A 72089-nucleotide genomic window follows, 5' to 3' on the forward strand; every position below is an offset into this window, starting at 1 on the left:
CTTCACACACTGCATGAACAAGATATTCCTCTGGTCACTTGAAAAGCTAGTCTGTGCCATGGCCATTGCTCATGGCTAGGCATCAATCTGACTGTGGAAGGTGATGATTGCTTTTGCAGACCTCTTCTGTTTGTTTGTTCATGTCCCCCTTTCTTTATTCAGCTACTGCATAGTCTTTACCTCGATCCACAATTTTTCTTGGTTTTGGTTTTCCTATTCTCTCCCCTGTCCTGCTGGAGAAGGGAGGAGTGGGAGGGTGCTTGGCTGATAGCTGGGGCCAACCCACCACAGTAATAAGAGGAGGCTGATAATGTGATCAGCTGAGCATGAAATAATGAATCTTTATATTTGAAAAGTATTGTCGTTTCAGATTACCCTAGCCGACCTACACTGTGGCTTACCTGTATTTCACAAACCTCCTAATAAATGCATGCGTAGCCTGTCTCTGGCATTAGCATCTTTTGCAAAACATATATCCTAGCATGAATATTTCTATCAAAAATTATCTGGCAGCTGGATAATTCTTGCAGTCCAGGAGGCTAAGCCATAAAGAGCATAAATTATAATTGGTTTTCATAGTAAAACTTGGTACGGATTCTTACTCACTGGATCTGTTTTTCATATATATTTAATTATATATGCTTATTTTAGGGCTGCAGATAAAGTTCTACTGGATTAATCCCCAGGGCTATGCAAAAAACAAACGTGTGGGTATTATATATGCATATAGCTCAGGATCTCAGCTGGAAGAAGCTAGAATTAGACTTATTCCAGTGTTTCAATGGCATTTATTCCTAATGACAGTGAAATGGAGAAAGAGAAACTGGTGGATACCAACCACAAGGATCAAAAATATTATTAATGCTGCTTTTTCTTTTCAGCCTTCAGTGTTTATCACTAAGCCTCCCTCTATTCTTACTTCCTCAACTCTCTTAAGCTACTTGATAAACAAAGATGAGGAATTTTAATGGCATCTGCCTTGTTTCATTATTCCAGTCAAACCATGCTTTCTGTTAAGTTATTAATACTATAGATACGTGATTGGTTTCATACCTCCACATAAGGGAAAAATCATAATAACTTAAGAATGATTTTGTAACAAACTCTATAGAATGAGTTATTAGTACGTTAATAATTCAATCTTGACATTTAACATTTTTACTTGTTAAAGAATGAATGCTTCTGGATAGGTGTTCTAATTTCTCAAGAATAGATGGCTGGACTATGTTATAATCTCACACTGAATCTTACAAAATTGTTCAGCAATTGTGTTCATAGCATTTCAGGTCTGAACTCACTTTTTGAATGGTAGTGAATGCTCCATAAAATTTGCAAAATTGCCAACCTTGTAATTATGTACCTTTCAGCACAGAAACAAAACACAAAAGGTAGCATTTACAGATAACCTTACTGTATTACTGAACTGTGCAGGAGGAGGTTCCACTCCTAAAAGCTTTTATTTTATCTTTTTAGTCAACTAATCCTTTAAATTATACCTCCAGGAAAGGAAGTTTGCAAACTGTCAAAGACAGAATATCATCACAGACACAATAAGACATAATCAGGTAGTGAGAGGACAGTGTTATTTCTGAAAATACTAATATTTGCTAACAAAGAGCCTGTTGCAGGATTCCAAGCTTGGTAGAGGTAGTATAAATTTAGCTTGCCTTCATATGGAAAAGACTGCAATCATTAAATCATTACAGGTATATATTTGGCTCATCATTTTTCAAGGTAAAACAACATAACCTTCCCTGAGCTTTGGGTGGAAGATATTCCTGTGCTATGACATTGCTATCAATATCACAATTAACCAGCTGCAGTTTTAAGCATGAAGCTCTGTGTCTAAACATACAGTCAACCTTGAGACATGCTTTCATGGCTCTGTCTTTCCACCTGAACAGTTAGACTACTTAGATAAGCTTTTGTACAAACTAGAAATTGATGTCCTCATTACTATAAAAGACTTCCTTAATACATAACAAAGCATCAACATGCTTCAATTTGAAATACTGGCTAGGGAAAGGCCAGTTCCACTCAAAACACAGATTACCATCAGATTAAATGAAATAAAGTGTGACAACCACATATACCTTGGTTTGTTCCTGGGTCACTGCCCTAGATGCCTACCACACCTGAGGTCAGTAAGATGAAAGCTAGGAACAACATAGTTCAAAATGAAGCTGAAGCAGTTGCTCTGTCTTTGTGGGTAGTACTTACGAGGATCCTTATCTTCTCAACAGCTCTGTACAGCACATGAGCAGGGGCAGTTAACATGTATACAGAATGTAGCAACCCCGTTTTGGTCAAGAGTACAAAAATAGTTTCAGGAACGCTGAAGCTAGCACCAAATGTCTGTCTTCCAATCTTCATAGATCACACCATCATCTCTGCTTAGAAAAGCTGTAATGTTGTGAAAATACAAGCATGTGGTAATTTTTTCCACGCATCAAGACTTCAAGAGTCTGTAGAGAGGCCAACTCTGAGGCAATTCTTTGAACTATTTAGGGAGAGCATGCTAGGGTGAAGAGAAAACATCATCATAGACCTAACAAAATAAACCTTGAAAGATTAGGTCACTGTGGTTTATGAATTGCCCTAAATTGCATCAAATCATGACAGAGGCCCTGCAGTCACATACTATGCAAATGGAAAATGAAAGACAATTGAAGATAACACTGATACAAAAGACCACGTAAGTAAAACAAAAATCCTAAAACCAGTTGTGCTTTATTCTATCAAACAGTAAACTGCAAAACTGCTTGCTTGCCATATTTCTCTTAATAAGCGTATCCTTCCATTTTCATTTTTCTTCTACTGTTAGTTAGCTCATGTATTAAATGAGGATTAGGAAGAAAATGACAATGTTTTATAGCACTATTGTGTGTGTGCTCTCAACTTGTTCACCTATTCATTCCCATATATATGAGAGAGCAAAACAACGGATAAGTAGGTATTAACAAGCCAGAAAAAGTACTCAATTGATATTTCTTCAAATGTTTGTAAAGAGAATTTACACTCATGGTAACTTGATAACTATCTCTTCTAAAAAGCAAGTGAATCCTGTGTTTACAGATATGAAAGACATTGTTTTGAAAGGTTGACTTTGAACTCAGAATCAGAGAAAGTAAGTCACCTGTGAGATTCTGTAGGTCTATTGGTCGTAAGACACCTGTTCTATAACCTCTTATTTCTGACTTTACCCTGTGTAGAAATCATGACCCATGCCAGGCTGGCTTATTTTGAAAGTTGCATGCACAGTAACTAGAACACTACCAGCATTTTGCAAGTTTCAAGTTTGAAATAGAGTTTACAGAAGAGAGTGGAAAAGTGTGCCCAAAGTTGTGACCTGCAGATCATCATGCACTTTCAAAGTGATTGACTGTGAAGTTTTCTGATATTTATGCCTAAATTAGTTATTTTTTCAGGGGTATTTTGCTACATGTGCATACATTTCTTGGAGCAGAAATCAGTTCCAGTTGCTCTCAGAAATCTATGTCACATGCTTTCAGCCAATTTACTTATATTCTCCCCTTTTTCTGAGCCAGGTCTATGGGTTTCATGAATCACATGGTCAAGTAACCTCTGCTATTGCCTTTACAAAAAGCTAGCAAAATAATTTTTTAGGAAAGGTTTGTTTGGGCATATGGAAAGAGCTCTTCGTTATGTATTCATCATTAATCATCTTCTCTGTGTGAAATTTCTTGCTAAGCTCGAAGCAAGTGTATATTCAGAACAAATATGTTGCCCTGTTGCCCTGACTTAGTCTTTCTGTCTTCTGTAGTAAAGTGCCTAAGATAGGTAGCTTGCTTTTCAATTTTAATAAATTATTTTTATATTTGCTGCTCCCCGCCCCTCCAGCTTTACAGACTTTTGTCACTTTCCTGATACAATTAGTAAATAGAAAAAATCACGAAGTTCCTTTTTTTTTCTTTTTTTTTTAAGAAATAAGTCAAACCACTCATGAAAGCTGTGAGGCAAAAATACACTTTAATTTGAACCCTGACTTCACAAGCGCAACTTGTGAAGCTGATACAAAACTCCTAAACCACATGTATTCACGGACTTCATGGAAATCACATGTCTTATTAGTGTCTTCAAATTTTTTTTCCCTGGATCATAGCATTGTAGATTAAATAATTCACAGTGATAGTGTTCCTGACAGAGCTGTAACTAGCTTGCAAATGTGTATAGTTATGCTGGGCTCATTGTGACGAAACATGAAACAAATCTCAATCATAGTTCTCATATTGGAGAAACATTTCTCACACAAGCTTTTAGGCAAATATTCTTTCAGTCTTTCCTGGATCTTCATTGCTTAAAAGCCTGTGTCATTTTGAAGCTTGCTCTGCAGTGTGTCAGTTTGTTTTAAAGAGTTTATTCTTTGAGCTCTGCATTGGGTGAAAATTTTCTTGCATCTGTGGAAATGTAAAACCAAAGTAATCAACCTTTTTTTCACAGCTTTCACTGAATTTAATTGGAAAATGCTGCCATTTGCTTAATTGGAAACAGTAATATAAAATTTACAAAGGCAATCTAAAGGAATTAAGCACAAAATCACCACATTAAAATGGTAGCTTGTAGGTGTATTGTTAGCTGTCCTACTACCATGGAAATTAATGTAGAATTCCTAAGAACAAGGATAGCTAACTTTATACCTTATATAATTTAGTATTTAAATAAACTCTGTTGGGCAAAAGTAATTATTGCATAAGACATTTTAGATGAAAATAGAGGGAAAATTTGAATTCAACAGCACACATTTAGCTCTGTGTTGGTCCCCAAATATCATACCTCAAAAAGCTTGTTTGAAATTTAGAATATCTTTCATTGTGTTCTTTTCTCCTTTCATTTCCTATCATCACTCAGCACAGTGATACATGTTTAACTTTAATTTGCCTCTCTCTTTAAATAAATTATTTTTTATCATATGCTTCTCACATTACTCTTTTTACACACTTAAATTTATAAATTCCTTCGCCTGCCCTCAATTTGTTTGAATCAAACAGTGACTGAGCCAGCAATGAGCTCTTGCAACCCAAAAAGCCAACTGTAGCCTGGGCTGCATCAAAAGAGGCATAGCCAGCAGGTTGAGGGAGGTGATTCTCTCCCTCTATTCTGCTCTTGTGAGACCCCACCCTGGAATACTGCATCCAGCTCTGGGGCCCTCAACATAAAAGGACATGGACCTGTTGGAGAGCACCTCTCCTATGAAGACAGGCTGAAAGAGTTGGGGTTGTTCAGCCTGGAGAAGAGAAGGCTCCTGGGAGACCGTATAAAGGGGACCCACAAGAAAGCTGAAGAGGGACTTTTAGCAAGGGCATGTAGTGATAGGAAAAGGGGTAATGGCTTTAAACTGAAAGAGGGTAGATTTAGCTTAGATGCAAGGAAAAAATTCTTTACTATGAGGGCAATGAGGCAGTGGAACATGTTGCCCAGAGAAGCTGTGGATGCTCCATCCCTGGAAGTCGTCAAGGCCAGGTTGGACATGTCTTTGAGCAACCTGGTCTAGTGGAAGGTGTCCCTGCCCATGACAGGGCATTTGGTGCCTTCCAACCCAAACCATTCTATGATTCTATAAGCATTATGAGAAAAATGAAATACAAAAGGGAAAAGGACTTCCAAAATTTTCAATGACATATGCCAGCTTGTGCTGCTTCAGAAGTGTTTATTCTGCAAAACAGGGATTCTGATGGAACTGTGGATTAACTTTTCATGTGTGATATCATTTTTATATTTTATATTTCTTTTGTGTTTCAGCTTCTTGTCTCATATAATTACTATAAAATGGTTGATAGAACTCCTTGAAAGTTAGTTCTTTTGCCACTTCTCTGAGGTCCTACCATATGTCTCAGTAACTAGTAGCATTTCAGTCACAACATCAGACTAATATTAAACCCCATCCTGCATAATTCCTGTTGGCCTAGTTACATGATGCAAATGGTTTTAGGGGCAATAATAGAGGTTTTGATAGAAAGTTTTTGTTTTCTACACTTTTATGTATATAGAAAACCAAATTCCACTGGGGTTCATTAGTGAACCATTAACGCTTACACAGAGTAACAGAAGAAAAATCTGTTCCTCGTTGAACAGAAAGACTAAAAGCAACCTAGATAGGAGAGCCAAAAATGCAATTATTTACTGTCCCAATTTGTACATTTGTGAAGAAAATAACAATATTAAATTCAATTTTTTGTACTACACTGAAGGTCTGGGCTACTCACAAATCTTTCCTTAGCAGAAGATCCTTCTCTAGAGGCCCATATCTGTTGGCTGCAGACAGCAAGCTTGCTGCCTCCAGTGTTCTGCTAGTCTGAAAAAAAAAGCGTTTAAAGAAACTGTACACTTCAGTGGTAAGTAAGCAGAGCCAGGCAGATATGTCAGGATGAAGATATTAGATAAGCAGAAGAAAATGGGAACATCTACATGACACTGTATACCAAACAACAGATGTTTTTGGCAATTGTCTAACTGCAATGCTAGCCAGGCACACTAGCAAGAGGATAGTTGTTGTAGACATTAATGCAGAAGCTCAGTAATTTTCCAGAAATCTTCCACAAATCAGAAGCTGGATTTCATATTTGTTTTCATCATTATGGGAAAGTTGCATTTATTTCAAAGATACCTTTTTTGGTGTAAGAAAGAATGAAATCTGACCAGAGCTGATGACTACTTTCCTTTAATGATGCAAAGCCCTGATAAATCAAATATTTCTAATGATAATCTGAAAATGAAAGTTCCCCATAAATCCGAAATAATTAATGAGAGGGCACTGTAGTTAGACAATGAGCAGAGTCAGGGAACCAGATTGCTGTAATCTACATGGCTGATTCTACTGTAGGTCTAAAAAAATAGTGATGTTTAAGATATATAAGAAGAAATATAATTAATTATTCTACCTAAAGGTCTAGCTATACATAGCTTTCTGTAGCTATTCATCCTCATGAAGAGGGATTGTCAAATGGGATTTGTGCTGACAGAGGACAGCAGATGTTAAGTTAATGGCATTTTATATTTAATGCACATAAGAAACACACATTCACTGGCAATTCAGTGCAGTTCTTAAGATTTCTGTCCAAAAATCAAGACATCATGATGGCAAGTGTTGTTGTTTTTTGAAGAATTTTATTTCTGACTTTCCCTAGTAAAGGCTGCGGACTGGGTTTTCTTTCTGTTTTAGGAGTGGATAAGAAAGTAGGATGCAAGTTTTCTCTTAAAATGATTCCCTGCTTTCCTGAGAAGAAGCCAAAATGATTGGGCTCTTTTGAACTGCTTATCATATTGATTCAATTATCACTTCCTGGGCCATGCTGTGGGCCGAACAATGGGGCTACACAGCTTTGATTTTCACCAGCTCAGCTGGTTGAATGTTTTCAGTGATTTTAGCACTGTGATGAACAAGCTCCCAAGTGTTGTTCTAGCTCTCCTAGGAATGTTCTTCTGCCCAAAACTATTGCAGTATGTTGTGCAAATGCTTTGTCCTTTCTTATGCCATCTGGGTATTCCCAAATGCTGACGAAACTGGCAGCTGCCTACATATGGCAGATGTAAAATCTTTCTACACCAATCTATCAGAAAAAGAGAATATAACCAGAACAAAGATTTTTATTATTTTTATTTGTTTATTCTTGCAAATATTGATTGGATGTTTTAGCTCAGGTCATGTTTTGGAAAAACAACCCAAACTTCCTGGGTTATATTCAGGCCACATTTGTACTTCAGATACTTTGAACCTGTGCTTTTCTGCCCCTTGGGCCAAATTATCTGACCACTTTCCAACAAAACAGCCAAAGTGGGCTGGCCCTGTTGGTATGAAGTTGTTTGTTTCCTTTCCTTTGGCTGGCTACAATTGACCAAATGATGTTTGTACCTGATAAAGACAGGAAGCAGAAGGGAGCTCTAATATGCTATGTTAGGCTGTATGTAGCCCTAAAGTGGCCCTAGGTTACGTTCAGGAGAGCTTTAAGCAGCAAACTAAACTATATGTAATATATCATATATACAGTTCACTTTCAGTGATCACTAATTTATTTTGCAACAAATGGATTTAGGCTGAGGAGAGAATCTGACTTGCTGGGCTTTACATTATAGGAGTGTATCATGGGTTGAATTCTGTTGGGTAGCCACAGTACTTCAAGCCCTTTATCTTTTTTTTTCTTTAATATCTGACTTTTATACTGAATAGCTGCAAGGTTGGTGGGTTGGATTTCCTCACTCCTGTACATCTGATTTTGCAGTAAAATATTCTGCCCTCATTTCATTATTTTTAAAAATGAGAAATCTGTTGCTCTTAATTTATGGACAGTAATCAGCTTCTACAGAGTCCCATCACACTATGAAAATCTGCTGAGGAATTGGCATCTGGGTCAAGTCTTAATGAAGATATAGAATTAGCTGGTGAGGACTCTGGCAGTAACCATTCTGACCTGTCCCCTGAACAACTTATTTCTCTGATCATTCCCTATATTTTTAAATACTTAGTAAACTCATTATGCCACTTTTACCATATTTCAGCTCTCTCTTTCTCTCCTCTCCACTTTTCTTTTTCTGTTTTATAGTGGAACATCTGTGTTCTGTGTCTTCTGTGTCTCAAGTGTAATGGCAAACAAGTTACTAGCAAGAGCAAAGCCCTCAAACCCTGGAACTTACACAGATGTGCACTGCATTTAGGAAATAATGTTTTTGACATTGCTAGTTTAGGATTACTGAAGCTTCATAAATTGTATGTGAATCTTTTACAACTGTAGCCTTAAATTTCTACTTAGAAATATTCAATGCAATGGATTATTCTCCTTCATATGAAATTCTCTGCAGTAGCCCTTCACATTTTCAAGTTGTATTTAAATTATACTACTTTGAAATTAGTAAAATTTTAATTTCCCTGCAGTAACAGTTTTCAGATATTCTATAACCTTAAGAGGAAATTATTATGGGAAAATTACATCAGCATATACCCTTGAGAGCTTAAAATGATTGGGATGATTGGAATGGAAAGAAAGGCTGTATAAGAAACCTGGAAAGAATAGCCAATACTGATAAGGGTTTTCAACATAATACATTTTAATTTTATCTTTTCAATAAATTCTTTAACAGTTAACATAATTAAAAGATTGAACCATTCATCATGAGATTTGCATTTATTTTTCTTCTGGTGACATGTGTGTATATATATACATATATATATATAAGTGATAATAAGGCAAATTAAACCAGCCTACTGCTGTATTTGTCTTCATAGTTCCCTCGTCTGACTTGCTGAGCTAGAAGAGTAATGAGCTTTGACTCTCCTGTCATATGTACAAGTTACCAGTCATTGAACAACAGCTAAAACTTCGGAAACCAGAAATGTTAAATATTAATATTCTGAGAGACTTTAAGAAACCTTCCAACTCCACTGTTTACATTTGCATCACCTTTTTTGCAAATGTTCTGATAAATTAATCCAGTTTCAGGAAAATTTAGCAGAATAGTGACTTCAAAGGGAGAATTACAAAACATTTTTTGAAGGGAAGTTTATCCTTCATAACTGTAAATATTCATGCCTGAATAAGATTAATACACTGATCCAGGAATGAGACAGAATCATACCACGTGACCTATATACTGAATCATCTGAGATTTCACTATTCTGTGGTGAATATTTGTATAATTCTATAAAATACTGACTCAGGTCTGTTTAAAATGCTAAGTGAATCATATCTAATGCAGTGTGAGGAACTCACATTTTACTTGCATTTGTCAGTTTTGTTACTAAGGTTTGCTTCTTGCATGGCAGAACTTTCCTTAGGAAAAAACACATGGAGATAGATAGACCAGGGAGCTTTGTGATGATAGGCAAGAATCTGAAATGAGAAATATTTGCCTACCCGTATTCCCATGAATACACATTGAATGCTGTTCTAGAATCACAGAGCAATACAAGTGGGAAGAGACTTCAGGAGGTCTCTTGCCCAACCTCCTGCTCAAAGCTGGTCCAGCTCAGAGATGTTGTTCCAGGGCTTTGTCTAGCTTGGTATTGAAAACTTTCAGGATATAGACAGCACAATTTCTCTAGGCATTCTGTTCCACTGCTCAGCTGTCTTCATGATCAGTCTATTTTTGTGTGTGTTATATCCGGTCTGAATAGCTCTCTGAAGTCTCTCATCTTATGTCCATTGCCTCTCAGCCTCCTGTTACACACAACTGTACACACAACTGTGAAAAGCTCAACTTTGTCTTCTCAGTAACTTCACCATAGGCCCCGTCAAGCTGCTGCCAAGTCCCCTGGAGCCATATCTTCTCCAGGTTGTACAAGGCCAGTTCTGTTAGCCTTTCCTCACAGGACAAGTGCTGCATCCCGCAGGCTTCTTAGTAGCCCTTCACTGTGCTCACTCCAGTGTATCAATATTTTTCTTTAGTGAAGACCTAGATGTGGCCTAATGAGTGCCAAGTGAAGGGGAATAATCACTTCCCTCCATCCACTGCTCCTGTTAATATGCCCCAGATGCTGCTGTCCATTGCTGTTGAAGAAACACTCCTGGCTCATGTTCACTACCTACCAATACTCACAGAGTCACTTTGCAGCCTGGTAGTCCCCAGCCACAATTGGTACAAGGGGTTAGTCCAAGCCAGTGCAGGACTTTGGCATTTGTTCTTATTGAACTTCATGATATTTATGTCAGTCCATTCCTCCAGCCTGTCTCTGGATAGTAGTAGCCCTCTGGATAGTAGTCCTGCCTTCCAGCATGAGAACTGCACCCCCAGCTTGGTCTCATCTCCAGATTTGATGAGCAAGCAGCACTCTGTTACATTCTCCAGGTCACTAATAAAGATGTTAAGCAGGACTAGGCCAAGTACAGGTGGCTTCAATGCTCCACTTGTTAGAGACTCCAGGTAGTGTATGGCTCATTAACCACTGCTCTTTGCACCCAGCTGTCCAACCAGTTTTTCAAGCATTTAGTTTTCACTCATCTGTATTGCAACATGCCAATATAGATACAAGCATATTGTATCCAGGAGACAATATTCTACTGAGAGACAGTGTCAAAAGCCTTTCTAAAGTTGAGGTAAGAGATATCCACTGCTCTTTCTTCATCTACTAACCCAGTTATATCTACTCAAAGATGTACATTTTACTTCAGTTCCATAATATGCTTTAATAAAGACCAGAGCAAAATTGACCTTATACACTTAAACTAGAAATAAATCTGTTGCAATGTTGTTGGGCAACAGTGATAAATAAATATGCAGATCCTTATTTGGTGTAAAATGATATTTGTGCCAGGTTAACCATGAGTTAAAAATATTTATCATTCCATTGCTAGCTATTAGCATTAATAGGATATTAATTGCATCTTCGTCTCTTTATCAGTCTGTTTCAATTAGATACATACACATATAACTTACCTGCACATTTAGTTCTTACGTTATACTCATCTCTTCTGTAGCTGAATTGAGGCAAACATCACAAAGTAGCATTTCATAGACAATAATGGAGTTGTATTAACTGTGAATGTAATATGTTTTTCCCTTGCTTTTTTTTACTACATTGGATATAATTCCTTGTCAATATTTTCATGTATGCCACATGTAGAAGACTTACTGGAGTTCAATGTTGTCTCAGATAAAGCTACTACACGTACAAGACTGCACAAAACTGTATGTGATGGTTTTGTATTGTGACCTTTGGAGAGATGATACCAGTAATGCATTCTGAAATGTACTGTACTGTAGTTCAGGACTGATGCATTTAAATATTATTTTATTAGATAGTATTTTTTTGGAGACTTGTTCTCCTGTTCAGGCTGTTGCATCCATCAGTAAATTTTGGTACCAGGAATTCTCCTGCTAGAAACTGCAACTTCCTTCTTTTCTTCTACTCTTTTAAAAGCTGGGAGCTTTCAATTTATTTCTTTTTTCTTCCAAAAAGTGTAAAATCCTGTGTTTTGTAGCTTTGTTGACAGTTTTACTGAGCTGGAGGATGTCCTCTGCAATTGAAGTAATGCTTTAAATTTTCCACTTCAACAACTATTTTGAAGTCTTGGAAAGTGTAGCGCAGCTCATACTGTATACTCAGTATCTATTGATTCTTTTGTGGTACTAAACAAAATAAAAATGAAGATGATGTTGACTGCTCTAGACTGAACATTTATTTTCTTTGATTCATCTTGAAATGGAGAAATTTCTTGAGTTTTTGTTCTTCTTAGATATATTCTTTCTCTTTGGGAGATTATGCTACTAACAAATATTTTCTTGCCACATCTCAAGACAAGGACTTTTAAAATTGAGGCTGATGTGTTGCAAAACATGGTCAGTATGGCCTTGTCTACACCACATACAGCAACTTCCTGGCTAGGGTGTGTTTGAGGGAGAAGAGCTGAGAGAATTCCCATCAGTCAGCATTTTATTCTCTCTTCATCAGCAACAAAATGTGCTGGCTTTAAAAGATCATTCAAAATCCATCATTTGCAAGTCTTTTGTGGTGGGTGGAATTGCTTATCTGGATTGATGTGGCAGGAGACTAGAAAAGAATGTTCAAATATTTTCTTAAGGATTAGGTTTTAGGAGAGATTTAATATTAATTTTTGGGAGCTGATGTGACTATTAGAGTTATTATTTCTGTATAGACAATGGTTAATTTGCATGCCACTTGGGTTTGTAATAGGTTTGTAATAGGTGACCATTATTTTGGCCTCGAATTTCTTATGACCTCACCGAGGATTTGTGGCAGACCTCACAGCAGATCCTCATTGTGTTTTGCTTAAGCAGTAGTCACTCTTAGGGTAACAATAAAGACCCTGATGACCCATAGAGAGAGAAGAATCTAGTGGGGAAGTTCTAATGAAGTAGCTTTATTTCTGCAGCATTCAAGAGAGCTATCTGCTTCAGAATAAGCAAAGGCTCACAGAATAAATTTTGTTACCTTGATGTGAACCACCACAGAGAACTGATTGTTTCTCAGGCCAGCCTACAACAACCAATCCCTCTGGCTTGTCTCCAGTACTATCTAGAAAGATTTCTTCCTCAGGCAAGACGACTTCCCGATGTGATTTACAACGCAATCTGGCTATACAGACAGATATTCAGTCTCCTGAGTAATACAGAAAAAAACTTGTCTCCTTTATTCAACCTAACCTCTTTTTTTCAGAGGTAACTTTTGCAGGAGTACTATTAGACTCTGTCTAAAACTTTTTATGACTTGCCCAGCTGGGGATGCCAAAACACTCAGCGTTGATCATACAGTCCTCTCACCAAGGCCAATGGGATCACAGTGAGTCTCTGAAAGAAGAGCTCCTGAAAAATCAGATATCCTGTTAGCCATCTGAGTACTCTGGGCTATAACAGCAGGTACTGGAGACAGCAAGCTATCAATGTTTACTGTTTTCATTCTGACCAAATCCAAAATGTGCCCTGCTGTGTCCACAGCCCCATAAAGTCAGGGCTGGGGGACTTGTTTCCCGTTTTTGTTTTGTCTTAGTACCATCAAAATTTCTCACTAAGTCCTGGACTTGAAGCATTTACTTATGCTACTACAGTAGATTTGTTTGTGCTCAGTATGCATAAATAGTCTATCCTGGGTGGACATTTTGTATCGTGAATATCAGTTACATTATTTTTTTAATACTTATTTTGCACTCTGACGGCATCGTCAAAGCTCTATCGTTTGTGAATTGTAATGAATGAAGAACTGGAAGTCTGGCAATAAACCTCCATCATCATTAGGATATAGAGAAAACATCTACCCCCACAAACACAGGACTAATACTCTGAATGTTTTTCTTTGTGTATGAAAGTAAACAGAAGAAAGATCTACAAAATTATGTGGCCAGACAAATAAGTGATTTACTGTGTTTGTTCATGCTGATTTCGTTACTTTTTAAGGCACATTTTGTAGAAAATATTCCATTAACAATTCCAAACTAGAAACCTACTGTAAGAGAAGGACACTAATAAAAGTGAGCTTGTATTTAAATTGAAAATTGACCATAAGAAAACACAGTTTTCTTCTTGTTCTGTCAATCACCTGGTAGAAAAATGAATTGCACCATTGATATGGTACACTAATCTAGAAAAAGTAAGCAGGTAACGGGATGTAAGTATTTAGCAATTTCACCAAAATAAACACTGAGAGAATTTGCAAGGCCAAGTAAATATCCAGAGAAAAACAGAGAATGAGCTTTACTGAACAGGAGAGCATGAAAGTGCTTATACCTCAGCACAGTACCGAGCAATCACTTTATTATTTGATCAGATCAAGGCTGAGCATGGTACACCTGATCTGAATCAGCAGCAAACATCTCAGCTCCTCTTCCTGTGCACACTACAGATGCTTTGAGCTGAATCACCCTGCCCTAAGATACTGTGGAGAAAAAAAATAGTGGAATACTCATTCTTGGTGTGCTTAATACTGTTTTTAACCTTATGAAGTGTATATGGCTTTTAATTTATCTGGAGTTTATTTAAGGTTTTCCAAAAATAACATTGTGAAATACCAGTGCAGGATGTTTCACTATGCATATAGCAAACCACTTTTTCATCATCACAATGTGTGTGAAACCCATGTATATTTAGACAGATTTAATCATGGAAGGAAGAACTAGTTACTAAGAGAAACAAACAAAAAGAATTAAAAGTCTTCATATACTTTTCCTTTTTTAACAAAGGCAAGGCAAAGTCAGTTCTTAGGGTCACCAAACCCCTTCTTTTGTCAGGTACTTTATAACTTTACTGCTCTTTTCAGGAGAGATTCTTAGAATGGAATACCTATTCCCTCTTTCTTTAGATTTGTCACCCACCATCTCGTCTGTGTGGGTTCCTGCTGATGTGGAACATTCTCTAAAATATATGTAGAGCTTTCTTTTAATGATACTTCTTTGTACTTCAGAGCATCTGTACAGCAATGTCTCCAGCTGGACAATCACTCACAGAAAACTCATATTCTAGAGCTCACTCTTGAAAAATATTTTTAAAAAAAGAGAAAATTGAACTGAAAATTGAAAACTGACATGAGTCTTCTCAAACAAGTTGTATAGCACATGACATTTACAAAGTCTAATAGTAAGTTCTGTTATTTTCGCTCAACACTACAACACTATTCTTGTCAGTCTTTACTTTTAGTGATGTCAGTAAGTATCATATTTATCTTTAGCAAAATGTTGTATTTAATTAAAAATATTGCCATTATTACCTTCAGAGAATCTCTCCTTAAATAATAAAGAAGTAATGAATAATCAATCCTCAGAATAAGCCCAGGTGCAATTAAAGAGTGAAATAACTACAAAGTGGGGATAAATAGAGGCCAAGGGCACACCAGAGAGAAAAGAAAAAAAACAAAACAAAACAAAACACAAAACATTTCTAATCATATTGGAAATGGGATAAAGAGGCCAATAAATACAAAAATTATTCTGGATGACTGAAGAGATGAGCTGCAGCAGTTTTATCAATATTGAATTTTGTCTGAGCTGAAACAGCAGGAAGCTAACTACCGCATATACCTGGGCATATGCAATATTTGGATAAAAAATGAGTGAGGTCTCAGCTTGTGATTGGATGAATTCAACTATTATTTTTGTGTAGAGACAAGGAAGGGCTGGACACACTCTGAGATGGATTGAAACATGAATATTTGACCCAGATGTTGACAGCTGGCTTCCTGCATGTATGCATGTCTACTAATTATGTCTTCTTCAAATAATTGTTTTCTATAAAATTAGAAGAAACTAACCCAAATAGGTAACTTTGAACTGAAAGGAAAATTACATGTAATCCGTAAAACCTTAAATATTTGAAAACAGACAAAGAAACATATGAACATTGCTATTAGGGAAATAATACTTCTGCTTCCATCAGTAAACCTTAACAATATGGATGTATCTAATTAGCATCACATGGTGGGTTGGGTCTGACTAGCAGCCAAGCACTCACACAGCCACTCGCTCACTCTAGGCCTTTCAGTGGAACAGGGGCAAAAATAGGAATAAGAGAAAACTCTTGAGTCAAAGACAGGGAAATCATTCAGCAGATGCCGTCATGGACAAGGCTCAACTTCGAGAATTTAACTAAATTTACAACATCTTATTACGGATTCAGGTATTGTAAAACAAAAGATGACAAATGTTTTAATACTATGGACTGCAGTTCCTTTGAGGGGTAATCCTGCTCCAGCAGGGAGAACCTCTTGCTCCTTTGGCCTTGTTCCTTTCCTCTAATTTCTGAAATATGTTTTCACTGAGTCACCACAAACTCCTCTGACTGAATCAGAGGCAACAACAACTCCACTGTTGGGCTCAGCTGTATCCTGCAGTGGGTCCATTTTTGAGGGGACTGGAACTGGTGGTGCCTGGCACAGGGTAGTCCGTGACCTTCTCACACAGAGACTGGTCATTAGCTTCCCCTCCACCCTTGCCATTTATACCCACACATTAGCAACATCATTGCAGAATGTGAATCCAGTTGCTATGAAGTCATGCTTTTCTAAATCAATTTACCTCAAGGATCCACTGAGTCAAGCAGAGCAGACTGTGTAATTAGCAGCTCATGGAGAGTTGGATCAGCTGCCTCTTACTCTTGTGCTCAAAAGGTTTAGGTGGAGAAATGGTGGGCAGCCTCATGGTATGGGTTCAGACCAGTGTGTGTGCCCCTGAGAGAAACCTTTGCAGCTCTGTCTCACAAGTTAGTGCTCAAAAAGCTAAAAGGAAACTTCTTGGAAAATTAGCTTAGGGAAATCAATTTCATGGAAGGAAGGAAACAGCTTGCTTATTTTTTTTTTTGTTATTTTATGAGTTGAGTTTCTTTCTCAGCCACCCAATTTGTTGAAGGAGATGAGGTCTCCCCCTAACAGTCGGTGTGTGGAACAGCAAAGTGCTGTTCTGTTCAGAGGCTTCCACAAGTTGAAGGAGACTGGAATGACCTGTCTGCATCACTGTGATGGAGAGAAGAACTGACCTCTGCATATCCTTTTCTGAAAGATGCTTATATTCTAAGAGATCTCCTGATATCAAGAACTTCTGTGGTTGCACAAGAAAAAAAAAAAAAAAAAAGTGGAGTTAAAGGAACAGTGTCTGTGTAAGATTTTTCCTTCCAAATACTTCTTGAAAATAAGGAGTGAAAAGATGAATTCCACCAAAATACATTTTTTTAAGTAGCTGTTACTGGCTCTATGTTTAGGAATTTAATTACTCTTCTGTGAAACTTTAGGTCAAGGGGTTCTTCTGTACTTTGCAGAATCAATATATAGCATTTTAAAAAAAGGAGGTTGCATATTGATAAATGTATGCAGGGCAAATTCTGCTCATACTCAACTTTTCTTAATGAACACTTTTTACATAATGGAAGCCTTCAGACAAAGATCAACCAGAAAGATCATGGAATAAAAATTAAGGATATTGGTCTAAAACATTTATTACAGTGACAGAAAACATGGCTTAAGACTTAGAAGATCTGATACACTTTTATCTTGTCATTCAAAATAAGATATTAAAAAAAAAATAATAGTACTACTACATACGAGAAAGCAGAATTTGGTCCAACTCTCCCCTGCCTGTTAGCTTGTTTTGTCCATGACACATATTCTTGAGGTGAGATGACTTCATTCCAGCTTTGTGACATTTTAGAATCACTTCCTACTTTCTCTGAGCATGAGCTTGGTGGGTGCAAAGCAGAAAAGAATGAGCTCAAAGATCTCCGCTGCCAAGCATGAGTCTTTACAAGAGACACCAGACTTGGAAATGTCAGATGCCTGTCTAAATAATTGACAACTACAGTGAAGTGAGGGCAAAAGTCATTCTCAACCAGACTATATTTAAAACTGGTAACCTGAGCAGGCTTCATATTCTAGGAAATGTGTATGAGGATCATCATAAAAACCCTGCTCTGTGTTTCCAAGTTCAGTTATCAACTCCAATACATTTTTAAATGAGAGATTTACTTAGCCAGTCACTGAACAAAACTAGCTATAGGAAAAGTTACATAGTACTGATGAAAACAAAATATCCTATATTACATTACAGCAAAGCTAACTTAGAAACCATCTGCTATCACAAAACTTCTAGCTGGGCATATGCATTTGAAAGAATTAGTTTCATTTACGGTCTGAGGTTGCACTTTACTTTCAGACCTACCAAGAGCTAGATTAGTTGTGGATATAAAGTTAAATTCCAGTTAATGCATAGGCTGAAGGAACAAGACCACTATCCAAAGAACCTGGTGTTTGTGTGCCAAACTGAGCCTCACTGTGTGCCAAACTGCCAAAATGCATGCCCCACTGAGTGGGGACGAAGCTCAGGCGTCAAATTCTTCACCACATGAGTACACTCTGCTCCTGCCAATGCAGCGTGCCTACATTGGAAAGCAGAGAGTTTGACAAAGCAATAAAGATATATTTCTGCAGAGCAATCTTTCTTGTGTTCTTACGAGGTTGGGGTTTTTTTGTTATTTTTTGTGTGTGTGTGTTTTTGTTTGTTTGTTTGTTTTACAAGCCTGCAAAACTACAGGATATTGAGAAAACAGATATTGGATGAAATCCCATTTCCACTAAAGTCATTGGGAAAATTCAAATTGACTTCCCCAGGGTCAGCTTCTATCTACAGTATGGTCCCTTGTGTATTCTTTCTTGGTGACATCCAAATAAAATGTGCTTTGCTTACAAATCAAAACATGGGGATTTTTTTTAAGCTGCTAGCTCTTTCAGCTCAGCATGGTAGCTGAAATACAAGCTGTGCTCTTCTCTGCATCTCCTATTATTACCTGTCATAAAGAATCCACAATTAGGGTTTAGCTGGCAATTTTGCTGCTGATACATGAGGCAGATGAAAATCCAGATTGTTCTTCCAAAACTGTTTCAGCCGTATGTTGCCGACATAATAGCTTTTTGTGGCGGTGATGGAATAGTAAGCAGATACGTACCTCCATCCACACTGCCAGATCAGAAGTCAAATGAAACTGGTGGGATGGACTCCCACCCAGTAGAAAATTAATATATTCCATAATGTTGCTATCATTTATTTTCTACGATCTTGTAGCTGGGTTTACCGCAGCAGCTATTCCAAGGTACCTGATCTCTGCAGGAGTTTTTTGATTGACTTCAGTGACAGCAGGATGATGTCTGTGATACTTGACAGCAGTACCTGCAGACACATACAAGAAGAAGTTGATTATTTAAAATATTAAAAAAAAAAAAAAAGTGATTTTAAATAACCCAAAGTAAGAAAGAAATATTCATCGATATGAGTATTTCTACAATACCACATTAAGCTGTTGAGAGACTTCTGTTTTACCTACAGAGGAGTGAGAAATGGAAGATGAGAGAGGATGAGTAGGGAACAACATAAGGTATTCAGAATATATAGAGGGACTACTTCTCTTTTACAGGTTGACCAATGGAGCAGGAAATTCCTTGTACCTGATTTAGGAGCTTAGGTCAAGTGATTTCTTTATACATGGAAAACATCAGTTGCATGCAGGGCAGACAAACTAGTTGGCCTGCATCTTAATCTCTGTAGCTGTTGAGGATGACTGGTACAATAACTTGTGCAGGGTGTTAGAAACCTTACATTCATTCCTTTCTGTGATAAATACTTCTGACTTGATTTCTGCCCTATTGGAACAAAGTCAAGTTAAAATGTTTCCTTTTGCCACAGAATGTCAACATCAAGTTAATAGTTATTATTATATATAGAATAATTTCACATCAATCCACAAAAAAATGGAAAACAAAATTACTAAGAGGAAATAAAGCAAATCTTTCACATTTTTTCAATTAAAAATGTTATTGAAATCAAGTCATTCCCATGTAATTTAGATTTTCTCAAAAGAACTATCCTCTTCAAATTGTTTGACCCTATCTATTTATAGAAATTGTTTATACTGCTCTTCTAATTTGTTTCTTTTTGCATTACTGCCTAAAAAATTTCAAATTGTGATTTATGCTTATATAGCAACACAAAGGACTGAATTCAGTGGCATCTATTAAAATAGCCTGTGTCAGAGATTATGCTGTATTTACCTCATCCTGAGGCATTTTCCTGTGATCTCTTTGAATTAATATAATTTGAAAAATGTTGTTCTGAAGCTAAAATACACTGAATAATGGTTGGTTGTTTTGGAAACTGAATAACAAGAAATAACTTCAGCCTTTTTTGTCAAGCTACTAATTGTTTTATTTATTTAAATTAAGAAAACTGTATGCCTATGGATGTTATGAATTCTCAAGATTATATAGCATTCCTTCTGCCCAGCAGCAAAGACTAAAAAAAAAATCCCTGTAATTAATGTTTCTCCTCACATACTTTTGTAAATGGAGAACCAAAATATTTAAACCAAAAAGCACTCCTTTATTTCCAAATAAGGAAAGGCTGGTTTAGTGGCTCTTCAGTTAACTTGGAAGCCTTTATCCTGCTTTAAATAAGAGTGGAATTCAGGGACACAGCCTGTCCTCAAGAGCCAGGTTGGTTATCATGAAATGTGTCACAAGAAAACCTTGCTTAGATCCAATAAACAGCTGGGGACCTTTGTTTTAACGAGGATACCCTCTTGCTGACAGAGTCTGGGCTGAAGCATCATCATGGCTGTCCAAAACCACGGAATATTGTGCCTTGAGCTGGCATCTCAGCAAAACCCTACTGATTCAGACCTGGAATGACAACATTTACTGTTTTCTTCTGCGTAAACAAACAGCACTGGAGCAGGCACAATGCTGACGTGTAACAAGAACCAGCCTCTGAGAAGGGCATGCTCTAAATTGAATCAGACAAAAGGAAAGGGCAAGGATTATTTCTATCTTACAAATGGGAAATGCAGAAAGAAAATAAGAGCCTTGCGAGATGGCTCACATGGTCTCAGTGTGCATAAATACCTAAAGGGCAGGTGCAAACAGGACAGAGCCAGGCTCTCTTCAGTGTTGCCCAGTGGCAAGACAAGAGGCTGTGGCACAAAATGAAATATAGGAGGCTTTGCCTGAACATCAGGAAACACTTTTGAACGGTGAGGGTGACTGAGCACTGGCACAGGTTGCCCGAGCACTGGCACAGGTTGCCCAGGAAGGTTGCAGACTCTCCATCCTTGGAGATATTCAAAAGCTGTTTGGACATGGTTCTGGGCTAGCATGCTCTAGATGTCCCTGCTTGAGCAAAGGGGTTGGACCAGTTATCTCCAGAGGTCCCATCCAACCTCGGTCATCCTGTCATTTTGTGATTCTAACTCATCAGCAAATCTAGAAACTGACCCTGCCACTACTCACCCTCAATCCAAGGGCGCAGGAAGCCACTTACTGTGTGTCTCTGTACTTACTCTATTTGTGGAAGAGTTTATTCACTCATTTTTATGTTATTTTGAGTGAATAATGGGTTCTTATTTAACAGAATATATGACTTAATGATAAGCAAATATTTTTATTCTTATATTTACTTAGATGTCTTTATGATGCTATGGAAATGCAGTAGTTATACAAGACCATGTGGTGTAGAAATGACTTACATTGTCACAGAAGTGTTCCTTTTTACATCTGATGATGGCACACTAGTTTCAGTCACATGTTCCTGATTTATAGTGAGATAAGGGAATACAAAGTATATATGTATGTGGCTTTTTTATTTAACTTTAAATGTGACTGTGAAATTGGCTGAGTAAATTTGCAGCATATTTTGCTAGCCTTGCAGATTCTACTCTGGTGAATGTTTTCTCTATTTTTTCTTTTTTTGAAGTTTTGAAGCCCTGTTTTCTTCTTTATCAATATCATATCGGGAGGTCCATATACAAATAGCTTATATGGCTTTACATGCTATGAAGATTTCAGAAAAGGCTTTGTTTAGATCCTAAACAAGTAAGAAAATCTTTTGGTTGACAGAGTTATTTGAACGCTTCACCAGGGCAATAACATTCTTCTCTGAAAGTACAAATACTCCTTCTAAATCTGTAACCAGAAGGAGGAATATTAAATAATTTGAAGAAATGCTAAACCACATATAATATAAAAAGACAGTCTCCTGTAAATAACATGGGGTTTTTTTTCTATATTCTTCAAATTACGTATCTTGCTTTGCAATCTATATCTACAGTAAAGGGGACCACAAATGAATTATGAATGAAAAGACAGTCTTCTGAGGGTGATGGTTCTCCCTGAGGTATTACAGTTCTGAGAAACAGGTGACAAATAAAAAGGTGTATGTGACATGGTAGGAGGAGGCAAAGTTAAAACTCATAAGCATTCTGTAGTTAAATATGGGTACAGGAGGCTTTTATCCATATTCATTCCTACAGGGTAGATTTTTATCAGAGTGATAATTCATTGGTTCATCTCCACCAGATTAAAAATACATTAACGCACTCAATGCTTGATTTTTAAGTGTAATTCAGTCTGTAAATTACAGAAATTTATTTGCTTGACCTATGTTGAGTTGCACTTGACCACATTAGCTAGGAATCAATTAAAATATGCTTATTTCAATTATATTTTATCTTTTCCATCCAGTTTCCAAATATCATGGAAGAGTAAGCATAAAACTACGTTGTTATTTCTACAGTGCTATTGAAGGGAGATGAGGTACCATGGTCAGAATGAAAATATGTTTTCTTTTTATTACATTTAAGTGACTTTCTTGTTTTCTCCAAAATATTTTTTTCATTAAAGCATCTATTTCTGAACTGCCACCATTTTCATATAGGCATCTTGCAGGCATGATACAATTTACATCATATTTTAATTTCATTTTACAAATAAGTTTAAAATATTTGTTTAATTATGTGTAGATTTAGCATTTTATTTTCAAAAGGAAAATACTGGTTTAGGGGAATTTAATTTAGATTAAAAGTTATTTTTTGAGAAAAATATATAGTTAAACTGCATTAAAAAGCATTCCTAATACACTTGGTAGAAAAGGCTTATATTAAATGTGCTAAAAGGGAAACATCCTGAAATGACTGGTATGTCATAAAAATAGATTCCACTCTCATTTTTTTCATGGCAGTGTTAAAGTAGTCAAAATATGCAAAGCATAATCAGTGACCTCTGCAAGTAAGGTTTAAACTGAGTTTAGAACAACAGTGAGGGGAAATCACACTTTCACAAGAGACAGTCTGTTCAGGCTCAGTGAAACAAAAAATGTAAAAAGCAAATGGGAATGAAGCCTCCTAGAGATGGCTGGAATGGCCTAAGAAAATGCTCTTCCTCCACTTCCAAAGGTCTGATGGAAGTTCTCTCGCTTTCTCTCGGAGTAGCTCAGTCCCAGTTCTGAAAGAAAACATCAGTCCTATGAAGATATCCTGCTCTGTGCCATCACAGACTGTGGTGCTTGCAGACACATTTTAAGGAAGGCCTGAGAGAGTCTGTGAAGGTTTTTAAAATGCACATTCCTTAGACTACTATTGTTTTATTTTAAGATTCTTTGATTTTTCTCTCTACACATACACACAAAAAACAACCCTCAAAAATAATCATGCAGTAATAAGCACCTTTGAAAGTAGTTTGGTGTAATTATCATACAGAGATATAACACAGAATGTCAAAAAATGTATCAGGAACACATGTTAGGGAATGAGCTTTGAATCAGAAACCAGCTCTGTGATCACATGTTCAAGATGGAAAGCACTAAGCAGAAGTGAAAATACTATTGCAATGTGGCTGTTAGAAATTATTACAAAATCAGTCTTTACTATCAGCTAGTACTCACTGTTCTGCTAGTTGGGAAGGTATGGGGATTTTTTTGATTGCTGAAGTACAGTAATTGCTGCCAGATGGATGCAATTTTAAGATCATTTTTTGTAATCCTTCCTGTGCCCTCAGTATTTTAACTTGAAACAATTGCAATTAAGATGTTTCTCAACAGTTTCTGCTGAGGTACATTATTTTCTTGCTCACCCAGGTTAAAATGCTACTAAATTAATCATTGTACAATTTAGCTACAGAATATAGCTTTGTTGATGCACTGTTATTTTTAGCATTTAATTAGGAGGAGTCAGAGAACTGATTAGCAGTGCAGTACGATGGCACAGATCATTAAGAGTTGGATGCAAACCTCAGGGCACTATCTTGTCTCACCACATGCAGGTGGCAATTACCCAAGCAAGCAGAGCTCTGCTGGCACAAAGCACGGCAGTACCTATGAGAGGGGAGATTTTGGCAATGGGACCTGGTTTCTTTGTCAGATATGTGTGAACTGCTCTGACTGAAAACCATGGGAAACAAATGCACCAAGGGCAACCAGCAGTTCAGAGGACTCAAGGTGTGTCTCTAGGAATTGTTCCTTCAGATACACTTGCTTTTTAGCATCTATAACATATATTCATATAAAGCTTAGGTGGGTGCCTTTGGCCTCCTTCCACTGTTAACACTGGCCATTTCTGCATGACACCCCTGATCCCATGACAGTGATGTGATTGGACAACCTTCAACATTTTTAAATGTTGACAAATGAATAGGTGTTATATAGTGACACTCAATTCAACATATATTTCAACCAGTAGTAAGATTTTTCCCAAGTAGACAGGGAATTGTATCAGACTACAGATCTTTTTAAATAGCATGTGTTGCAGAATCTTACAATTTGCTGGGTATATTCCAAGAAAAACTATGAATTCTAGGCATGTTGAAAAATTACTCTTTCAACTCTGTACCCTGTGATCTTACCATTTTGGTCTCTTTTTCACTTTTTCCATACACTCTGTTTCTTATAAAAATTATTATTACAGTTTGGCAGAGAAAAGCGGTTGATGGAGGCAGATACAGCTGAAGGAAACCCTATTTTTAACCATTAATTCCTATGGGAATAATTAAGCTTTAATCCCTAAATGATTTCATTTTTATTTTGGATTTTTTATTATTTTTCTTCTGTACTTTACCTTGGGCACAAAAATTTAACAATTGTTTCACAAAAGTATAATGCAAAAAAAAAAAAAAAAGAAAACCTTGTTCCAAATTTTCTTAAGTAACAGCTCAGATGCCCCATGCTGAAGGACTTTGCCCAACACAATGCATCTCATCACTGGAAAAAATCACTCTGTGGGAGATAGATTCTGATCTAATTAAATGAGCTGGCAAATGAGACATAACCATGTTCCTTACTCATCTGCAAAACTGTCCTAACAGGCTTCAGGTTAGGGCTCCTTAACAGGGTTCGTCCCAGCTGTTATCTCTTTCATGACTCATCCAAACAATATAAGCAGCAACAGCTGGAGCCTGGACTCTGCCTGTGTATTGGATGCCAAAACTGAGAGCAGACACTGGTCCTGAGGTTCTCCGGTGCTGCTTTCTGGGTTGGCACTGTTCCTAGTTACTACAGCAGCACCAATCCCTGTCAGGAGTGAGTTATATGGTCTGTCAGGCCACTTACCATGTGTAGGTTTGTTCTGGCCGTGCTCCCATTTAGGCAAATGTGAGCTTTGTGAATCTACATGACGGAGGCTGTAATGACTCTGATTCAGCAAAGCCCTTTAGTGCATATTTAGCTGTTAGGTTCATCCTCATTCAGGAGAGTGTTATTCATAAGGTGGATTTTGAACACTAACTTGGATGCTGTACTGTATCAGGGCTGACATTACTAAGACATCTTCTAACCTTTATTACTTGGATGTACTTCAGGATTTTAAAAAATGATGGCAGATCTATAATGTAATGAGGTTCTAGTTAGACACTCATTTCATAGCATTTTAGGTTTGAGAATGCTTTATTACAGCCTGCACTGTAAGAAAATATTTTGTCTGCATTCAGATTGGATGGTTTAATTAAATCTCAATTTAATGGACTTTCTGTGGAATATGAAACTTACCACACAAAGTGAAGGCCAGAGTCTGAGAGATGGCAGAATGTCAGACAGGTTATGTAAGTCATGCAATTCAAAGAGCACATTAATTTACTATCCTGCAGAGACTGTTTATACATTCTGTTTATATAGCAAGACAGTAATGATGTTATCTCACTTTTGCTTTGTTTTGAGCATCCAAGGTTAATGTATTAAAACAAAAAAAGGTGACTAAGTCAGGATTTTTCCTGGGCATTGCATGGAATGAATTATTTGGAAAAAAATATGTTTCCTTTTTATTTCAGGTCAGTACGCTTGGTGTTCATCCCATCACCAGAGTAAATTGGCGAAGACTTCTTGCAAGCAGTGACAACATGAATGTCATTTGAAAACTACTCAGTTTATTGTGGAGGACAAGATGAATATTAGATGTATTCAGAAGATGTCAGTGAGATCCTTGTGGCATAGCTGGTGCTAGGAACTGTATCTGGTAACCTGAGTATGCTCACACCTACTATGGCAGTGCATTACTTTAAAATGCAATGGCTTCAAGGTTGTCATCAGGTTTCAGAAACGGTCTGAACAAAATGCTCACTATCTCTGTAGATTTGATGATTACTGAGTAGAGTATAAGAAGGAAGTCCCACTGCAATGGCTTTTTTTCTTTGCGGAGTTGGTATACGCATGCTATATACCTCTATAACACCTTTCCAGAGCTTCACACCTTCTGGAGCAGAGATGTGAGATGTACTATGGAGCTATGGAATAACTTTTCTAGCAGTTCAAAATAAAAATGAGAAATTCAAAGTACCTCTAGCTACTGTCTTGCTTCAGATCATCTTCTAGGCAATCATCTAGGTTAAGGTCCTAGATAGAAACTTTCCCTCCAACTTAGATCCAGAGGTGATATAAAAATCCTCCTCTCCTGTCCCATTTTTTCAGAGCATTCTCTCCTACTAAGAAACCTTAAGAGACAATAAGACGTGAAGTGTAATATACACATCAGACAGAGAGCAGCTGGAGCATGCAACAAGGAGTCACTCCTTCAGTTTAAGACCCTGTTCCTGCCTCATTTTCTCATAAAAAATATCCTTAATAGGTTTAGTCATCAGGTTGCTGAGGGGAGCAGAGTATTCAATCAGATATACATCTGATGAAACAGGGGCTTAATGAATCAACATGGATCTCTGTTCCTGCTAATGCTCAGGTTAGAGAGTGCAAGGAAGCTTTTGCTCTAATACTTTTTATCTCACAATCCCTTGGCATGAAAACAAAAAGTCCCCAGCAAGTTTTTTCTGAGTCTTCTATCCCCTGCTATTTCTTATTTTCCCTTCTTATGGAAAGAATGGCATTATGGGGCCCTTCTCTTCCCCTCACATATTCAAAATATTCATGCATAAGGGCTTGAGTTTGCAGCAAGTCCATAAATACTTGCAAGGATAAGCAAGAGACAAAGAGACCCTGCATTGCCTTCCAAACACTCTCACTTCTCATTTTCTTCTTGCCCCTACTGAACTGTCCTGTCTTCTCTCTCATAGTTCCAGCCTATCAAAATAACCACCAATTGCTTGCCTACATTGTTAAGACTAGTACTGGCTTTGTTTGCCTTTCCCATGGAAACAAACACAACAGGTTGCATCAAAATTTTCACCCCTTCTGGCATTAAAGAGAGGCTCAGCTCAGAATGATATGTTCCTGACCTCCAGTTTTCTCAGTCCCCAGCCCTCTTTGTTCCTGTGCCCCCAAAAGCAGATAGCTTCAAGCCTTTCTTCTCCATGGTATGGAGAACTTCTTTTTCATTCTCCTTTAATCCTGAATCCCATGGAAATACCAAGTCAAGATCATTTTTCCTTGCATCTAGATCTTACTCAGCAGACTACAATCCTAGACAGATATTACCTCCAGCTACAGACTTTATGTACAATGTTAAGCAAGTCACTTTAAAGATTCTGTTACTCATATCTCAGTATGTAGCATGGAGGTAAGCAATTTCACATGCACTCTTCATTAATGTTTTGATCAGTAGAAGAAGACTCCAAATTTGTGCACAGTTTTCTGATTTCTTCTACTGGAGGAGAATCTTTCTTCCATCTAATCAAGCTAGTAAAACGTGTCTTGAGGGGAACACCCTTTCTTTGAGTCGTAGACAGAGCGGGTAGTTAAGAATAAATCCAAGGAAAAGTAATTTATATTCATTTTTAACTTAGGTTACATAGAGTCCATCCAGTTTTCACTACCCAACCAAAACCTGAGAACATGTGAAATTTTCCACCCAACATCAATGACTGTCATAAATCCTCTAACTTCTCTTGAATGAAAACATGTGCCAAGTTTTAGAACATGTCATCAGATTTTTTGTGTGTTATAAACCAATACCTTAATGACTTGACCAAGAAAAACAATTGTGACCTAACAACCTTAACAGACACAGAAGTGCCACAGATCCTAGCTTTACTGGGGCTGAGATACCCATTCAGCAGAAAGTTTGTCTGAGTATTGAATTTTAAACAGACAAAATCAATGACAGTCCCTTATCTTCTCCTGTACAAGATTCTGCTGGGTTTTGCTTCCTATTTTAGAACATCAGTGCATGCTGCTGTAGAGTATGAACAAACTAAGGAATAAAATGTACTAAGAGTTGATTTTGCGCAAAAAAAAAAAAAGAAAAAAAAAAAAGAAGGATTGTTCTAAAGGTTGTTTTGTACACATTTCTATACACAGGATGTAGTTGATACAGTTGGTTTTAGAATTAAATCAATGAGCATCTCTTTATAGAAGCCAAGGCACTGTATCACCCCAAACACTTAAAAGCCATTTGTTAGAGTGCTGCTGTCTATTGCTTCTGCTTCAGTCAAACTTAATTGAAGAGATCCAGGTGACAAAACAGTGTAAAGAGATGGAATCTGCAAAGTAAGGTGAAAGCAGAACGTGCCTGTGAAGAGGATTTGCAAGCTGCCCTTGAGGCTTCATTCTTCCATTTCCTAAAGAATGTTCTGGTTGAAGTAATTTAGTCTGTGTCATTTACTCCAAGATAGCTCAACTGATATTCCTGGGGATTGGTTAGAAAATAAATCCATAAGGTAAAAGAGTAATCCAGCTTCCAAGATCACTCAAACATCTGTTTATTTGCCAAGACTGCCACCTTATACCTGCATATTAGCAACACCAAAGTTTACAGGGTGAGTATGTCCTCTCTTGGAACTGCACTGACTTATTTCTCATCTTCTAAGCAGCCATAAGACAGCTGTACAGTTTCTACTTTAGTCACAATTTACCTAGGCTGAATTGGATTCAATGGCCTGAATTCTGATTTAATACTATAGGCCCAGTTCTTATTCACAATAAAGCTCTTTAAAGTACTGTTTTATAGATGCATGGAATTTGTGAATAAATAAATTCAACCACTTTAACAGGATGCATTCAGCTAAGAATATATGCTCAAAAGTGTTATATAAACCTGGTCATTTCCAATGGAGAGGCTATAACCTCCTTAGTCTCCCTCCTTTTAGCCATTAGAGCCATATAAATGGAAGTTAGTATAAATTAATCTTTGTACTCTGATTTCTATTTCTTCATTGCCAGTACTATGTCATTCAATTACCCTTCATCCCACTGTGTGACTAGAATTTTTTTTGTAATGAACCATTTTTAAAGCCCAAATAATTAAAAAAAAAAAAATCCTTCAAAGAAGTCAAGAAGAATAAGATTGATGACTTTTGTTCATGAATCCAACAGTTTAAATTAAAAAATCCAAAGCCCTCATGACTGTAGTTAATTGTACTTTGGAGATGGGATTTCAGTATTTAACTTTCTGCAGTTATAATGAAAACTTGCCCACACATTGAATGATTTTTTTTTTCCTAGTATTTCATCATAATCTTTTTGTTACAGGAATCAGAAATGCAGGAGATATTTCAAAACCAGCCAGTTGAGACAGTAAGCAGTTAAATAACTCAAGAGTGCCTTAGTGCTGCAAAGCTGTAAGCATGTGCTGTAATGTATGCATGAACAGTCCCATGTGTAAAGTTAATTGCCTAGATCAGCAGATAATGATGATGCAGCACCGTAGTACAAATAAACTAAAGTGATTACATGGACAATGACTGTATCTTTTCATTTTAAAATGATAATGATCAGAATATTACATTTCCTTCCTGCCTTTATTTGAAAGGGTGCAAAACAGTGATAACTCACACAGCTCCTCATAGGTAATCTCATAAACTCTAAGGTCTTGCTTAGCTCTTCACCTCTCTGTAGGCTGCAGATTAGAAAGCAGGCACCCAGAGCACTTCTTCTCCTGCCATTGAACTCCAGTTTCACACTCCTGTTTTGATAACTGTTGCATGCAGTGATCTCCATCTAGGATATGTTTTTCACAAGGTCTCTTTCCCCCATCTTTCTGACAGCTTATTATGGCTGAAGTGGAAACGTTACATAAAACAAGCTGTTTATGGAAATCTTATTTCTGTCACATGACCTCTCTCCTGATATGACAGTCACTCTATCTGGCTGCAAGTATTAAGTACATTAATTACATCTGTCGTTATGAGATTGCTCTTTTACCACCACTGGCTTTTATAGTCCTGGTGAAATATATTCTGAGCAGTAAAATTATAGCACCTAAGCTCACTTTAACGTTTATAACAATCTGACATAATAAGGATACTGTCGTTGCAGAAACACCTTCCTACACCCATGTGGGTACTTGAAAATCTGTGCTTTCTCCATCCTCCTACGTAAGTATAGTAGCTTAGGAACTTTTATGCTGTGCCTTGATTTTTAATGATAAGAGATGTCAGGTACCATTTAAAACATAAGAAATGAAAAGGGGACAATTCGGCTTTAAATATAATGCAGCTTTCCTGTTCTGCTTTTGTGAACTGGGAAGAGTGTCTGAAAACATGAAACAACCAAAGTTTTAAACTAGAAAGCATTAAGATCCTATCTTAGGACCCATTTCTCTCACTCTCAAATACCTAGAGAACATAAACAACTTAATGTGACAGACTTTGATGCCAGTCTAAACTCCACTCACAGCAATTAAATATTCAAGATTTCTACAAATGAGAACTAAACTCTGGCTTGTAACGGTGGATCTAGTCTTCTCAAGTGCATATGTAGAGCTTGTTCTCTTGCACTTTAGCACTCTGTCTTCCCCATGCCAGTGGTTCAATTGTTGTCTTCTCAAAACACAAGACACAAGTTTTGGAGCCCCCAAAATAAGTTCAACCGGGATTTTGCTATTATCATGCTCTTGACTTCAAATTGTATCATCAAAATAATGGATAAGTCTAGACTACCCTTCTGGATTCTGATACTTGAGTGCAGGATTTCTAGAGAGGTTAATAATTCCATATTTTTGCATACAAGGAAAAATTCCATATATGTTATATTTAGAATGAAAAATTAGAATATATGTATATAGAATATCAGTTAAATCCTGAAGGACAGTGATTTTTTTATTTATTTATTTTTTTTTAAATAATGATCTAGATTTTGGGGATACAATTGTTGAAGGAGCACTTTTGCCCCATTCTTAAGGTAACTGCTCATAGGTTGGTGGTCCATATTTAGGAAACCTAAGGTGCTAGATTGCTTGGATGTTACCATGTTGTGCAGCACATCTCAATGGTAAAACTGCAGTCAGGGTGGCAAAGCATTCCCTGTATCCAAGCAGCAGAACTAAAGACTGGTACCAAGCAATCCAGTATAGCTCAAGTAGCAGCTCTGAGTCTCTTGTGATATTTTGCTTTGTTACTCATTTACTTTAGGACTGACACAGTTCTGGCTATTGTGAAAGTGACAAGCATGGCTACAGCAGTTACCTATTATGGCAACTGTTTTGGAAGACACCAGAGGGTTTTGCAGTGATGAGACATGACTCCAGCCCTTTTACTAATTCAGGGCTTCTTCCTGAATTTTGACAGCAGCACCTGTTAGGAGGGAGGCCTGTGCACACTCTGTCAAGAAGGCTCACCTTTTACGCAAGCGTTGCGTGGCAGCAGCCTGCAGCTGACATTTGCCCCGGCTCTCTGCGTCCTGCCGCCAGCTCGATGGGGTGCGGGACGGAAGAGGTGTGCGAGCCGGGGTGCCTAAGGGAGGACCGCAGGAAGGTGCCGTGCTTTGTGGCCCTGGGGCGGGGCTGCCGTAGCGCCTCGCTTGTGCATTGGGTCTAGATTCATACATAAATATAGCCGGGGTGGGCTCGCCACACTCCTCTTGCCCCCACCTCCAACCCAGGAAGAGACAGAAGGGGGAGAGAGAAATAAGGAGAAAAAAAAAAATCCCAGTGAGGTCATTTCAATGAGAGCGCAGGAGGCGATCAGACAAGGTCGACTTTTCCGGAGGAGGCGCAGCCCCTGAGGAGCGTGGTGCTGCATACGAACCGTCGCGCTGCCCAGCCGGCCGGCCCCGGCGCCCCGTCCCCGCCGCCGGCCCGGCACCTTGGAGAGCTCCGCGGCGGCGGGGCTGCGCTCGCTGCCGGCGCGGCGCTGCGCTGCGCGGCGCTGCGCGGGGCCCGGCGGAGCCGGAGCCGGGGCCGCCCCGCCGCCCCTCGGCAGCGCCTGCCGGCCACGGATGCACCGCTCCGCCCCGGCTGCCGGCGAAGGAAGAAAAGTTTGGGGTCGACTTAAGGAGGCGGGAGCGCCGGAGGAGAAGGAGGATGCGCGGTTTCCCCGGCTGATCGGGAAGGAAGGATGACCGAGGGAGGATGTGCACCAGCAGCCAGATCATCGGGAGCCTCCTGGTGCTCTCCGTGCTGGAGATAGGGTTAGGGGTGTCCAGCGTGGCCGTGGGGGCGGTCAGTTTCAGCCTGGTCCTCACAGAGCATAAACCTCAGCTGGGAGACTCTTCTCCGGTATGGAGCGGGGTGTGTGTACGTTAGCCATTTCACTCTCTCTTTAACTCTTTATGGTGATGATCAGACCGTGCAAAGGCATCCCCCTCCCCTCCCTTCTCTTCCCTTCCGCGTGTGCATGCTGCGCCGAGAGCCTCGCCGGGTCCATTTCCAATGTGCATGGGTTACAGTCTGCGTACTCGTGGGTTGAGAGGGGGAAGCGCGGTGGGGGGGAAAGATGTATGTGTGTGTTGGGTGGGGGGAGACCCCTTCTTTCTCACTCCTTTTCATTTTTTAAAATTTTGCTATGAACAATTGAACTTTCTGTGAACCCATTCTCACTCCTGGGAAAGCCCAATGCCTTGAGTGGAACATGGGCCATAGCTTATGATCTTTAAATTGACTGTGAGTCCTGCTTTTAAAAAAAGAAGAACCCTGTCCTTTATGGCGAGACTGTCAAAAGGTGTTTTAAAATAATGTCAAGGGTATCTCAGCTGAGTTCTGAGCTTTTGGAGGAAAAAGAGAAAGAGGAAATGGGATAGAAAAGGAAAGATATGTTCTCATGATCTGGGCACCCTGAGCTTCTTGTAAAATGAACAGAAAAATTAAACTCCAACAATGGGTTAATAAAAGCAGCATGTTCATGTCACAGAGCATTTCTCACTTCCCAAAAATGTTTCTTATTTCTTTCAGTTTGAGATGTACCTGTTTCTAGGAAGCATTCTCCTCCAAATGTGTATTTATATTTATAAAACAAAGAGTAGGAAATATTGAATATTGAGCCTAAACATGAATGGGCATTTTCGAACTTGAAAGCTGGTTTTGGCCAGCTTGGATTGTATAGCAGTATTTTGAAAAGGATTGTTTGCTTTGCATGAGATAGGATGATAAATACAAAACACTCCTGGTTATTCATCAGTGTAATCTCTTGTAGTTTATAGATTCATTCTGATAAAGTGCTTCATGTGATATTCTTACTGTTGGTAATTATTAATTATTGACAACAGCCATAAATATTTTTGGCAGTATATAAACACACACATAATTCTGCACTGCAGAACAGGCAGGTGAGAAATGAGATTGAAGATCCAATTAAGACAGTGGCCAACAGGCAATGATATTATCAAAATCACTTCAAAGAGGGATTTTTCTGATCATTGCTGATGAACAAAAAAGATTACTCAAAAATATGTGTCTTTCTGAAGATTTAATTACAGAGGGCAATATTCTGGGTTTCACTGAAGTCAAAGACTTTTGACCAGTCAGTGAGATCAGTATTTTATGCAGCGATTTCATTTTGTGACACGATATCACAGCTGATACCATTTCATGACAATGCACATTTTCTGCCCAACTGCCTCAATCATTTTTATGGTTGCTGTTACCCCAGAGTTTGTACTAGCCATAGATTAAGATCCTATTACAATAGATGTTGGCTCCAAGGACCTTATAATCAAAGCAAGAGACAGATGTAGGATGAAAGGATGTAATAGAGTATAAAGAAGCAACAAACCAAAATTGATTGATATAACAGGTGGTTGCATTAACACACCAGCTGATTTCAAGCTGCTTTTAGGTAGAGTTTTAGAGAGAAATAAGACAGAAGACAATGAAGTGATTTTGCAGATGTTTATAGGAAATTCTCCACATACATGAGTGCAGAGGCATGGAAGAGAACCCAAAGAGAATTGTTTGAAAATGTAACAAGTAGATGAAGGATGCCCACAATGAGAGCCAGCAGAGGCAGGGATCAACTGCTAGGAACTGAGCAAGCAACTGCAGAGTGAGTAGGCAGAGAGGCCACAAAGAAACTGTGAAGTGGAAGCAAGTAGCTTATGCTTCATGTGGTAAAGAGAAACCACAGCTGTATGCAGAGTGGCATTACATGGTTATAAAGGATTACTTACTTTGCCTTTAACTAAATATCTTTGGTCTGAATTGTCACCATTATGGCACCCTCTTTGTACCACTCCAGCAGTTCAAATTGTCTGTTAGGTTGTGTTCTTCTGACTAGAGGACTAGAAGGAGAGACAGAACGAGAAAGGAGCCAGACATCTGCTATTGTCCAGGTATTCTTAGGGCCATGGATAGCTAGATCCAAATTAGAACATCTGGATAAAGGTCTGTTTGTACAATCCTCAGAACTGTCCTGCTGCAGAAATGGCATAAGCCACCTTTCTGTTCACTGGAGCTCATGTTGCCAGTATTAAAGAATATGTTTTGCACAAACTATGTTACTTTTTTTCCAATTCACACTCTTGAATAAAGGTTTTCCTTTGAGAAATGAACATTAAGGAAAACAAAGGGACATTAAAGGGAAAAGGAATACTTTGACATGCAAAACACTGGAGTTAAGTTGAACAGTGTCATGTCCTGTTGTAATTTACCTGGAAATATACTGAAAAGTTTTGACCCTGTTCTATCTTTCTATGTGGGTGGAATTCAGCAGAGGTCCAGGTTCATAAGGAAGCAGATGATGATAGCATCACCATGGAAATCCTAACCCGAATTCCTAAAATTTGGGTATCTTAAAATCATGCACATTCTATCTCCTATACTTGCCTCTCTATTATGCATTTTTGCATTCAACACATATTATCTTTCTTTTTATAAGAGTTGTTCTTATTGTTCACTGTCTCCATTCAGTAGACAAATTACTAATGTAACTAACTTTAAGAATGTGAATCTCACCCATAAGATTAGATAAACAAGTGAAGTTAAGTATGGGCTGAAGTACTCTGATCATTGCATGTCTTGCATTAAGTATAAACAAGCTAGGGAAAGTGGAGCAGACAAGAATGAAGAAGTTGAAAGCCTAGTCAATGTCAACATCAAAAATGCATGGAAATGCATATTTCTGAAATCCACCACTCCAATTCAGTCACATTACATACTGTAATCTGACTGATAAGCATGCTGAACCACTAACCCTAACATAGCAGGAATGTCAGCACCCAGAGAAAAGGCTTCTGCACAAACAAAATCAAAAGATAATGATTCAAAAGGTATTCACAAATATAGATTTAGAACATAATGGTTGCATCACTATCACTGTGACTAGTGACTGTGCACATACACATATGTATATGGCTCTAATTCTTATTTATCCTGCAGTGGTGAATAAATTACTGCTATAAATGAGATTCTCTCACAGAGAGAGATAGAGAATGAGAGACAAAAGCCACCTCTTTAGTCAAATATGCCATTCATCTTCATATGCAAGAAAGATACGTGATGATCCACTTATGGCTATGCCCCTCAAGAGTATTAGTGTCTTCCCTTATAAAGACAAATATCTAAATGTATCTGAGAGAGATGCATTTTCTGGATGTTGGTCGGTCTGTCCGTCTTTCTGTAGGGACAGAGTTATTGTTTCCATGATTTGTGATTTTAGCACAGTGAAAGTCTGCCTGCCCATTAAAAATCTACATTTATAGTTTGGCTATAGTAAGTTCCTCCAAGTTGGCAACTGAAATATTTTATTTCAATGACTTTGATTTACTCAAGGTTTGAAAGAAAAGAAAAGGGGCCAGTCAGTTTGAAACTCTCCCAGAGCAAGAACATCATTTTAGACTATTAAATCAATGTTGGTGGCCTAAAATTTTAAAACATTACTTTTTGCATCCAGTTTTTGCTGCTGCCAAGTTTCATTTGGAAAAAACAGGCAAACTTTTTTTTTTTTTTTTTTTTTTTTTAAGAGCACTAAAAATTCACATTATTGTTTAGCATGCAGACAAAATGCAGATGTGATCCTACTTTATTTTAGCATGTGCATCGCGTTTTCATCAAACTGATCATATTTCTTCCTGGCTCCTGCTCCTGATGAAATAAATCATAGCACTGTCAGTGAGCTCAGTGGAAGCTGGAGAGAGCTCTGTACCTGTAGATGAGGGAGGAGGTACCAAATGTGGGAGCTTCTTGCCTTGCATGGAACCAGGACAATTCACTCCAGCTGAGAAATTTTTCAGTAGGTTCTCTTTATCATTCAGACACTCCAGAAGCATAAACCAACCTGGAAGACAGTCTATTCAAGGAGACCCACAGTTCCTGGATTGCATTTAAGAAGATGTCTTTAATATAAACTAAGTTAAACATATGCTTAAATGTTTTGCCGAGATAAGACTTCAGTTCAGCTGCAGGGAATGATCTTTAATCTATTACTTTTAGAGATTAAAGTAGTCATACTCTAAATTAAATATTTGATAGAAAAACAACAAAAGCATTATTTACTATTTGATAGGCCCTAAACAACTAAATAAACGTTATTATTTTGTGCTGAGAATTTGAGTAATTTTCCAGGAGACCAAAGGTTTTTTGAATCACTGATGGCAGGTAGATTTTCAAGTTAAGAGACCCACTTTTAAATTTCCTTGAGAGTTTCTAAAAACCATTTTCAATTTTTAAAGCATCTCTGTGGCCTAGAACCAGATGAATGGAAACACTAATCAGAGCGACTGGGATAGAATTCAAACTGCTTGAATATGGCTTGTAACAGTGGGAATTGTAGCACCAATTGAGCTGATATGACCAAACAGCACACTACCAGGTCAACCTATTAGCTCAGATTAGACGCGTTTTATCACTATCTCACTCCAAATAGTAATAGCAGAGTCCCCTCTCAGCATGACAGATTTTGTGGGACATGAGGTTGGGTTGTGGCAATGCTGTTACTTCTGGTGCTGGGTCTGGATGACCTGTAGCCAGCTGGACATTCCTGTCCCCACAACCCACTGCATGGGACATTAGAAGTTTCCATCACACTTTTGCAAATATTATTGTGTTTCTCTATGGAGGTAACAGGGAAACCTACTACCTAAGCTTCTTTTTGCCTGTTGTCATTTTTCTCTAGTTGGATGCTTTTGTTTTCATGAGCAGATTCTGTGCCCTTTATGCCTACACTAAGAAAACGGAATGCTTGTTCTGAAATACCTCTTTGAAGAAGAGATACCTTCTCTGCCTAGTTCATCCATTAGGGATTTCAGTTTCTTCTCATTTGAATGGAGTCAAAGCAATAAGATCGTTAAATAGAATGGTCCTTTCTATACATTACTCATTTCAAATTCCTGGGTCTTCTCATGGCAGTCACATGTTTATATAGTGCTAGACTAAAACAGAGATTTTCTGGTTTTCCACCTGACAAGAGTAGATAGAAGTGAAGCTGTTGATTCTGTCTTGATAGTTTATCCTTCTAAGCAGGAGATTATTTGAATAGGTATTATATGCTTGCATTTTCACTGTGTTATATTCAAATGTTCCTTTCTCTATTTCATCAGATAAATACGGATGACCCAGAATGCTGGAGGGCTTTCCACAAGGTGTATGTACTTTGGGCCACTTCTTTGTCATGAACAACAAGTAGGGATGAAGCAGTGGTCATATTCAACAGGTTTTCTCCACTATTTTCTTCAGCCTCTCTCCAGAAGATTTTCCTTAGGCAGTTTTCATTTCCTCACAGGAATTACAGTCACCATCACTTCTGCCTCCTTGAAAGAAAGGTTTCTTAACTTCAATATATAAAATAAAAATAATTCCTTTATCTCTGCATGATGGAAAACAACAAATCTTTGGCTCTCTGCAGAGCTAACTAAAACGGAATATTTTTTTTCAGACTGTCACTAAGAAAGGCCCCTTTTTCCAGGAGAAAGTGAAAGACCCCAAGGCTTTTGTTCCAGAAAATATTAAATAGGGATGGATCCAAACCACGGAACTTGAATCTAATTTGAGATTTCTGTGTCCCTACTGAAATTTCTAGGTGTTTAGATCTGAGGTTTTGTTTCAAGCCCACATTTAATATCAAGTAAATTAAAGCAGACTCAAAATAAACATTGATTGTCCTTTTCTGGGAGGTCTTTGGTTCTTTATTCCAAAGTTCAACTGACCAACGGCCAAAAGAGACTATTTCTAACAATTCTCATCAGTCCTGGCTAACAGCAGAGATCCCAGTTGGCTGGAGGTTAGCAAATGTGATGCCCATCTACAAGAAGGACCAGGAGGGGGATCCTAGGAACTATAGGCCTGTCAGTCTGACCTCAGTGCCAGGGCAGGTTATTGAGCAGATCATCTTGAGTGCCATCACATGGCACATACAGGACAACCAGGAGATCAGGCCCAGTCAGTATGGGTTTTTGAAAGGCAGGTCCTGCTTGACCAACCTGATCTCCTTCTATGACAATGTGACCCACTTAGTGGATGAGGGAAAGGCTGCAGATGTTGTCTACCTAGACTTTAGTAAAGCTTTTGACATTGTTTCCCACAGCATTGTCCTGGAGAAATGGGCAGCTCATGGCTTAGATGGGTGTACACTTCACTGCCCAAAATCTGGCTGGTTGGCCAAAGAGTTGTGGAGAATGGAGTTAAATCCAGCTGGTGGGTGGTCACAAGTGGTGTTCCCCAGGGCTTGGTACTGGGGCCAGTTCCATGTAATATCTTTATCAATGGATAAGGGGATCAGGTGCGCCCTCAGTAAGTTTGCAGACAATATCAAGTTGGGTGGAAGTGTTGATCTCCTTGAGGGTAGGAAGGCCCTACAGAGGGATATGGATAGGCTGGATTGGTGAGTCAAGGTTCAACAAGGCCAAGTGCCAGGTCCCGCACTTGGGTCACAACAAACCCATGCAATGCTACAGGCTTGGGGAAGAGTGGCTGGAAAGCTGCTTGGTGGATAAGGACCTGAGGGTGTTGGTCAGCAGGCAGCTGAATATGAGCCAACAGTGTGCCCAGGTGGTCAAGAAGACCAAGAGCATCCTGGCATGTATCAGAAACAGGGTGTTTCAAAAAGATGGACCTAATTTGAAATCACTATATCTTTGAAATTGGGTCCATCTTTTGAAATACCCTGTATTGTGGCCAGCAGGACTAGGGAAATGATCATCCCCCTGTACTCGGCCCTGATGAGGCCACACCTCAAATACTGTATTCAGTTTAGGGCCCCTCACTACAAGAAAGACATTGAAGTGTTGAAGTGAGTTCAAAGAAGAACAGCAAAGCTGGTGAAGGGTCTGGAGCACAAGTCCTACAAGGAGCAGCTCAGGGACCTGAGGTTTGTTTAGCCTCCAGAAAAGAAGGCTGAAGGGAAACCTTATTGCTCTCTACAACTACCTGAAAGGAGGTTGTAGCAAGGTGAGTGTAGGTAACAAGCAACAGAACAAGAGAAAATGAACTGAAGTTGCACAATGGGAAGTTTAGATTAGATATTAGGAAAAATTTCTTCACCAAAAATGCTGGCAAGCATTGGAACAGGCTGTCCAGGGAAGTGGTGAGTCACCACACTGGAGGTGTTTAAAAGACATGTAGATGTGATGCTTAGGGACATGGTTTAGTGGTGGACTTGGTAGTGCTTGGTTAACAGTTGGACTCAATGATCTTAAAGGTCCATTCCAACCTAAAAAATTCTATGATTCTATGATTTTCAAATATGCATACTGAATATAAACAGCCACAGCTGCAGTGTTAATGGCAAAAACTCAACAATTAGACACTCCCACATCACCTTGCAATCACATTAGTGCTATCAGAGGGACTCTGACTCTGCTGAGTCCCCAAGAAGTCTCCACTGAAATGGAAACGGAGCTACCCAGAGCCCACTGAACCTTTAAGTACATTTTGTGCTTTGTAGTGTCTTTGGATTTTTTACCCATCACTCCAGGGTTGTTCTGCCCATATCTATTGTTATATAACCCTGCCTCCTCTGCTAGTCTTGATACAAAATATCATGTATCATAAGAGACATGAATAAGTCTGCAACCAAAAGTATGTCCAGAAATAATGTGAACTGGTTGCAAATAGTGGTCTAGATAGGTTTTTAAGTGAGATTTTGATTTTTCTGATGAAAAGTAATTAAAATTAAAGTACAACAGTAAAACATCTGCTTCCAGTCCCTCTCTGGCTCTCAGGGCATTTTTATTAATTTAGCTTATCCTTCATTAAATGTTATAACTTTGTTCTTGGCATGAGTTGTGAACACTTCAACAATTGATCATTCTTTAGAAGGAGCTTATCTTCTGTGTTATATTTCTTTTCCACTCCTGATTTACTTCTTTTCAGTGTAAGTTGTTTGCCTTAACTTACTTCAGGTTTGACATAATTAGAAAATGTAAATACATTTAAAGTGTCTGAGAAGTTAGTAAAAACTGACTGAGGATAATCAATTTTAATGTAGAAAGGAGAAAGTCCTCACCATGACAGTATTAGTCAGTCATGGGTAAACTGTAGTCCAGAGTAGCTCAACAGTTACAAGTCAAGGTTAAACAGTATGACATTGGCATAAAGATTAAGTCCTTCAGGATAGCCAAGAACAGAGAGTGGCAAGACAGCAGGTGGCTGTATGGTGGCTGTATTCCAGTTGACGGTATTACAAAACAGAAGAGTTCAAAATTAAATGATGAACAGGAACAAACATAGGAAATTCCTTTAGAGTCTGATTTGTACCCACGTTCTTCTCTGGTACAAAGAGCTAGTGTAGTTTCTCCCATCTCCTTTTCACTATCGCTGATCACAACACTGAGACATCAAATATTTTACAGGGAATTACTATAGTATCAACAACAACAAAAAAATTTCAAAGTCCCTAGATATTCTATCAAAAAGCAATTATCAGAGTCAGTCCCAAAATGTCCCACTGATTTCTTAACCTTTCTAGAGGTCTACGCATTAAGAAGCCTGGCTAAGGCAACTCTGCATGAGTAGTGTTCCTGAACACAGGGTGTTGCTAATATTCCCTTTGTAAAGCAGGATTCCACTGTTTCCAGTGAATCAGAATCCTCTGCAGCCTAAGAAAGCAGTAAACTTGGCTCATCATTTTCAAAGCTGTGCATGAGGTTTAATTGCCCAACACTGTGGCTCAAATTTATCCATTGGTTTTAATAGCAAAATGCCTGCCGTCATAAACAAATAACCATACTGCTTTTTGGGCAAGCCTTTTCTCTGTGAATGTAACACTCTGTCATCTAAAAAAACCCCAAATTGTATTAAGCCTTTGCTACTGCCCAAGTGCTTTTCTTCTAAGGTTTTTAACATGTTCAGGCACACTAGTGCATTCAGTTTCACAGCTTGCCTGACTCGTGGTTATACGGATCATAAAACTTTGACATGACCTTCTCGAGCTCACACAGAAGAAAGTGGATGAACCAGGAATACCCAACTCCATGGAATGGAATGGAATGGAATGGAATGGAATGGAATGGAATAGAATAGAATAGAATAGAATAGAATAGAATAGAATAGAATAGAATAGAATAGAATAGAATAGAATTTTTCAGTTTGTTCTCTCGAGTTCTTTAACTACGGGACACCTTATTCCTTGTGTATATGTATAAATATTGTAGATGCACAAAGAGAGAAAATACATACAGAGCATACATACAGACCCTGACACAATACAATAGTATCACAGAATCATAAAATATCTCAAGTTGGAGGAGATTCATAAGGATCATTGAGTCAAACTCCCTGCTATTTTGCAAGACTACCTGAAACTAAACTATATGACTAAGAGCATTGTCCAGATGTTCCTTGAACTCTGACAGGCTTGGTGCCATGACCACTTCCCTGGGGAGTCTGTTCCTAAGGTCCAGTCTGAACCTCCCCTGATACAGCTTCACTCGATTTCCTTGTGTCCTATCACTGGTCACCAGAGAGGAGGTCAGCAGCTCCCTCTCCGCTGTCCCCTTGAGGAAGTTGTAGACTGTGATGAGGTCATCCCTCAGCCCTCTCCAGGCTGAACAAACCCAGTGACCTCAGCCACTCCTCATAAGTCTTTCACCATCTTGATTGCCCTCCTGTAGACACACCCTAATAGTCTGATGTCCTTCTTATACTGAGGCACCCAAAACTTCACAGAGTACTCGAGGCTGGGACACACCGGTGCAGTCTGGCAGGACAATCACCTCTCTTGACCGGCTGTGCTGTGCTTGATAGACCCAGGACACAGTTGACCCCTTTGGCTGCCACGGCACACTGCTGACTCATATTCAATTTGCCATCAACCCAGACTCCCATATCTCTTTCTACAGGACTGGTCCCAACCTCTTGTCATCCAGTTTGCATGTATAACCAGGATCACCTGTACCAGGTGCAGAATCCAGCACTTGCTCTTGTTAAATTTCATAAGGCCAGTGATTTCTCAGCTCTCTAGTCTATCCAGATCTCTCTGTAAGGCCTCCCTACCATTGAGGGAGTCCACAGCTCCTTCTAATTTAGGATCATCAGCAAATTTATTTAACGTACATTCAACTCCTGCATCCAAATCGTTAGTTCAGGTAGTCCTTCAGATAATTTAAATGCTATGGAATACAGTAGTCACCCCTTGGTTTTGAGAATAACCAGTACCTTAGGGCTTGCAGATTAGCTCATTCAGTATTCTTTGGATTTCAACTGGGAAATACCTTAGGTAACATTTATGTATATGGCACTACATAGAAGTGGTTTGGAAGGGTGTGCGTCCTGTACCTCAAAAACAGTGAAAAATAGCAGAACTGCCACAACTGGTGGGTTCTAATGCTGGATCTGTAATTTGCTTGTTGCTCCTTTGGCCATATTCAATGTTCATTACATTCCCTTCTGGCTAGCAAAGACTGTATAATGGAAATAGAAAGTATTCTCCAATAGAAATCAATGGTAAAAAATAAATTGACTCTAACAGAAGCAGAATTAGAGCATTCTTGAAAAGACGGATGACCTATTCTTTCATCTTAGAAAGTAAATTATCAAAACGCATGCTTTTTAAACTAGTTAACATACCCTTATTACAAGTTGAATCTGTCTTTGATAGTGGCTTCCAGATTGTTTCTGTAAGCTTTCCAGAAATCATAAATGTTTCCTTACACAAAATTTTCCTTTTAATTCTATTCAATGACTACAGAGAGAAATGATATTATTAATCTGTATTATCAAGTCTGACTGAATTGAAGTTAATTACAGTGATTTCTTGAATAAAAATATTTTTTGAGATTTCTGCATTGATGTTGAGAAATACAAAACATTACATGTGAAAATCTAAAGCATGCCTTCAGCTGAAGGCAATCTGCAATGATAGGATTGGGAGTGCAACTCCAAAACATCACAGAGAGGTGGAGTGAAAGCTCACAAGACAGGTGTAATGGTTCTGAGCTGAAATCTCCCCTGCCTGAGGTAAAGGATTAGAGGGAGCCCTACCCATTGTTTTTTTGATTGTTATTCCAATGAGTGAGCTCTAGTAACAACTACCAATTGTATGGTACATCCTAAGCCATTCAGCAATCAGATTGTATGAAGGCCACATCCCAAACTTAGTATAGAGGTAAATAATAGAGCAAAAAAGTTAACCATATTAAATATTGGGATCTGATTCAATGGGCCTAACTCAGAGTAAAAATACATCTCAAGGCTTACTATTAGCTATATGTATGAACTACTTTAGTTGGAGGGAGATAAAATGCTTCCTCAACTGAGATACTGAAGTTTCAGAATTTTGGAGGGTAAATCTCCATTTGGAGGGTAAAAGTCCATTTTACATGGACCATGAATGCTGTATAGAAACCGCTTAAATTTTTTCACTTCTATGTAACAGTCAGGTCAGCTCTGTCACTTAATCCTAAATCAAGGTCAAGCAGAGCCTTTGATAGCAATACCATCTCAATGAAAAAGGCTGTGGAAAAATCCCATTTTTAAACTATCAAATTACTTCCCAATAGGGGTGTAGGGTTAGCTTTACTGAAAATAAGTAGCATAGATTTCTTAATAAAGGAGTTTAAGATGTATCAAAGAAATCTTTTGACAGTATTACAAACACCTTATTGCTTTCATACAACTCCTGTAGTTCCTACTATGACTGCTCCCTCATGGACTGTTTGCTGTTTCTCTTGTTAAACCTTTTTGGAAGAGGAAAAAGATGTCAGAGAATGTCATCAGCCTTTGACACAGGCCACTAAAAATCACTAACATCTATTCATATCAGCTGGTAGGGGGTGTTTCAGTTTTTGTTAATTGGTTTTTGCCTAATGCTTGGTGTGACAATTAGCAGACCAGTTTGTGAAAGAGAACTACATAAAAAACGTATAGATTCTTTCATGCTATCTCTTGCAAAGTGGGCTATCCAGAATCTGAAGCAGACTTTCCTGCATGTTCAGTGCAGCCACACTAACAGAATGTACTCGCATTTACACCTGCACTCACAGGGGTGACTGAATTGAATTCTTGCCCAGAGTTCCATTGGCCTGAGCACAATCCATGTGTGATCCCTCGGTGGTTCACACTGTAGGATCAAGGCATTAAGTACCTCAGCTGTGCTTCAAAGTAGATGATTTGGATCACTACTACCTTGTTAAACTTTTCTGAGAAAAAAAAAAAAAAAAAGAGTAAAAAGACATCTTTTGCATGCAACAATTTTTTTCTTTTTCAATTGTTTGTTTATTTTTGTTTTGGGTGGTTTTTTTGTGGTTTTGTTTTGTTCTGTTCTGTTTTGTTTGGGTGTTGTTGTTGTTGTGTTTTGTTTTTACCCAAGATGCTTAAAAGTAGTATCTATTTTTTTTATGAGTAATCACCCTCAGTCTGGCTTCTCATTCTAGTTTCTTCTTCTCAGATAAGTGTATTTATGCTTGAGTTATAACTTCCTGAAACATAAGGTTTGTGATAAAAATGCTGACTACTGTAACCATTGCCTAACCTACTGTTGTGGTCACCACTACAGCAACACAGCAGAATTTAAACTTCAGACCTTAAATGCTGAAATAATTGGTATTTTTTTTTTCTTTCCAGTTTCTGCTTTGTGGCATATGTGGAATATTGTGCGCCAAAAAAAAATCTGGACTTGTCGTAAGTTTTTCCACTGCATATATAACATATTTGAAAGGCATACTTTTCTAATCTGAACCCCTCACTGGGGGCTTTCTGTGTCCAAGTATTTCCGATAAAAGGTCAGTTAAAATTGAAAGTCAGCAGTGTGAAAAAAACAATCAGAACTCTGGGTAAATCAAGCAAAACAAGGCAGGTTTGAAATCACCTATTTGCATTATGCTTATTTAAGACACAGGACCCCATTTACCCCTGTCTGGGTAAATATAGATGGAAAACCTGTTGACACAATTGTACGTTAAGCCAATAAAAAGTTCCCTAGTAACTTCACTGGATCGTACATCTTTCCTTCAAAAACCCATTTCTGTGAAGTGTGGCATGACTGGGCTACCACTCAATGAGGCTGCAGACCAAGTTTGGTTCTAGATTTCAATAAGTTATTTTTCCAATCAGAATAATGAATAAGCGAGTCTTAAAGTGATGGTGGATATTTCTCTCTCTTCTAAGAATCAGAAATACAGTAATTTTTCTGACTGCAGCAAAATGGTGTTATTACTACACAAGTCGCAGCAGAATTTTATGTTAAAGACATGATCTTATTGTAGGTGACGATGTCTGGCTTCGTTTTCTGTCAGCTTGATTATTCTGCCATATACAGATGGAAGTCGTAAAACCAGCACAAGTGTGAAGGGAAGATCTCTCTCAGAGTATTTTTGAATATCAATGAGTTATACTAAATTCTGTTTCAATGACAGTCTCATTTCTTAAAGCATGTAGACCATAACCAGTTTCTAAAAGCTGTCTGTTTTGGTGATCTCATGCACTTCCCAGTGCAGTGCAGCATACAGCCTGAATGTGACATTCCTGATGAAATTCTCATCCCAGATGTGTGGTCTGTAAGGCTCCACAAATTGTTCCTACCAGAGAAGAAAAGTAAATACACAAAGCCATGTTGAATAACATAGAAGGCCACCTAGATCAACATCTGACAGGCCAGCAGTACCAAGGGAAGTGAATAAGACAATAATTTAGCAATGTCTCCATAATAAGGTCTTTTGTCATAGAGTCATTTGTGGCTCAAGGACATCCTGAATCCGGGTGGCACCTTTGTGGCTAAAGTGATAGGAGGTCTTTAAATATGTCTCATTATTTGCAGCCTGTTTCACATTCTTCTGGAGTTCCCAGAAACATTTTAACCAAGCTAAAACCAAACACTTAGACACCACACTGACCTTCTGTAGAGCTGCATCACAAATTTCTTTGTTGTTTATTTTGCTTCTTTGTCCAGCACGTTCACGTCAAACACTTTTGAAGTCCCCACAAAAGTTGTAGAAAGCCTCCAAACTGCTGTCTGACTGAACAAACTAGAATTGAACTGGAGGCAGAGTTAGAGGGCACACAAAGCAAGAACGAATATCTGAGGTGTTCATTCCTGAGGAGTGGCAAGAAACTGCACAATAGAAAATTATGACACATTCTGTCATGTTACTATTTTGAATGAAATGCTGGAAATCAGAAGATTTGTGTCCTAGTAGACCTTCCATTAACTAACTTTCAACATGGCCAAGTCATTCTATGCAACTTTATTTTACAAGCAACATTAATTTTAACTCATGTACACCAGAAGGTATTGTATTCCCTTGGAGCTCTGTGGGAGCTGAGGGAGTTAAAAATGAGCGTCTGTGCAGTGTTTTGCAGTCCATGATGCTATCAAAGCACTGAATTATGGTTAGTCTCATTTTGTATATGAATGAATCTGACTCTGAAAAATGTTTACCGTGACATAACCTCTCTTGTCTTTCCTGACAGATGATACTTTTTTCTGCCTGTTGCATCTGTGGACTAATCGGAGGAATCTTAAATTTTCAATTTCTTCGTGCTCTGACAAAGAAGTCGACTGCTCTCTATTCTTTGCATCTTGCCTCCATGTCTCTTGCATGCATTGGAATTGGTGGTTGCACCCTTTCTTCATGGCTTACTTGTCGGCTAGCCAGCTATGAACAAAGGCGAATGTTCTCAGAAAGAGAACATTCATTGCATCACTCCCATGAAATGGCAGAAAAAGTGAGTTGTGTGTCCTCCCTTATTTGTTCTGCTTCTCCTAAAATGCTACTGTATGTGTTAATGTTTACAATTGGCAAGAGATGTATCCACTTTTTAGTTTTATATAAGAAACAGCTTCTGGGAAATGAAATGCTGCCATTCTGTGTGAGCTTTATTATGTTGCATTATATGGAGCTATTTTTAGGTACTGTATATTTGCAGTACATCCATTTCAATAAAGTACATCCATTTTCAACATAATTCCATTGTATAGCTATTCAAGGGTTTAGCTGCTAAAGATAGCACTTCATAAATAACTGGAAGCCTTATTAATATGGATTATCATGTATTGTACTGTGAAAAAGCACAGAATGCTTTCTGTAACCACATCATTGCATGCTTCCAGGATTTAATCAATTTCTTCCTTTTCCAAGTACTCAGCTTATAAAGTAGGTTATTTGAACACAAAAGCCACATTTCACAAACCTAGATGACTAAACCTAAGCACCTAAGGGTATATTTAGATATCTAAATGAAACTGGTCAGATTTGTAGCACTGAACTTTCTGTGTGAAAAGGAAGCTTACTAAGGTGTCTAAGTCTATGTTTAGGTACTTTTAAATTTAAGCTCCCAAAGTTGAGCACAGAGGATCAAAAGAATTAATTGAAAAGAATTTTGAAATCAATTCTTTGGATTTACAGATCTGATTAATATTTGAGGAGTTCAATATTCATTGACATGCTGTGCTTTACATTTGGACTTTGTATCCAAAGCCTTTCATTTGAGAAATGGGTATAGAAGGGAACAAAGGCCAAGTGGACTGCCCATCTAAACCTTCATGTGCAAGTTTGAGTTACAGTTGGTTCAACAGTCTGTATCATATCTACTGAGACCTCTGAACAGCAGACCAAAGATTAATTCACTGAGACTGTAGAATATTTTCAGATTCCCTGACAAAACATTATATAGCAGTTAATTGTCCATTAAGTAAAAATTACTTGTCACTATTCTTTGGTTTCTTAACTGAAAGGAGACTCCAAATGGAAATATAGAATGAATTCACCTTAGAAGATGTTTGAAACACGTTTTAAAAAGTTAAAAATTACAGGTTACAATAGGAGCAGGAAAGCAAGGTGGTAAAATCAAAAGAAGAGATACATTTCTCCCTCTCACTTTAAAATGAAGTAGAATTCTGATGAGCCATGTAGGCAAATGTGACCATGGTCTTGAAGATGGTAGGCTAGATCTTGTCTTTCAAAAAGGCTCTTGCCTCAACAAGGACAAAGATGGAGCCCAGTTGAGAGAAAAAGAGAGGGAAAGAAAAAATAAATGTCCTGGGAAGAAATACCTTTCAAAATACAAACACCTGCCAGCCCTATCAATTTGGGCTGAAGACAATCACATATAGCAGTAGTTCATTCCATCCTTTCCTGACCTGTTGACCTACTGAGTTTTTAGACACTTAGCAGTGGGGACTGCCGGGTGCCCTCTTATCTTGGGTGCAGGGCCATGATGCATGTGCACAGCAACCCTCTTGCACATGCTCAGTGAACGTGGGATGCGCCCCACCGATGGGGGACTCCCTGCATGTGTGTTCTAGAATCAAGTATGCATGCATAGATGGTCTGATCTGGGACTTCTTAGACCTATAGCGTGTGGACTGCCTGCTGCTGGCAGGTTTAAGTACATTAGCTCAAGGCATGCCCCTAAAAAATAATGAAGGCTACTTAAAAACTTACCTTAAATTAGGCCCAATTTAGAAAACAGCTTTAAAGTGTTTGATATATAAGCCTATCTTGTATATATCTGATATACAGTAATATAGACATGTACTGCATGCGCATTTGTTTGTGCTATATTTATTGTATAATTGTTATATTTATATTAGAGATTGAGGGGTATTGAAATAACCGACCTGCCCAGCTGCCCGGTGGTTCCCCCGACACCAGAGTTACCTCCAAGGTACGCTGAACGCTAGGGAGCTACCATGTTGTTATGTCACTTCAGGAAGGGCCACCTCTAAGAGGAAGTCATAGCTTCAGCTATTCAAAGTTGGCTGATGCTGTGGTGTCACTCTGAGTCGGGAATGGTGCTTCTAGGTAGTGACATAATTCTACGTGGTGAATGCTGCAATATGGAAGTAAGTCGAGTATTTAAAATATTCACCCTAGTTATAGACATCCAAATGCTCCTATTTGGATGTTGCCACGATTGACTCACTCTACTTCTAATCTATGTGCTCTTTCATTTCTTGAATTCAGCAATATTTTTTAATTTATTAATACTTCTATTTTTGAAAATGGAAATATTGGGGAAAAATGGTTTTCAATATTTTCTGAAATTATGATGATATTCTAATAGCTGATGTCTGCAGAGGATTCAAGTGACAAAGCTGACAAAAGGAAATTTACACTGAGTCATGAGCAGCCTTCTGACAGGTCATCACTATCAATATGTGGCCAACTGATAGTTAATATTAAATGGCTTTGGGATCCTCGGTCCCTTTCCCAGCTGACTGATATCTTCAGCATAGATCCAACAAAGGGTTTAGGCACCTAAAATGAGGTTCAAGTGTAGTGCCTTGTTACAGAGTAGGCAGCCTTCAAACTGGGATCCAGACAGTGACACTGCAGGCACACATGTTCCTCTTCAGTATATAAGGAGAATACGGCACCATACAAAAACATCCAACACCATCACCTACAAATGGAGAGCTGGGTGGTAGAAAATGCTCAAAATTCAGTAAGTTTACACACTTTATTTTCTCTGAAGCTTATGCTTGATCCAGGAGTATTAATTGGCAGGGCTACTTGGTTTGATGGCCCTAAATTTACTTTGTATAGAGGAATAAGGCACTCTTTCTCGCAAAAAGTGTGCATGGAATAATTAAGTCTTGTGATCTATTTTGAGAAGTAGCTGGTAACACCTGAGAGGAGGCACTAGTGTTTCCACTTTATGTCAAACTACGAGTTCTAGTCTCTCCCTTCCTAACTGTTTATAAACCAAATATTGCAGATTAAAAGAAGAACGAGTCAGATTAGGAATAAAGACCAGGTCCCAGAATTTTCTTCTCTTTACCAACAGTCGCAGCTACTACGCTATAGAGTTAGGCTGTTTCTTTCTGTCTCCATCTCTCTCTGCTTAGCCCAATGACTCTTGCTGTACTTCCTTCATAGAAACTTCCACAAGAAGGGGGACAAACAAACCCCTTTTCTACTACATTTTCTCCAAATGCACCTAAGAGGTAGAAGAGGTTAATTTAATCTTTCTATGGAGACAACGGCTTCTGGTTCTCATGTAAATATTTCAGAACTAGGCCAACAGTAGCACCTCCACTTCATCTGCCTGGATTTAATAATAATAGCCCAAACTGCATTTTTATGTGTGCCCATAGCTGGATGTTGTCTAGGATCTGTTCTTGGACATAAGCGCCAGATCACTTAATTTCTGCATCTGGATTCAATTTAGTATGAAATAGGCCTAGGACTTTTCAGAATAATGCAGTTCTGAACATAAATTCTATGTGGCTTTGAAGCCTTGAAGGTCAGAGAATTGTTTAATTAATGTAGCCATCTTCACACTTAGACAGCTGCTAAATAGGTATTGTTTGGATTGCAATTTGAGAGTTGGAAAATCTAACTCAAAACAAATCTTAATTTAGGTGCTTTAAGATTCTGACTCATGATCAGGTCAGCTTACTCCAGGATGACTCATCTGCCACTGGGGTAGCAATTGCTGCACTGCTAAAAACTGTAATATGGCTTATTAAGGGAAAACCAAAATCGGTCCCATACCAAGGCCAGCAGTCAAAACCTTTAGATGCTGTTTGGATTTAGACCTGTTTCCCAAATGTCTATCCCAGCTAGCATCGAATGGCATCTGTTTGTAGCATGTCACCATACAAAAAGGTTTAAATAGAAACAAGACTTGATTACCATCTTGTTCCTTTGTAGATTACCACACAAGCTTGAGTTGAAGCACTTTCAAAGGACAGTGTCACAAAATTTGCACGGATGCCATCAGTGCTGTATATGTGGTCTGAGAGTAGTATCCAACTCAATCAGTATCAATGAGTTTATCAGCTTTCTAATGTACTTAATTCATGTAGGAAGAAATGTGATTTTTTCTTTTACAGTGAGATTTATAATGCCAAATAAAAAATGTACAGTTTTTCTGACTGTTTGAAATTCAGAGTTTGTTAATTTTTTATTACAACCTCAGCTAACTGAATTTTAAAAATCATAAAACTAATTGTAATTTTAATAATTTCTTTCTATTCTTCTTCTAGGAAATTACAGACAACTTAAGCAATGGTGGCCCACATCTGATTTATAATGGAAGTGTATATTAAGAGATTTTTAAAAATCCCATGGAAAGAAGCAGTTATAGAATTTTCTTCAGGAAAAAACAGACTCCAAGAAACTGAGAAAACTGAACTATCTAAGCTTTTATGGCTCAGAGATCACAACTGCAGAACAGCACAGTTGCATTTCCCTTTTAGAGACATGTTCAAAATTTGTCTCCTAAACATTTTGCAGATATACAATATCTATTCACGTCCTGGCTACTATATTTTGGGTTTTTTGTCTGAATAACTCTTCAGAATTGTGACAGTATTTGGAATAGACTTCTCAAGACTCTTCTTCTCATGAAGATGCAAAAACTAGAAAAAAAAAAATAATTAAACTGGACCACATTTAGCCTGGTCACAGGATTCTTAAAGAGAAGAGGGCAGAGGAAAGATGGTTCAGGGGAAGCTTTTTCTCCTCCCCACTTAGCAACATCTGGTGTAATATGATGGCTTCAGATCATATGGCATGGTACCAGCAATGCATCTGCACAGTCCCTCTCCTCACAATGCGAATGCATCCAGCCTCAGTTTTCCCAGTAGATCATACAAAAAAAGAGTGCAAACGATTCTCCAAAAGGCTTTCATTTCACATTCAGAGCGTAAATGAAGAGTGTGCTGAAAACACCACCAATGTCTTTGTTTTGAAAGACAGAATGCTCTAAGAATGCCATAAATCAAAACCTCAACAATGCCTTGTTGTAAAGAAATTGTAAATATTTCCAGTTTGTGAATGAAGTATATTTCGTAATTTGTTCATAAAAGATGACAAATAAAATGAAATCTAAACCAGAGATTTTAGAGAGATCTTTTGAGGCTTTTTCTTGTTAAAAAATCTTGCAAAGCTGAACTGTCATGCTTGCGGTTTTGTACAACACATTGAAAGGTTCCTACAGTGGTGAAGCAAGCTCAGAAAGGAGAAAAATGAAGGCTGAACAGAGGTGATTCTGCACACCTACAGTAGCATTTGGGGTCTGTTAAAGCAGTGTGTATGTTAAGGCAGCAGCTTTAACTGACCCCAAACTCTGTTGTAGAACTTACTGGCTCATATAGCCATGACAAACGGAACATGTAATCTGTAACAGAACATACAGAGCACAATATTAATACAAAATATTCACATTAAAACACATGTACGTTACATAGTGAGCCTATGGCTATGCTCCAAAGCCCAGCACTTCAATATGAGTTTGAGATTTGTTTGTCAACTCATACCCATGTTCCCAGACAAGTGTGAAGAGAATCTTATTATTAATCAAGCCATGCGACAGAAACCTCTAGAAAATATATTAAATTGTTTTGTGAATCTATGTGGTATAAAATAATATTTGATTCAATTGTCTTAGGATTTTCTAAGTCTATAAGGAAGTTTCTCATCTAATTACAACATAGGAAAACATCATCACTGTGATTTAAGGCTCTCTTTTAAACTTATTTAGTTGGGTGGCTACACTTGTGAGTCAAAAATTCATTCATCTTATAAGGCCTCTCTTCACTTATCCGCCGTGTAAAAGGGCATTTGAATCTTCTCCAAGCCTCTGATATACTAATATGTATTATATATATTAGTAATTGCTAATGAGACTGTTGAAATTCATAAAGAATATAGATACTGTCATAGGAAAATAATTAGATGTTAAGGCATACCTGTTCAAGGAAAGTGGTCCCTTTCCCAGGTGCTACCAGTCTTTAGACTGTCTCACCTACTATATTCCAGCTTGTTTGGGCTCTTTATAGGTGCCATTGCCTCTTCGGCTTGATATTCCTCTGCCTCAGCACTGGGAAACATGGAATAAATCTGTCCTCAGCATCTGCCCTTTCTAGAAATCTGTCAATGGCAGGATTAGTGTCTAAATGGGCTGCAGTTTCATATGGGTTGAAGAAATCCATACTGGACACCATAGGGACAGAAGAAAAGTTTCTGCAAGATTCCCTTCCTCATTGAATCAGTATGCAGTATAAAAGGGACTTATCAAAGAAATGCAAGAATAAAATAAAAAGTGGCTCAAAAATCCACCTCAGAACTACCTGGTTGAGGTTCATTATTAGCTCAGTATAACAACTGTAAAATCATGATTCATATAGAGGTATCTTGTGACACTTACTTCAGGACTAGGAATGGTAGCTTTAGATCAGTTCAGAATCTACTCATGAATGACATCATAGAACACCAAAACACTACCCATTTTCTTATCACAAACACTTCATTTCCCGAGGTGGTAGTAAGAGTATGGGATGGTGTAGGGCAATAGGTGATTCTTCTGCATCCAACATCATAGTCCAGCACAGTAATCAGTTTCTCATGCTTTGGAAAGGAAAGGAGGATACATTATCTAAGCTCACAATGTTTGAAGCATTACTGTAACTTATGAAATACAGCCCTCCCACTTCAGCTGCTTTTCAGGAAGTGCTGGAAGGAGAAAGAAGAGATCTGGTCTCCAGAGAACAAAAGATTCAATCGTTCTTTTGTTTGTTTGCTTGTTTTGCTGCCAAACTTGTAGAATGCAGAAAAACTGGCTGGTCCCTGCATTAATAAAAGCCTTGAAAACACAAAGTTGGAATTCAAAAGACTTAGGAACAAATTTGACGAAGAATGCTCCTACCTGTGACATACAAAAAGGATCAAAATTCTTAAATTCAAAGTAAATGACCATAATATATGGATGTGGTAGGGGAATTCTAGGAAATTTTTCACTTCATTTCATGAAGTTTTGTTTTATAATGGCATACAGAGCTCAACAGTAATGGAAATATTTTTTGTATGTTTTCCTTACTGATACAGTTGAAAAGATACTCATTTCACTTACCAACTGTAGGAAAAACAAAACTTCTATTTTTCCAAATATGAACAGCTGACATCTACATCAATAGTGTGAAGGCTGGGCACTGAAATCCATTTTAATCTAAATAAGCATGTATTGTCCTTGATGCTCTTATTTCTAATTCACACTGCTGTAAAAGCAGATGCTGGCTCAGATTCCCTCAGAGATATTCAGCTATTATTTACCAGGTCAAGTAACACTCTTCCTGAAGGGGGTTACTTATTGTACTTTGTGTGTAGGACTTGGCTGTATTTTTAAATATTTTGGGCTATGCTTGACTTCTCATAGGACCTCAGCCTATGAGAAACACTCATGTTCAGAATTTACAACAAGGAAGAGTTCTTATTGCAAACCATGCAGAAAAGTGCAAATAATATCTTTTAAATCTTTGTCTTGCACAATCTTCAATATATTTTTGTTGCATTAGGACAAATGTCTTCCCCTTCAAATGGTCTGGGGAGGTATGAAGGACAGTGGAGCAGGTCAAATTCACCAGAAAATTTACATCATAGAATCACAGAATGTCCAGAGTTGGAAGGGATCCACAAGGATCATCGAGTCTGGCTCCTGTACCTGCATTTGACTATGCCCCTTTCACATCGTGTGTCTGAAGGCCTTGTCCAATCATTTCTTGAACACTGTGACTGCCTTCCTGAGGAGCCCATTGCAGTGCTCCACCACCCTTTTGGTGAAGAATCTTTCTGTAACGTCCAACCTAAACCCTAAACCTAAACCCTTCCCTATGTGGAACCTAAACCTTCCTGTCATTCCCTTGGGTTCTATCATTGGTCACCAGAGAGAAGAGATCAGCACCTGCCCCTCTTCTTCCCCTTGCAAGGAAGCTGTAGCTGCCATGAGTTTTCCCCTCAGTCTCCTCCAGGCTGAACAAAACAAGTGACTTTAGCTGCTCCTCATCTGCTGTTTGCTTTTAAACCCTTCACCAACTTTGTGGCCATCTTCTGGACACTCTCCAGTAGCTTTACATCTTTTTTATCCTGTGGTGTCCAGAACTGCACACAGTGCTCCAGGTGAGGCTGCACCAGTGCAGAGCAGAGCAGGATAAGCACTCCCTCGCCTGGCTGGCAATGCTGTGCTGGATGCACCCAGGACACAGTTGGCCCTCTTGGCTGCCAGGACACACTGTTGGCTCGTGTTCAACTTGCTGTCAACTAGAACCCCCAGATCCCTGTCCATGGAGCTGCTCTCCAGTCTGTTGTTCCCCAGTCTGTATGTACAGCCAGGGTTGCCGTGTGCCAGGAGCAAAATCCAGCACTTGCCCTTGTTAAACTTCACTCAGTGGGTGATTGCCCAGTTCTCTAATTTTTCCAGATCCCTCTACAGGGCCTCTGTGCCCTTGAGAGTGTCAACAGCTCCTCCTAATCTTGTGCCATCAGCAAACTTACTTAGCATTCCATCAAGTCCTGCATACAATTCATTTATGAAGACATTAAAGAGTGCTGGTCCTAAGATGGATCCCTGTAGAACCCCACTAGTGACTGCTTGCCAGCCTGACATAACCCCCAAGTGAAGCAAGACTTTCCCCTTGTGAACCTGTGCTGGCTGGGACAAATGACTACATTGTCTTTCAGATGTTTTTCAATAACTCCTAGAATAATCTTCTTCATAATTTTGCCAGCCACAGAAGTAGTAAGCCATAATCACAAATAGTCATATTTATACCAAAATTCCTTGAGAGTGTGATTTTGAAGATAGAGGGAAAAGAGAGTAAAATGGTTTAAGTCATTTTTAATCCTTTCAGATCCCTGTCTCAGTCAGACTAAGGAGTAAAAGGAGCCGCCTTTTAGTTTAAAAGCTTAGAAATATCTAAAAAGAGAGTGGTATTAGACTATAATGTCATTGTAGATGTTACTGCTCAATCTGCCTAAAATGATTCTAGCCAGCTTTCCTTTCCTGTATCAAAGTGATATCTTTAGCTCCACTATAAACTTCCAACAAGTTCCATGAAGCTCTTCTCCATGCATCTTGAGACAAATTTTGAAGAATACTTTAAGAACTTGTACAAGGGCTTGCCAGGCAGACTCTCAGTCTGTACGAGGAGCTGGGGAAAATGAAAAAAACCCAGCATGTTTTTGGTAAAACATAATTTGATTGGAATGAAGATGCTAAGATGCTAAACCAAAGGTAGTTCAGTATCATCTGTCTGAGGAACATTGAGTGAACTTGGAAAGCCTGCTCAGGAAGGCCGTTTTTCCCCCTGAAGTTATGAAGATGAGATTCAGTGTGCTGAAGGAAAAGAGGGAACTGGATGAGATTAATCAGTAGCTGGAATTTCAGCAGAAAGTTGTGTACCTGGAGAGACTTGTTCTGCTATGGAAGTGTTGTTTTGCTTCAGAAAGAAGCAGCTTTGATTTGGAGCAAAAAGTCCAGAGGGCCAAGGTCTCTCTCTTCATCTCTACAAAGAAGTGAAAGAAACCTTGAAGACACAGGGTATAAACATCTACTTCTGCTAGAGAACTAACAACAAGCTGTGCAGAGCAGCCTCGCAATTGCTCTGTGATTCCCTCAAACAACCCCAGAGCACATATAAAAATGACAATTTGTTTGGTTTTTCCCCTTGAATTACATTTGATTTGCTGTAAGGTATCCTTTACGTCCTTTAACCACCGAGTCACAGCAGGTTGCTTTAATGATTTCCACATCAGTCTAATTTTGCTTTGCAATCAGCAGAAGTTTTTGTTGGTGGTGGTTTTCTTTTTTTTTGATTTTGTTTTGTTTTGTTATATTTTATTTTTCCAGTGATCCTTTCTGAAACCCAGTTTTAATCCTGTCATAAACTGCAACATGTGCCCCTCTAAAAATACAGGCTGCTATGGTGTATTAAACAGGCTGACCATGTACATTAATTTAAAATAACTCTGCATCCATAGAAATAGCTGTTTTAATGAACTCCATAATTTGCAATGGGAACACACTAGGAAGGTGGGCAGGAAGAAGGACTCCAAGTACAACTGAAAAATCCTTGAACTACAAAATGTCACTACAGAGCTGCATGTAATTGAACTGATATAAAGCAGGGATATGAGTCAACACAACTTTGCTTTGTACCCCTAAGAAAGCAGATATAGATTTAAAAGGAGCTAAGAGACATTAGGATTTCCTGCTCTCTTTTTCACATACCATTACTGGTAGTGAGTGTGAGACACATTCAGTGATGTAACTGGTACCAAAAACTTGAGCAGGTCCTCTCCCACATCATTAGGTGAACCCTTTTTTCTCTTCCTCCCCGACTTCATGCCAGTTCAAGCTAGGAGGCCACGTCTTACATCTTCCCTTATCTCTTCTGTTAAAATACAGCTGCATCCTTTGAAATGTTTAGTACTGAAATTTTTCTTGCCTCCCCTGCCCAGAGAAAGCAAACACAGATCATTGTCTTCATTTTACAGAGAGACTGCAAAGGAGGCAAATCTAAATCTAAACCATGAACTCCAAACATCCAGACTGACAGTATTAAATTCCTGTGGTTTTCTACACTTACTGATATCATTGCTGTCTTCTCCCCTAAATCCAAGTATAAACTCCAGGAATGCTGACAGCGAATATGTTTCTGAGGATAATTTATTAACTGTGTAGCACCCTGAAAACATACATGTCAGAGCTCCTTTGGTAACCATTATACATAAAGGACAGCAGATTAATATTGATACCCACCCTGTGGTGGCGGCAGCAAAGATTTTGAAATGGGCCAAGATTTCTAGATCTGAACACCACAAAAGGCTTGGGATTCTGTATGACTGTATTTACGCAAGGGATTGTTTTGTTTCTGTTTTGTTTCTGGTTTTACTTGCTAAAAATATTGTATATAACCATCAATAACACTGTTAAGTTTATAAATTAAAGACATTCAAATGTGAAGAAATACCTGAATAGAGTTTAAGACTAGAAAGCACCTTGTGACCAACTAGTTTTTCCTTCTGTATAGCACAGGACATGATACTTCACCTGACAATTCTTGTATCCATCACATAACAGCTAGGTAAGCAGCCTGTATCTTTAGAATGAAATCTGATCTTTACTTAAAAACTTCAAAAGATGTTATCGATTGCCCTCCTTATTCTAATGAGCAAAAACTTTCCCACTTTGAAGTAATATGTTTCTATGCAGGATTTTTGGTTTTATTTCACAGACATTGGCTCTGACTATGCCATTGTCTGCTAAATTAAGGAGCCTGAGAGAAACTGGGATCAAGTCATGTCTTAACCTTCTCCTGGGTGAGCTTCTTCAATTTCCTCACTGAGGGGCAGATTTCCAGACAACAAATATGTATATACATTTTAGTTCTTTACTAAATACTTCCCAGTTTTTCCAAGTAAACTCACTCTTTCTTTCCTGTGCATAGCAATTATGTTCTCATCTCCTCTCCCTGATTGCTTTGAACTAATCTTTGTGCTATAAGGATTTTTAAATTGAATCAGATTTTATACTCTCTCAGCTTTCTTTCCCCAGTTTCTTCTCAGAAAAAAATGGCCTATTTCACCCCTAGCAGTAATGAGGGAAGACAAGGAATTCTTTATGTTTTATAATCTGTTTCCTTCCCTGATTTCTATCAATGGATAGACAGCCATTCTTTGTGCGTTTGTTTCAGGCTGGTAAGTTTACTTTAGCACCAACACCTAAACACCTAGGATCTTAAAATGTTTACACCACACAATAAGGAATTCTACAGAACCCTCATAATCCTCAGACACAGAACCAGTTATTGTACTAATGATGCAGAACCACACATATACAAAGATATTGCGTCTGCACATTACAGATCATGTGCAGTATCATGCTGCATTGTACAGGTGCACCTATACTGCTTCAAACTCATACCTGGGTCTGCACAGGGAGCTCTGCTCTCTCCAGCTTTCCAAGTCAACTGTCAAACAAAGCTGAAAGACTACATGGAGATTACATTTCCATCTGTCAGAAGAAAGACGTTTGCCTTATGTCAAATGGCTTGCTCAAGAGGGAATGACCTTTCTTTCCCCCACTTAGCTTCTTAAGAGTCCATGCTGTGGACTTCGGTCATAACGGCCTCTTGGCAAGTAATGCAGCCAGAATAAGCATCCAAAAAACAGCTTCAAGGATATATAAATACTAATTTGTTGCAATTTGTCATTCAAGAAAGTGTTGCAACATTCTCAACTCTGTGGTAATTCTACGGCTGCAGTGATGAGCTTGTGTAGGCACAAAGGAACCAATTGCATCCCTGCTGCAAGACTGGAAAATTTGGAAAAAAAAAAAAGCCTAATTCTGAGAAAAAGGGTTTAATGAGGTATTGGCATGTCATACATCTAATGGCAGGGAAAAAAATAAAAAGGAAAAACAACTTAGGTTTGTTCACTGTATCTTTAAATTCTTCACTTTTATTTAAATGTTTTGTGTGTTCAATTTATTCTCTTATGTCATATGTTTGGGACTCATGTATGCTGTAGACTATTATATTCAATATTTGATTTGAAAATCCCACACACATTAAAAAAAAAGAAAAATATTTAAAATTAATTGTTCATGCTTTATGAACTAAAGGGTAGTATGTACATGTACCTTGGGGCCCAACTTCTAAAATACTAAATCAATATTTCTTTTGAGGACTATATATAAATATGTCCCTAAGGAACTACCTCCACTGAGAGTAATGGGACTAAGACTTATATTTAAAGTTAAACTTGGACGACTGTCTCAGAAAAGGTTTATTTTGTGAATGACAGCCTGACATTGAGATTAGTCCAATGACTAGTAACTACTTTTGGTTTGCAGTGGTACCATTTCTATCAGTCAATGCAAGCACAGCTGCCTTGTTTGCACAGTCCCCCGAGGGAGACTGCACCATCCTTCATCCTTCACGGCATCTACATTTACAGTCTGCAATTCTTGCAAGTCTTTAGGATGACCCTTTTTAATGGTTCCATCAAAAGCACTGCTCTTAGCCCCCAAAAAGGTTCATGCTTGAACTCTGAAGGTTTATTTGGAAGAACTTACTTTTGATTTCAAACAAATGCATAGTCTGGGGACTTCCAGGACATTCATTGGCTCTGTCAAGGAATGGAAACCTAACAGATGCCCACCAGCTTCCTGGCAAAGAAAAGAGTTTCTGTCAAAACAGCATATTTATTTGGAATTAAGAATCTAATTTTAAATCTCTTTCTTTGGTGACACTCATATCTTTGGCATTTACATTTCCAATGTTTATACTACTGTCTTAAGAACACTTAAGTAGAACCTTTATTTCCAAATAAAGCTTCATAACTTGGCAGGCTCATGCTCACTTTATAAATATAAGAACTTTAAATCCTTTTCCATATAAACATGTGTAATATTTCCTACCAAAAGTGTGTGACAGTCAAGAAATTTGACCATTCTCAATCCATAAATCTGTGCAAGACATTTCATACAAAATAAAGCACTGGCCCAGGCATAATTACAAATATACATATCCAGCAAAGGTAAATAAATAAATACCCTCTTAGTATGAAACAGCAGTGACTTGCCAAGAAAATTATACTGTATGTTAGAATATCCCATAGGTTCTGAAGAATACAGTTGTGGTGAAAACTGACAGAAGACCTTTTCTTCCTAAGATTGTCCACAGCTGGGCTGGAAATGAGCAAAAAGTGAGGAAGAGAAAGACACCCCAAGTTGTTCTTTCACTGGTGTGTCTGCAGTCCTACAGGGAGCGGGCTGCCAGGGAGAGCTGTTCAGTTCCTTTTATCAGCAGCATCTGTGGAGATGGTCCAAAGATGCACAGCACTGATGTAGACACATTGCCTTGTGCTCTGAGACACAGAATGAAAACAGAACAAAAAAAAGAAAAAAAGAAAGTGTATTTTTCCAACCGACACCCTCAGTACACAGTGCCATAGGAGCAGTCCCACTGATTGCACAGGGGGTGATTGCAGACGCAGGCACTACTCACCGATAATGAGCACTGTGCTGGTTTAGCGCAGATAACTCAAATTTTTGGATAGGTCAACAGCAAGAGATTAGGAGCAGGCTTGAGCATGGGTTTAAGTGTGCTGAACCCTGTGGCCTTTGCAGCTCCCACGAGCTTCCAGCCTGACTGTTGCAGGCACGTTGCTTTGCAAGAACTGACCCTCAGCTGTCTGTAAGTGGAGTGGGCTGCACACACTCACATCACCTCTTGCTCATCTGGCCATGAAGGTGCTGGGAGCACACCAAAGCACGAAATGTCCTCACACCACTCTTCTCCAGAGTTTGGTTTCAGCCTGGTTATTCTGGCGAACTCCAGTTTGACAACAGGTCTGGTTTTTCTTAGAAAGCCTCCTATGGAAATAGTGTAACATGCACTCAAACTGAGCCTAAGAATAATTCAAGACCACATCAAGTTAAATCCCACTGATGAGTCTAGTACAGCACTAAAAGGCATTAGATTCTGATAAACATTATGGGTAGTTGAAAGCTAGGCCTTGCAAGCTTGATATCTTGTGTGTCTTGCTCTCAAAGTCGAAAATTGAAAGTTTATTTAGATATTTGGCTAGTCAGGGAGAAGGGTGAGCTTTGCCCCTGGAAAGGAAATAGTGCCTGCTCTCAGCATGCAGAGCTCTGAATCTTCATCTTAAATCAGGAACCTGTGAAGGAACTGGGCACTTAAAAACTCAGGCTGCCTTGAGAAGGCTTCATGGTTCTACTTCTGAAATCACATCTCAACAACATGAGCCCATTTTGCTCAGCCTGCATGCATTCAAGTCCCTATCCTAATTTCTCGGTGTGCACCAAATGTCTTGCTAAAAGTTAAACTGGGAGGCCCTCTTCTGTCGGAATGGAGCATGCATGATGTGCTGCACAGAAGAGCACACAAAGCAGCGCAGGGCTAGGAACCGCTGATTAGGACACACAGCTAGAAGCCCTGAATTTCGCTGTCAGCTTGTTGCAGTTTCTGTCAGGGTTGAGTGGTGGTGGTGGTGGAAGTGATTCTTTCCTCCAGGACTGCCTAAGCAAACCTGAAAGCAGAAGGGGACTACGGAAAAAAAAATCAGCATTACCCAATGCTACCTCCCTCTCCAGCAGCTCCAGGACAGTCCAGTTTTAATACCACTTACTTTTCCTGCCCTCTCTCAGCCATACAGCTGGGTTGTTAAAGCACTCCTTGACACTGTAGGTTTGCATCTCCTCCAGCTGGGAAGGGAATCAAAGCCACTTCCCTGCTCAGTCTTGTAACCACTGTATAAAATAAGGGCTTGTCGGCCACCTGCATTTGGGAAAAAACAAACAAACAAACAAACAAAACCACACACACACAAAAAAAAACCAAAATCAAACAAAAACAAAACCACAAAAAACCACAAACAAGCAAATAAAAAACAAAAACAAACCTACAAATGTGTGTGCAGGGGGGAGGAGCAGATAGTTGATACCATCCACGTATTTTACAAGTATTCTCATCACGTCACAGATTAGACCCCTTAGGACATGTTCTGCTTAGAGGCTGGCTCCTGGCAAAGTTTAGGATGGAGCTGGAGAAAGAGCCTTTTGAAGTGGGGCAGGTCAGGCCGGTGCACCCAGCTGAGCTTCACGCAGCATAGAACAACTCATACTGAGTTTTGTCCCAGGATTAAAATGGTATTTCTGAATTGGCACCTCAAATACATCTCAGCCCTGTTTTAGTTGTTTAAGTAAGTCTTCCATAGAATCTGATTCTTTTTGTACAACAAACACAATGTAGCCTGACAACATTTCCTGCACTGGTATATCCAGGCATGAACCTGTAGATCATCATTGATCCTTTGTGCTTGCCATCATCAATGCAGGAAGAAAAAAGGCAATATGCCTTATAGACATGCATACACACGTCAACATAAACACAAAGTCAGGCTTACAAAAATGGTATAGGAAACCATCAATTACATGAGCATAATTTTAAAAGAAAAATTTGTTTTATTTCCAGAGTGTTAGGTGTCTGAGAAACTCACAGCAACAGCAGAAAGAAGTGTTTTAGCAACAGTAATATATGGCTTCTTATCACTACCAGTAAGAACTTTCAGCATGCTTTGCCTCACCAGTTCAACAGGGCTATTATACCCTTTATCTACGTATTAACCTAACCAATAGTGACCAAAAAATAATGAAGTCATACACCATGGGCCTCTTACTAATCTCAGATAATACCGTAATAACAGTAGCCAATTCCCAAGAGGAATGCTTTTTAGTTTTCTTTCACAGATAGAATACCCAAGCAGCTAAGCTGCGTGTTTAACTGATGTATTTCAGGAAATCATATCATTTTATTTCAGGATATTTGAGTCCTTTTATTGATGGGAGCTCTCACCAGTATCACAAATAGCTGGAAATATTGACAAGAAATTAATGTAATTAAAGAAAGCAAAGCCAAGTATTTTTAAAGCCGTACAAAACACGCTAGTATAGATGTTTACAAAGAATAAATCATGGATAATGTCTGTGTGGTAAGTGCAAATTATTCTAATTGCACAATTTAATCAAGCTGTCTGCAGATTCAAATTCCTCCTCAAAACATCTATGTATTTTTTAAATTCTTTCACTTTTAGCTCATTAAGCTCCAAATATAAACTTATATAAATAAATACACTTAGCATTTCAGCTTCCCACTCATGCCTCTCATCCTTCACATATATCTAATATGCACAGTCTTTATCCTTACAAAAATGTGTGTGATAAAGAAATACACTGCAGGAAGGTACATTTCAATACAAGTTCTTATTTATATGTCTTACAAGACTTACAGAATATATAAGCGGAACACATGGTCTGTATATAGACTATATGCAAGGTCAGCATTAAGTACAAGTGGTTAAAATGACTGCTCTGTGCCCTGCTGCCCTGGGCTGCAGTCCTGTCCTCCCCACATGCCCCACAGTGACTGTGCTATGGGGACACTGCAGAGTGGTGGGTGAGCCCAGGAGACAGGTTCACTGGTGAGAGAATAACTCGAACTCCTAATTCAAAATCTTGATGGATTGCCCTCTTTGTCAAAGGCCAGCTAGCCTGTGAAGCTACATTGCTTGTGGAAGTACCTAAAACCCCAGCCCTTGCCAATCCTTTGACATGTGCTTATCTGTTAGCATGAGCAGTTTCATTGACGTTCATTCTGACAAAGCAATCTGTGTGCCCGAGTGCTGGAGCTCAGATTTAAAATGTTGTGCAACCAGAGGCTGGCAGTGTGATATTTCCAAATTTCCTTCAGCACCTGATCATTAGTAAATATCAGCAAGGTCACTACATTGAGCAGTGCTGAGAGTTGTAATTGGCAGGTCACATTATTTTTGGAGCAGAGTGCTTTGAAAAAGCCTATTTCACTTTGCAAAGTATGCTGATGCAATACACTGTTGTTGTGCTGAGTAAAGATGTTGGCTTTGCTTTGCCTCATCCACTATACATCACGCAATCTGAAATATCTGCTGAGTAGTAGCACAACAAACATCACTAAAATGTCAGTTAACCAACAGTAACCACATAGTGGCATCCAGAACATTTATTTCCTGATTTCAAGTGAGAGGAACACTGCAGAACTCAGCAACCACAGTATTGTAATTTTTGGTGAAAGTTGTTTACTATTTTATGGATAACAACCACAGTGGCATTGCTGTTCAACATCTGTTTAACTGAACAGTGACATCCTGTTTGACATCTTCACTAATGATCTGGATGATGTGGCACAGTGTAATCTCAGCAAGTTTGTGGATAACACAAGAGAAGAAAGAGTGGTTGATGTGCCAGAGGGTTGTGCTGCCAACCAGAGGCACCTTGACAGCCTGGAGAAATGGGCTGACAGGAACCTCAAGAAGTTCAACAAGCGCTAAGTACTGCATTGGTGGAGAAACACTCCCATGAACCAATATTGGCTGAGGGCCACCCAGCTGAAAAGCAGCTTGGCAGAAAATTACTTGGTAGTCCTGGTGGACACCAAGTTGAACATGAGCCAGCAATGTGCCCTTGTTGCAAATGCAAATGGTATCTTCAGCTGCATTAGACTATGCCTTGCCAGTAGGCTGAGGAGGTGATCCTGCCCTTCTACTCACCACTGGTGAGGCCACACCTGGAGTACTGCTAACAACCACCAGGGACTCTGAGAAGTCTCTGTCCATGACAAATTAACACAACAGAGTCATGGCTTCTATCTGGAGCAGGAGAAGTACAGTGATATGTATCTCATACTATCTCATCTGCAACTAGAGAGTACTTTGTAAGCACTCCCTGAGGTATTTAGAATGCTTCTGCTGATGGCTACCATGGAGACATATAAATAAAGAGTTTATGAGAACACAGGGTAGATTGAGGGCTGCTGTGGAGTACAGTCATATTTATTCTGCTTTCCACAGCTTTTACTAGTATGAATTCGGATTTAAAAGACTGCCATGGCCCTGTTTACATCACTGTCAAATATTTATTTTTCTGTAATGAAGCTGTCACATAATCTAAAATCATAGATGTCAGATGGGATCTTTGGAGGCCATCTGGTCCAAAGTGTTTTTTTAGTGTCTCAAAGAACAGAGATGTCACAGCTTCTCCAGGCAACCTGTTCTGGTGTTCAACCACCCTAACTGTAAAGAATCCTTGTATCTAGTCAGAATTTCCCGTGCTACAACTTGCACCCATTGTCTCTCTTTCTTTCTCTGTGCACTGCCAGGAAGACTGTGGGTTCATCTTTTCCATAGCTAATCCTTAGATTGTTGAAGACAGCAAATTAATTCCCCTTCTAGCCTTCTCTTATCCAGATAGAACAAGCTCAACTGTCTCAGTCTTTCCATTATTGACTCACCATGCTATTGTTTCCCTGTGTTAAATATGGCACAGCACTGTATGTCCTTTACTCGTTGAAGATACTAGTAATATTTCATTAACCATATTTATCAAGGATGCAAGCCTGGCTAAGTGGGACTCAACTGTCTGTGTCTTTACTAGCCAGAGCACTCAGCAATTGCTGCTATCTTAATCCTGTATAGTAGAGGCAGAAACCACTTACAAAAACTCAGTCTTGGCTTCAAGTCAATACACTGAATTTTTCAGAACCTTTATATCTCTTTTCACAGTGAAACAGAAAAAGGTGAGTTCTCCTCACTCAGATTCAACTTGGCATTTTTCAATAGGTAAAACAAACACTTTGAAAAGAGTACCAATGCATTATGCACAAATGAGAATTAGAAACAAAGTTATTCCTCATATACAGAACAGATGTACTTTCATAATGTATTATTAAGTCTTCAGATCCCTCTGTAGATTTCTAAGGCCCAAACAGAAGCAGATCCACTGCACCATAATATTTTATTCTGCTACATGATGCCACTAACTACACGCATTTTTCTAGTTGCCACTGTCTCATGAAGATGTCACTCATATTTCTTGTCTTTTATGTGTTTTAAAATGACAGCAATAATCACTGACTATATGCTTTAATATAGGTCAACTCATGAGGTCCACTTCTAGAGCATGTGGCAGTATGGCAGGAATTACACCCTTCCTCCGTCACACACAAGGGACTTCCTCTCCAGCTACTTGGTGCGTAAGAAACATTCTATCCTCTGCGAAAGACAGTGCTGGCACAGCCTGCAGGATACTATCTGTCAGACTGGAGTGGAAATACAGAGCTCTATCTACATTGTCTAGAGGGCAACCAAGGGCTACAGTTCTATCAAACAGACACCGTTGCCTTGCAGAATGTTGAGGGCCACATTTGAGTGCCTCTCTGATGTAGCAAGCATGTCATCCTGGTCACTATTCAGACAAATTCATAGAATCACAGAATGTCCTGAGTTGGAAGGGACCCATAAGGATCATTGAGTCCAATTCCTATCCCTGCATCTGACAACCTCACAGTTCACACCATGTGTCTGGGGGTATTGTCCAGTCTCTTCTCAAACACTGTCAGGTTTGGAGCCATGACTACCCTCCTGGGGAGCCTGTTCCAGTGCTCCACAACCCTCTGTGTGAGGAACCTTTTCCTAATGTCCAACCTCAAAATCCCCTGGCATATCTTCCTGCCATTCCCTCAGTTCTGTCACTGGCCACCAGAGAGAAGAGATCAGCAGCTGCCCCTCCTCCTCCCCTTGTGAGGAAGCTGTAGCTGCCATGAGGTCTCCCCTCAAATTTGCTTGAGTGAAGACTAAAAAAATGTCTTGGGATTTGACTGTTGCATCTCACTTGCTTCCAGGGAGATGATGATGGTAAAAATAATGATGAGAACCTGCTGATGAATGTCACATTTAAATTTACATAAAGGACAATGATGCACTTCAGAAATTTCTCATGCTCGTAAGGGATTTGGATAAGTGAAAAGAGAATCTGAAACGAGAGCAGGATTTTATTCACACTGCATTTATTTTTTTACTACTTTCCCCAGTCTAGGGAACATTAAAATTGTGCTTTTGTCATGACTCTCACAGAAGAGTCCCCAATTCTCATGTTTTGTTTTGCTTCAGTTGTTGGGTGGTTGGTTGTTTTTTGTTTGGTTTGGTTTGTTGTTGTTGCAGGGTTTTGTTTGTTTGTTTGTTTGTTTTGTTTTTTACTATAACCATGACTTTTGTTAAGTTGGGATTTTTGTGTGTGGGTGGATGGATGTGATGGTAAACAGTTGAACCAGTTCAACCCTGTGAGAACCTGTGAGAACCCTGTGAACTGCCAAACTAAACCATGAACTCAGCAGGAAGTTAAGCAAGAACAGAAAATTTGCTCTTTAAACTAGAACAACCTAGCGATTGCCTAAAAATTATGTCAATGTCTGGTTTTGCACCCTATCATTCAGAGATATCATTTAGGCATCAAGTGATACCAGCAATGAATCACTCAGAGGTGAGTGACACAAACCCTTTTCAAGATAAGAGCTACTATAGTGCCTGTAGTACATTGGAGATTTCCTGAACTACTGCAGGTGCATTTTCTTTAGCACTTGGAGCTGCAGTGCTCAAATGGTGACACTGAGCTCTTCAGCATCCACTCAGAATAATTGACTACTACCCTTTATTTGCCTGAAGGTAGATAATGCCTCTATTGATAGTGAAAGGCTCAGCTCTTCTAAAAAAATCGATGACATTTAAGAGTTTCTGAAGTAGTATACACTGACTGAGAAGGGCAGCAGAAAAATAATAAATCTGGAATTGTTTTACACTGATGATATACTTTTTTATGCTCACCTTCAAGCAGAGATTGAGGAAGGATTTCTTCATTGTTTAGGCAGATCTTTAGATACCATATACTGATTCCAAATAATTATCTTTCAGTTAGCAAAGGATTTTCCTGGAAAAGGAATGCCAGTATTTTCAGAGATTTTGCTCAAAATAGCCAAATGTTATGGTGCTTACTCAACCTCTTTGGTTTACAAAATAAGAAGAGAATTCCCATCAGATTTGAGGTATTTTTTTCATTCTAGTAGGTTGGAAATATAATGAGAACAACTTTTTTTATGATATCCAAACAAGTCCATATTTGATCCAAAACAAAACCATATAGTCAAAAGACAAAAACAAATTACACTTTTGAACCTCAAAAATTAAATAGCTTTTTTTTTCCATTAGGGGTAAAACCCACAGTTTTTCCAGCCTTTCAATAGAAAAGCATATATCTTTAACTGCATCAGAAAACATAGACAAAGAAAACAGAGTAATTTGTTACCATAAATACAGGTGATACTCAATCTACCTGTTAAAGTCTTTAGGTGAAAAGAAAAAAAAAAAAAAACAAAACACCACACATAACTGCATTCCTCATCCTTCTTTTTAACACTTTTCAAGTGTCAACCTTCCTGTAACTCACTTGCAAAAATCAGATTGCAGAACTGAGCCTTTAGTTTGAAAGCAGTCTATCAGATATAATTAAATGTCTTTCATTCAGATATGTGGTTACTTTGGATCTATCTTAAATGGCAACACCTCAGATTATGGACCTGCTCTCCAATCCAGAAGGATTAACAGCTTTTCAGTAAAAAAAAAAAAAAAAAGGTCTAAATATCTGAATGTTCTTCATTTCATTATAAATACGTCTTCATAATTGTTTAAGTGATTTAACAGGATAAGAAGATTAAAAAGACAGAAAATTAGTAGAACCAGATTATTTTCTCTTCTGTACTATCTTCAAGAAGTATAGGAGAAGTACAGGAACTGCAAAATAACACTGCCAGATTGTTAGGAGACACCTCATTTATCCCATTTACAATATGTGCATCTATCTCATTTGTTAGCACAATTTATCAGAAGCATTTACAATGCTGTAGAAAAGTCCTACTGTTCTTTACATTGGCTTAGGCTGCTTCCTTCCCTTCTTTCTCTGGCAACATTGCCTCTTGTATACATGGAAAAGTCACGTTCTCAAATTATTTGCCATACTTTTAGCCAGTATCTGGACACACTTCACTCCCTGGCTGGAAACATGGAGGAGAGACTCAGCATCAGATCAACAGCCAGATCTCCACGGGTCATGATGTCTCTACCACTAAAACTATACCTTCAAACAGCAGCAAAGCTGGGGAGGGGCACTACAGCCAGCACCAGCCATCCTACAGCAGGTTCTCTCATTTCCACAGATGTAAGACCAGGGAACTACTTGGTTACTATTCTTTCAGTAGTATATTTATACGTGAGATATTTTACCTCCAGAAGAGTGATTCACAGTGTAGCAGTACTGATGGCCAGCCGTATCAGTCATTTCCTGGCAGGCAACAACCTACTGGGAAAAGCAAGGGCCAAAGGCAAATCTAGCCAGTCCCCAGCTGCTAGGATACGTCCATCCCAGACATCATAAATGTCACTACAAATCAAGACAAATTATTAGCTGAAGAAGATTAACATAATTGCTGTCTTATCCCATTTCTTTCCCTTAATGTTTCTCTAAGTAATTTCCTAGCTATTAAAGACTGACTGAGTAATCGCTGACAAAACAAAGCACAGTCTGCACACTCTAATACAATTTTCAGCCTGCCATGCAGTTACTGTTGCTCTCCTGGATGAGAGCACGTCTCAGTACCAAGGCTTTAGTGTGCCATCTGGTGGACTTTCAGCGTTCGGTACATTTTACATACCAACCCAGTGATAGAGATGCCTGATATATTGACAGGAGTATCTACTTTTTTTTGGCCAGTGCCCTTGTTAGAGAAAAAACAATACTGTTGATGCTGTTATTGTGCTTTTGGCTGAATTATATTTTTGCCTGAGGGTAACAACTTAATGCCTTCCATGTTTCCAGTCAAATTAATTTTTAATGCTGGAATTGCTTTAGCTAATCCCTTATACTGATCTATTTTGTATGTAGCTGAATGTCGTCCTTCTCAAAAACAGCTTCCACAAATCTAGCCTAAGAAAATTACATATTTAGGACCATAAGCTGAGACCCTCAATGACACTTAGATGCTTAATTCTCACAGATTGAACATGCTAGCATTAGGCTCTATTTGGGAGGAGGGTCAAAGATATTGAAACAAACCTATGGCTGTACAACTTCAAACAAAACTGAGAGTTTGAGTACTGATTCTTCATACCACAGCAATAACTATCATTAAAAATACTGTAGGTTTTTATGATATCACATGAAAATTGTGAAGCCAGCTCTCATATTTGACAAAAAATTCTGAGCATGAGTCTCTACTGTATGCATCCTTTCTTTGTAACTATGAGGTGTTTCTTTATTTCTTTCTCTCTCCGTTTCTTAGTTTTGTTTTGTTTTGTTTTTTCAATAGCGGATGAGTTGTGTAGTGAGGAGCCTGGCATGGATTCAGTTTCAAAATGCACTGAGTCCTTTGAGCACACAGCCCTAAGAGGGAATGCATCTTCTACTCCAACACAGTGTCACAGGTACTCTTCCACTCTGCACAAGATGCAGTGTATTCCATTGCAGCTACGGCTCCAGGATTTTAATGCTAGATGGAGGCTGCCCTCTGAATGAACGAACTGCAGCTGCCACAAGAGAGCATGAATGGGCAGTTGGACAAGGCTTCTACCCAACATATGATGTCAATTCAGAAACCTAGACTGAAGATGGCAATGACTGTATGGGAATAAAAGACCAGCTGAGAGGTGCTGGATATGTGGCTGCTAATGAATCGCCTTACTGGAGTCTGGCCTTCTTCCATAAAGAGAAAACAAGACAAACACAGATAAAACAGAAAGGAAAAGTATGGCAATGATTGAAAAAGCAGCTTTTGGGTTTGGTCCTGATTGTTACTGGCAACCTGACTGCTAGAGAAAAACAGGCTCAGAACAGTTTTATCAGCCACTGTGAGACTTGGCAAACATACCAATGCTGTGCTGGTTTAGACATTGATTTTAGCTGCCTTTTTGCACACAGGCTCATTGAAGTGCTGCTAAAAGGCCAGCTGATCCAGACTGTTTTTAAACTGAAAGCTAACATCAAGAAGTAAAATAAGATATACAACTAGGGAAGAAAAAGAAGATAAGAAATTAAGGTGGGGCTATCAAGATTTAAGTGTTATGGTCTAGGTCAGGGGTGTCAAACTCGTTTTCACCGGGGGCCACATCAGCCTCGCGGTTGCCTTCAAAGGGCCAAATATGACTTTAGGACTGTATAAATGTAACTACTCCTATATTGGGGATGTGATCCCCAGTAAAAATGAGTTTGAC

At 38.7% G+C, this 72089-nt stretch overlaps 1 protein-coding gene across 1 annotated transcript; it reads left to right on the top strand.

Annotated features, from left to right (window-relative positions):
- Positions 1 to 32421: 32421 nt before the first annotated feature.
- On the top strand, positions 32422 to 51709 carry TMEM196 (transmembrane protein 196; the record flags this gene model as incomplete). Its single annotated transcript, XM_080340606.1, has 4 exons — positions 32422 to 32586; positions 45280 to 45336; positions 47125 to 47379; positions 51647 to 51709. The coding sequence occupies 4 exons, from the start codon at positions 32422 to 32424 to the stop codon at positions 51707 to 51709; spliced, it is 540 nt and encodes a 179-aa protein (XP_080196732.1).
- Between the last annotated feature and the right edge of the window lie 20380 nt (positions 51710 to 72089).

Source organism: Nesoenas mayeri, assembly GCF_963082525.1.
Source record: "Nesoenas mayeri genome assembly, chromosome: 2".
NCBI classification, from domain to species: Eukaryota; Metazoa; Chordata; class Aves; order Columbiformes; family Columbidae; genus Nesoenas; species Nesoenas mayeri.